This window comes from Quercus lobata, chromosome 6, assembly GCF_001633185.2.
Source record: "Quercus lobata isolate SW786 chromosome 6, ValleyOak3.0 Primary Assembly, whole genome shotgun sequence".
Lineage (NCBI taxonomy): Eukaryota > Viridiplantae > Streptophyta > Magnoliopsida > Fagales > Fagaceae > Quercus > Quercus lobata.
This window is the reverse complement of record NC_044909.1, coordinates 33316598-33388686: the sequence shown is the minus strand read 5'-3', so window position 1 is coordinate 33388686 and position 72089 is coordinate 33316598. Positions and strand designations below refer to the sequence as shown.

General features: G+C 37.4%; 2 protein-coding genes and 1 pseudogene across 5 annotated transcripts; all 3 read left to right on the top strand.

Annotated features, from left to right (window-relative positions):
* Positions 1-36787: 36787 nt before the first annotated feature.
* LOC115994272 lies at positions 36788-47486 on the top strand (annotated as a pseudogene). Its single transcript, XR_004093166.1, has 9 exons — positions 36788-36965; positions 39921-40166; positions 42639-42697; positions 43155-43500; positions 44309-44824; positions 44935-45170; positions 45895-46159; positions 46484-46569; positions 47038-47486. The product of XR_004093166.1 is annotated as a glutathione hydrolase 1-like (transcript).
* A 3960-nt stretch (positions 47487-51446) lies between these two features.
* On the top strand, positions 51447-55660 carry LOC115994270 (pentatricopeptide repeat-containing protein At2g22070). 3 transcript variants are annotated; one of them, XM_031118345.1, is made up of 3 exons: positions 51447-54291; positions 54761-55272; positions 55374-55660. In XM_031118345.1, the coding sequence occupies exon 1, from the start codon at positions 51670-51672 to the stop codon at positions 54025-54027; it is 2358 nt and encodes a 785-aa protein (XP_030974205.1). In that variant the 5' UTR covers positions 51447-51669; the 3' UTR covers positions 54028-54291; positions 54761-55272; positions 55374-55660. The 3 variants fall into 3 exon arrangements, with proteins under 3 accessions (XP_030974205.1, XP_030974204.1, XP_030974203.1); XM_031118344.1 differs by having other exon boundaries at positions 51447-54374; XM_031118343.1 differs by having other exon boundaries at positions 51447-55272.
* A 9129-nt stretch (positions 55661-64789) lies between these two features.
* LOC115994271 (alanine--glyoxylate aminotransferase 2 homolog 1, mitochondrial-like) lies at positions 64790-71533 on the top strand. Its single transcript, XM_031118346.1, has 9 exons — positions 64790-65362; positions 67868-68098; positions 68359-68529; positions 69106-69249; positions 69390-69569; positions 69731-69956; positions 70513-70626; positions 70748-70834; positions 71055-71533. The coding sequence occupies exons 1-9, from the start codon at positions 65108-65110 to the stop codon at positions 71096-71098; spliced, it is 1452 nt and encodes a 483-aa protein (XP_030974206.1). The 5' UTR covers positions 64790-65107; the 3' UTR covers positions 71099-71533.
* Positions 71534-72089: the final 556 nt, after the last annotated feature.

Sequence of the window (72089 nt, the reverse complement as noted above, 5' to 3'; positions counted from 1 at the left end):
AATTTTTCTTACCAGACACTTCTTGTCTAGAGCCCCGTTTAGAATTTCCTTCGCGCCCGTAGCTTCCTTCTGTCTTAGAGCCAAGTATTCTTTCCTTTCTCGTCTTTAGGTTTTCCTTCATTTTTCAGAAAAAATGTCTGTTTCTTCGTCTAGTAATAGTACGGAAAAAGTTATAGACGAGTATTGTGACTCAACTAGTTATAATAGTTCTAACAATAGCACTAGCCATAGCAGTAGTGGGGGAAGCTCCACAGACGAGGGGTATACTTTTGGTGTCCCCGGTTTTCCTTTAGAAGTCATACAAGAACAAATTAGGAAGGCATCAGGGTCTCAAGCTGGTACTTTGTCAAACGTCCCTCCGTCTAGTCCTTTGGACGAGGCGGAGATCTTCGTCTATAGCTGTGTGATAGACATCCCTTCTAAGACGGATGAACAAAGACTCAACAATATTAGGAAGTGGTATCAAATTCCGAACGAGCTTAACCTTAGGTTGCCCGTCCATGAAGAATGGTGCTTCAACCCCCACTTCGAAATAGGCATCTATGAGGCTTATTTTTTGGGGGGCTTAAGGTTACCTTTGAATGCTTTCGCTAGAGAATTGTTAGTTAGGTTAGGTTTAGGAGTATGTCAATTCAATCCTAATGTATGGAGATTAATTGTCTCCATGCAAATTTTGTGGAGGGAAGTATTTGGAGGGGACCGTCTTTCTACTATGGATGAGTTCCTCTATTGTTACAAACCCTTACAAATACATCAGTCCCTTGGCTTCTACCAATTCACAGCTAGGGGTACAGATTGTAGATTGATTAAGTCTTTGGCCTCGTCTGATAGAAACTAGAAGAAGGAATATTTCTTCGTCTCCGGTTTTTGGGCTGGAAATCCTATGGACGTTGGCCGGGACATCTTTGGTCGTTGCACTGGGGATCTAGGGAACCTTCGTCCTGAAGGTAAGTCCCTCCCTTTTTTTCTTCATTTTTTTCTCTTTCTTTCATATTCTAACTTTTTCTTACTTGTTTGTTTACTTTTTCTTTAAGTAAGTTTTAGTGAGACTGTGTTCACAGGGCTCGTCTACACGTGGATAGGAGCTTCCATTCCTTGGTCACGCTCAAACGTCTTGCCAAGTGGGGATTAGGCCCTAATCCGTCTGACGAAGCACTTGCACACAAGATCACAGTACGAAGAAGTAAGTTTTTGAACTTTAGATAAATACTACAATATTTATATTCTGCTTTAGTTTTAGTTTTTTTTTTTTTTAGGAATGGCAACAATGAAAGAAAAAAAAAAGGAAAGGAGATTATGGGCGAGGAGGGTCGTCTTAAGGCCCAACCTCAGACTCGTCCGTCGGTTGGGGAGAAAAGGAAATCCCTGTCAAAGAACATTGATTTGGGAAGTCTTCCCAGTCGACGAGAAAAAAGGGTTAAGCGTGGGTCATCCCAAGTGGTTAAACCTAAGCTTCCTCAATCCCAGCCTCCCATCCATATAGTTGATGTTGACTCCTCCACTCTAGTTGAGACTACCCCATCCAAGACATCTCCGCCTAAGATGACTGCACCTGCTTCATCCCAGCTTCCTTCCAGGGTTCCCACTAATATTATTGAAAATGAAGACTTGGCTTGGGAATGTTTTGGAAAAGCTATGAAGGGCGAGGACATAACTGCTTGTTATGACATGTCCCTAAAGGATTTTGAGCACTCAGGTGTTCATGATCTTTTTAAGGTGCGTTGACTGTACTTTTGTCTTGTCCTTATTATTCCATAATTTTTCTTCGTCTAACCAGCAATTTTTAGATCTATCTTTTACAGAGCATGTCAAAATTCATTGCAGCGTCCAGGCAAGCCACTGAATTGGATAAGACGAGGATCTTGCTGGAGACGAGAATTCAAGAGATAAGGGACGAATGCAAGAAATGGGCTAAGGTGGCTGCCAAAGCGAAGGAGGAAGTAACGAAGCAGCAAAATTTGATTGGAGAGTTGAGAACCAATATAGCTAAGAAAGATACTCATCTTGATCAGTTACAGAAAAATAATGAGGAGTTGAGTACTCTTCTCTCCCAGGCAAAAGAAGATGCAATTGCTGAGTTCAAGGCATCCAAAGAATATACCGATCGTCTAGATGAACATTACGTAGCAGGCTTTGAAGATTTTAGAATGGATGCTATGGAAAACTTCCTTGAAGTGGACTTTAGCTCCATCAAGCTTAACCTTGTTGCTGCAACTAGTTTTCTTCTTCAGGCTAGCTCCGAGGATGTTAATGTGGAGGACGATGCTACTACTCAGCTGACCCAGGACGACCCCAACATTAATGCCCCCCCCCTGCTTAAGTCTTTTGATTATCCTTTGTATTTTCTTTGTCCTTTTGATTTTTGTTTGGTCCTTGGTTTTGGGACCTTTTAATGTAACTAAAGTACACTAAGCTCGTCCATAGTTTTAGGATGAGCTATCAACACTTGGCTTTACTTTCGTAAGGGTGTTTGGACGTTGGTTGTCCGCCTTTAAACAATCTGAATGAATGTTATTTTTATTTTATCATGATATGAACGAAAGCTTTATTTTTATAAACAATAGATTTCAAGCTCAGCTCGTCCATTGTTCATTTATATTTTTTATTTTGAATTTCACCAAGTGTAATTCGTTTGTGAAATAATACTTATCAGCATTACTTGTCCTTGGACTTGGCTAATTTTTCACGCTTCATGAAGGCCCAACTTTTCTCTCGTCCATAGATTGGATTGTTTAGTTGGTATCTTGGGCAACAGATTGAGCGCTTGCTCAAGTATCTCCTCGTCCATGCATTGGACTGAGGTATTATAGGCTTTACCTCGTCCATTATTTGGACGTTTTCACTCCAAGTTGAAGGCTTCAATTCTTCCATGATGTGGACGAGTATACCTTCGTTCTTAGTGGAGTTTACAAACGTTATATCTCCATGTCCAGAGATTTTACTCGTCTCGGGCTCTTAGCCTTCTTGTAAACTAATTTGAATGAAAACAGGAATTCACACAACATTGTGTACATATCATAAATATTGTTCACAAACGAGGCACATGCTTGGAAGCAAATGCCTTCCAGGGAGTTTGATAAGTACAAATAAACCCATAACTTTGTTCAAAACCACAATATAAATAATAAAGTAGCATGAAACATAAGTAGAACATAAGTAGACAAATAGGCTCCAAGCTCGTTCATAGTAACACTCATCCAGGCTAGCACTTTTACTGATAGTACCTCCTCAGGTGCTCAACATTCCAAGGGTGCCCCAATTTTCTCCCATCCAGGGCCTCCAAGTAGTAGTATCTTTGCCTTTTATAGTTGATAACTCTGTAGGGTCCTTCCCAATTAGGCCCTAGTTTCCCATGAGCCGAGTTCTTGGTAGCCAAGGAAACCCTTTTCAAGACAAGGTCTCCTATGTTGAATCGCCTCGACTTCACCATTGCATCATACTGCCTAGCCATTAGATTTTTGTACCTTACCGTCCTATGTTCTGCGTCCGTCCTCACCTCATCTATTAGATCGAGGTTTAAACGGAGTTGCTCCTCGTTATCCTTATCCTGATACATCGTCACTCTGTGGTTGGCCATGTGCACTTTTACAGGTATAACTACTTCGCTTCCATAGGCTAACTTGAAAGGAGTTTCTCCCGTAGGGGTTCTCATCGTCGTCCTGTTCGCCCACAGAACACCTGGTAGCTCATCTGGCCATACTCCCTTTGCCCCCTCAAGCCGAGTCTTGATGATTTTCAACAAGGAACGGTTTGCAACTTCAGCCTGACTGTTTGCTTGGGATGGGCGGGTGAGGAATAATGATTTTGAATTCCGAAGTGTTCACAAAAGTCCCTGAAAAGTGCATTGTCAAATTGTTGTCCGTTGTTAGACACTAATACTCTGGGCACCCCAAACCTGCACACAATGTTCTTCCAGACAAAGTTCTTGACATTTTGTTGCGTGATATTTGCTAAGGGTTCTGCTTCTACCCACTTGGTGAAATAATCAATACCCACTACCAGAAATTTCATCTACCTCGTCCCAAGCGGAAAGTGACCTAAGATGTCTAGCCCCCATTGTACAAAAGGCCATGGGGCCATCATAGGGGTAAGATACTTTGATGGTTGTCTAGGGACGTTACTAAATCATTGGCATTGATCACAGACCTCGACATATGCCTTGGCATTAGCTTGCATGTTTGGCCAGTAGTAGCCTGCGCGAACGACTTTGTGGACAAGTGATTTGGCTCCTGAATGGTTGCCACATGCTCCTTCATGAACCTCCCTCAATACATAGTTGGCCTCGTCTGGAGTTAAACATCTCAGATAAGGTTGTGAAAAACCCTTTTTGTATAGTACCTCATTCATGAGGACGTATCTGGCTGATCTGACTGATCTGACTCTAAGCTTCCTGGCCTCGTCTTTTCCTTCTAGAAGCTTGCCGTCCTTCAAGTATGGTACTATTGGAGTCATCCAATTCTATTCACCCTCTATCTGATGCACCTCTAGAAAGTCTATGCTGGGCAGGTATTGAATTTCATCAAACTCGTCTAGTCCTTCGCTTGTTGAGGCTTCTTTCGCTAAAGTATCTGCTTCCATATTTTCTTCTCTTAGGATCTGAATGAAATCGGCTTCCTTAAACTTCTTTACAAGGTGTACCACCTTATTAAGGTACTTCTTCATTCGTTCTTCTTTGGCTTCACATGTCCCATTTACTTGGCCTATGACTAGCTGAGAGTTTCCCAGGACGAGTATCGATTCTGCTTCTACAGATTTAGCCAACTCCAATCCTTTAAGAAGGGCTTCATACTTAGCTTCATTGTTGGTTGTTTGATACTGTAGATGAACCTTATGCTTCATTTTTATCTCCTTCCGGGGACAGCAAAACAACTCCTATTCCTCCTGCATGCTGTGTTGATGAGCCATCCACATGGACGATCCATTTCTTTCTATTCTCTACCTCGCTCAAGTCTTCATAACTCGGCGTAAACTCTGCAATGAAATCTGCCAGGGCTTGAACTTTTATTGCATGCCTTGGTTGATATCTGATATCAAATTCACTAAGCTCGACAGCCCATTGGATCAGTCGTCCTGCAGCTTCTAGCTTGTTCATTACTTTCTTAAGCAGATGATCAGTCATGACATTGATAACATGAGCTTGAAAGTAATTCCTTAACTTCCTGGAAACCGTTATCAATGCAAAAGCCAGCTTTTCTATTAGCGGATATCGTCCTTCCACTCCCCTTAGTGCTCTGCTTGTATAGTACATGGGCTTTTGCACTATTCCTTCCTCCCTTATTAGTTTTGAACTAACGGCATGTAGGGTAACTGCTAAGTACAAATACAACTCCTCTCCCAGCACGGATGGACTTAGTAGAGGAGCCATAGTGAGGTAGATTTTCAAGTCCTGGAAGGCTTTTTGATACTCGTCCGTCCATTCAAATGCCTTTTTAAGTACCTTAAAAAATGGCAAACATTTATCAGTAACTTTAGAGTTAAACCTATTGAGGGCAACAACTCGTCTAATAAGAGACTGGACTTCTTTGATATTCATGAAGGTTTCATGTTCAGTATCGCCTGGATCTTGTCTAGATTTGCTTCAATCCCCCTATATGAAACCATGAACCCTAGGAATTTCTCGGATGACACTCCAAAAGCACACTTGCTGAGGTTCAACCTCATGTTATATTGCCTGAGTGTGTCAAACGTTTCCTGCAGGTCGTCCAGATGCTTTCCCTCGTCCTGACTTTTCACTAGCATGTCATCTACGTAGACTTCTACATTCTGCCAAATTTGCGGACGAAACATGTGGTTAACCAACCTCTGATATGTTGCCCTAGCGTTCTTTAAACCGAAGGGCATCACCTTATAATAGAATAAGCCTTGGCTTATGACAAAGGATGTCTTTTCTTGATCTGCGTTGTCCATCCTTATCTGATTGTATCCAGAGAAAGCATCCATCAAGCTAAGCAGCTTGTGTCCCGCAGTGGAATCTACCAACTGGTTAATGCGAGGTAACGGGTAGCTGTCCTTGGGGAAAGCCTTATTCAGATCAGTGAAGTCTACACATATTCTCCACTTACCGTTTGCCTTCTTGACCATTACTACATTGGCCAACCAATCTGGATAATAAACTTCTCGAATGAACTTCGCTACAGTCAACTTCTGCACCTCTTCTTTGATAGCATTGTCTCTCTCAGGAGCAAACACCCTTTTCTTCTGTCGTATAGGTTTCGAGGAAGGATACACATTTAGACGGTGGGTAATGACACTAGGGTCTATACCCGGCATGTCCTCATGACTCCAAGCAAATACATCAATACTTTTCCTTAAGAAACAGACGAGGTCCTTCTTAATCCTCTCTTCTAAATCTGCTCCAACCCTAGTACACCTCTCAGGGTTTTTCTTGTCAAAAGAAATATCTTCCAACACTTCAATGGGCTCAGCCACCATTCTCTTTTCTTCAATATTCATCGTATGAACTTGCTCGTCCATGGCCAACATGGCCAGGTAGCACTCTCTTACTACCAGCTAATCTCCTTAAACCTATCATATCCCATGCTCCACTGGTAATTTGACTGATAGGTGGTAAGTAGATGTAACTGCTTTCCAACTATTTAAAGTTGGTCTTCCAATTATGGCATTGTAGAAGGATGAAGAATCCACCACCAAGAAATTCACGTCCCTAGCTACCTATTGTGGGTATACCCCCACCACGACAGGTAGTATGACAGTGCCTACAAGCTGCACCTTCATTCCATCGAATCCTACCAAAGGTGAGTTTACTAGACGAAGTTGGTCTTGTCCGAGCCTCATTTGCTGAAAGGCAGAATAATATAAAATATATGCTAAACTTCCATTATCCACCAACACCCTTCTAGTTGTATAATCAACAATTAGCAAAGTAATAACAATGGCATCATCATGGGGGTGGTGAATGTGATTGCTTGCTCATCTGTGGTCGTCGTCCTTGGAGATCATCCAGAGAGTTGAACATTCTGCACTACTTTTAGATACGTCTTCTTGGACTTGGAGGACTGACCAGCTGAGCTTCCTCCTATAATAACCCTTATCTCTCCAAGCGGGGGGCGCGACGACTCTTCTACCTTCCCTTTCAACTTCTCATCCTTATGCTCTCGTCCAAGAAAATTTCTCAACTTTCCATGTCTTATAAGATTTTAAGTTTGCTGTTTTAGATCATAACATTCGTCCGTGTCATGCCCATGGTCTCTATGGAAGCGGCAATATTTATTTCTATTGCGCTTATTAGGATCTCCCTTCATTTTCTCCGGCCATTTCAGGGAAGGATCGTCCTTGATTTGCATAAGGACCTACTTGAGCGGCATGTTCAGTGGCGTGTATTGTTGACTCCGTGTTGAAGGACCAACCCTTTTACCATCCCAGTCCTTTTTATCTTCCGTTCATCCCTTTTTTGGACGAAGGACTTGCTCAAAGTGGCGCATGGGGTTTGCTCCCATTCTTTCAGCTCTCTTCCTCTTCTTGGCTATGATCACGTCTTCTGCATTCATAAAGTTCTAGGCTGAATGGACGAGTTCAGCCATGGATTGAGGCTCCTTCTCATAAAGCTTGTGGATGAATAAATCAGAATTAACCCCGTTGTGAAAGGCTGCCAATAGTAGCTTATCATCTACTGTCAAGGTTTCCCTGTTGAAATGAGTGATAAAGGACCGCAGCCTTTCATTCTCCCCCTGTTCTATGGTCAATAGGCTGGATGAAGAACGCTTGTGTCTTTGTCCCCCAATGAAGTTATTAACAAACAACTTGCTCAACTCTTCGAAAAAACTTACCGAATTCGAGGGTATTTTACTGAATCACACTCGTGCCGGACCTTTGAGGGTGGTAGGGAATGCTCTACACATAATTTCATCTAGGACCAATTGAAGGTGCATTTTAGTCTTAAAAGTAGCAATGTGATCAAACGGGTCACGCGCTCCATTATATGAATCCAAGGAAGGCATCTTGAATTTTGGAGGCAAGGGGTGACCATTGATGGAAGCCGTGAAAGGGGAATCTGTGCAGTGAACTAGATCCTCTACAGGATTTGTTCTTCTCATGTTCTCCCTCATCTCATCCATAACCTTCCTCATTTGGTCAATCTCTTTCTCCAAGTGTGGCACCTTTCTTGATGTGGTGCCCCTTGATTGACTTCCAGGCACAGCACTTCTTCCATCTCCTTGTCTCTGGTCTTACTCTTCCCCATATGCCTCATGTCGCTGCCTCCTAAGATGAATCTCCCTTGTCAATTCTTAGTTCTGGTGAGTTAACTCTGCCATGGCGGCTGCCATGAATTACACATGAACAGAGGATGGTTGCATGGCAAGCGCAGATTGACGATCGCGATAGGGATGGCTAGAAGCATCCCTACTTTCTTAATGGCCTGGGCTAGTAGCCCTCAATCTAGTCCAAACCATCGCAGCCTTTTTTGTTAGAGAAAGAAATTGTAGAACTCAGATAAAATCTAACAACTCTTCCCACAAACGACGCCAACTGATGAACACAAGGAAATCAGTAAGGCTGAATGTCTCAAACGTTGATCTGTGTTACTTGGAATATCCTGAAAAGATGAACACAATGTCAGAGGAGACCGGGGAAGACCAGCCAAGAATCCTCCAATGGTAAAGTTAGTATTTTCAGAATTCCAAATTGTATGGAAAAAATGTCTGAATGAATTACCTTCCCGTAGAAGAACTATTATATAGTGCTTGTCAGAGGCAGTTACCTCTCCGACCATTGTAGAGTTCGGAGGATTCGGAGTTAACTTCCCTAACCACCAAGGAAGTTACATTTTTGGGGTCTTGACTTCCATAACCATTGATTGGGGGAGTGGTTTGTAGCCTGACAGGAAAACAGGAACAGTCACAACATGTTCTGGATGAGGGAAGCTCATCCAACTGACATTGTGGACGGTCAAGCTTACCTTGGACAAACAAGCCATATCTCACCCATCATTTCCTTAGGACGAGCCATATGGACGAGCTTAGGAGTAGGCGTTTTTTATAACACCATCAAAATTATTTTTGTTTAGTCCAAACTTAACAAGGAGTGAAACTCTATCTCTCTAACAAGTCCAACTTAAACTCAAACTCAAACGTTGATATTATTATTATTATTATTATTATTATTATTATTATTATCTCTCTACTTCACTAACGTGGTATTTTATGATAGGGTGCAAACTTATAGCCATGGATTATTATTTTGAATGTGACCGAATCTTTTTCTTATATTTTTCTATTTTTTAATCATATATATTTTGTTTTGTTTCAAGATATATATATTGTTAGGTTCTAAAAAATTAGGAACTAATGTATTTAGAACTCTAATGTGTATTGTTGGCAAACCATGATTAAAACAAGATGTTTAGTCGTGTTTAGACTTGCTCAAAGTTGTATCATTTATGTAAAGTTGGATTCAAGTTGATGCAGAATTAAAAGTGCATTTCGGCCTGGTTCGATCGATTGAAGCTTAGGTCGAAATTCGGGCAGAATGCGTTTTTCTGCAGAATTCCAATTTAGTCCTAGTTCATTTAAAACGTTTAGGGTTTTATGTTTTTGCCCTAGGTATATAAGGCAAACCCTAGCCACATTTTAGGGTTGCTCATATTGTTGTTTGTGTAAATTTTTTTTGAGATCTGTGAGGAGCTTTCCTTTACACAAGCTTAGGATTATCAAGAGGAGATTCGTTCAAGAACTTGATGATCATTCAGTTACTGCAATAAGAACTTAAAGAAACACAAGCGGGTGTGCTTGTACTTGCTAGAGAATCTAAGAAAGAAAGAGTCCATGTTCTTGGAGCTTGTACATGATCGTGTCAGTAAGTTTCTACTGGTGGGTAGCAATAGGATATTAGTGGTCTAAGTCCTATTGTAAAACTTCGATTCTTTCATAATGGATTCAAGTTTACCTTGAGGATAGCTAGGTTAAATCCTCCCCAGGTTTTTACCGGTTTGGTTTCTTGGGTGATCATATCATTGTGTTATTTATCTTTCCGCTGCTATGCATGATATGATTGTTTGATTGTGATAACCTAGATTTGGAATTTAGAATAACTTGACTAATTACTTAGGTTAATCCAATTGTGTTTTTAAGGGGTCTAAAAACTATCAAGTGGTATTAGAGCAGGTTGCTTCTCTTGTTGTTGATCTTTTGATCTCTGAATTGATCCTTGACCCCTGTTGTCATGGAACACGGACATTCTCTTGTTATTCCTCCTCACTTTGATGGGAATAATTATGCTTATTGGAAAGTAAGGATGAAAGCATTCTTGAAATCAATTGATGAGAGAGTTTGGAACTCCGTTGAATACGGATGGGAGAAGCCCATTACTCCCGTTAGTGAGTGGCAAACTTCTCAAAAAGAAGCAACCGCGTTCAATAGCAAAGCTATGAATGCTATCTTTAACGCTGTTTCTATGGAGGAATTTAAAAGAATCTCTAATATTGAGGTTGCTTATACTGCTTGGAATATCCTCCAAACTGTGCATGAAGGCAAAAAGGCTGTCAAAATCAATAAATTGCAGCAATTAATTTCTAAATTTGAAAGAATTAGGATGTCTAATGATGAATCTTTTGATGAATTCTATACTAAACCTAATGATATTATTAATTCTGCATATAACTTAGGTGAAATCTATGATTAACCTAAAATTGTTAGGAAGATTCTTAGATCTTTGACTGAAGATTTTAGACCCAAGGTGACTGCCATCACTGAGAGTAAGGATATGGACTTCATCCCTGTTGATGAACTTCTAGGATCTCTTTAATCCTATGAGTTGGAACTACCTAAGACTAGCAAATCCAAATCAATGGCTCTTAAGTCAGTTGATGATATTGATGTTGGTGGATTTGATGATGAGCTCTCTGCTACAAAGATTGCTTACCTTGCCAATAACTTTAGGAATTTCCTTAGAAACAACAATAGAAGGGCAAGAGATAAGAACACTACTGAACCTAGAAACTTTAGGAAGAATGATCCCACTAAGGTTAACAACACTAATAAACCTAAAGAAAAATTAGGTTAATCTTCTAATAATTCTATGGGTCCTCAGTGTTTTGGATGTCAAGGGTATGGTCAAATGAAATCTGAATGTCCTACTTACTTGAAGTCTAAGGGTAAGGCTATAGTTGTAACCCTTAGTAATGGTGAAGTTTCTGATGATGAGTCTAGTTGTGACGAGGATGGAAACTTCATTGCTTTCACTGCTACTGCTGTAGTCAATGAAAGTGTATCTACTGAAGAGAACCCTTCTGATGGAGAACTCTCTGAGGATGCAGATCTTCAAGAAGCCTATAATAAATTTTGCAAAATTACTGCAAAGGATGCTATGAATGTTGAATTAGGCTTGAAGAAAATTGCATCTCTTGAGCTTGATAAGAAAATTTTGTTTGTTAAATTATTTGATGCTACTGAACTTTTGAATAATGTGAAGACTGAGAACATGCTTTTGCTTGATAAAGTTAAGAATTTGGAACATGAGCTTTCTGTTGCTAGAGAACAATCTAATAGGTCTGCTAGTTCCAAACTTGATCATATGCTTAGTGTTCAAAAGTCTCCTTCTGACAAAATTGGGTTAGGTTTTATAGAAAGCATCAATGTGTCTACATCCAATTCTATTATCTTTGTTCCTTCATCTTCTTCTGAACCCCCTGTGAGTGAGGTTGTCAAACCCTTAGAAGTAACACCTCTTAGGAAGATTAGGGTTGATCTGAAAGAGTCTAAACCTAAGCAGTCTACCCTTTCTAAGGACAAGTCACATGATAAGCCTGCATGAGTTTGTCATTTTTGTGGAAAGAATGGACACATTCGTCCAAACTGTTACAAGTTGCAAGCTGCTAAGAGAGCAAACAAATCAAAAGTACCTGTGCGTCAAGCAGAAAATCCTATGGTACTCATTGGTGAATTGGTAAAGGCTCTAAACCTTTATTCCAATCTTGGAGTTGGAAATCATTCTCATGTGAATAAGGACTTCAATGCTCGTGGTGCATCTAAAAAGTTTTGAATGCAAAAAGCTCAATCTAATTGAGTCCTTCTGACATGGTCCTTATGCTTCATTGATATTCTTTGTGACCATTGTTCTTTGGTTTTTGTTTTCTTTGTTTTTAGGATATGCATTGCATAACATTCATGCATTTCATTCTAGGTTGTTTTTGTTTATTTTTTTCCAAAATAATTAAAAAAAAAGGGAGAAAATGGAAGCAAATTGTGTTTTGCACTATTTTCTTGGTTTTTAAAAACAAGGTTGGTCAATTTATTTTCACATAACATGTCTTTTGGACCTTGTTTAGCTTTGATGAGCTTACTTTGCACTTTACTAGTTGAAACTTTGTAGTGCATATTGTGTGGGAAAGATATTTATGGTTTTGATCACTTTGTCTTGATCTTGAAGTCACATGTCTTTGACTGTCGGACTTGAACTTTTGGAGAAAGGTATAAATAACCATCTCACCACTGTTCACTAGCCAATCATGAACACCTTAGTGCATATCGTAAGATTTTGTGCTCGAGAAAGTGTAGCACATTCACAAAAAGATCATAAGGTGTAGCCTCGGTTTAATTGCTAAAATTGGTGTGTACATTATTGGACTTAAAGCTAAATCAAATAAGTGCTAAAATTGGTGTGTACATTATCCCAGCTATTTTAATAAGTTTCTGAATAATTAAAATTTGTGTGTACAATATGAGGCAAAATCAAGAAACTTACATGATTGCAAGCTTATGATCTAAGAGATGTGGGAGTTATATGATGTAACTCTTTTGGTAATAGTCTCTTTCAAATTCTATGTGATGAATTTTGTGGACTTTGTGTTTAATTGCTATTCACATATCACCTCACGTGTATCTCAATCTTTTACTAGTTGCACACACTACACAAGTTATTCTTTGCTAAACATTGTACATGTTATTGTCTGTGTCTTTGGTCTGACCAACCAAGTTTGCAAATACTTTAAGTTTTTATGCAAAACAGATTTGATGCTTGAGAATTTATGGAAAATGCTTAAAAATCTTAATTTTGGGAAACTGGGTTTAAAACAGTTGTTTTTGAAATACATTTCATCATATACTCATGCATTTTGTTCATCAATTTCAATGCTTTGAAGTGTTTCTAAAATGTGTCTTTGTTATTTTCAAAAACTGTGTTTTTTTCTCAAAAATTTTGTGAGCCTCTGTTTGCTTCGATTGATCCAATTGGTTTTTTGATCAATTGAAATTGTTTTAAAATTTTTTTAGAAGCCTCTGTCTGTTTCGATCAATCGAAACTTTTTTTTGATTAATCGAAAATCGTGAATCAGGTTTTTAAAAATCAGAGTTTGACTTGGACAAGGCTCACCAATAAATTTTTTGTCATTTTCCTCCGAAATTTTTGGAAGGTTTTCCTCTCTCTAAGTTGGTTAGTCCATTATGCCATTCCCTTTGCATTTTATTTCATGTTTTCATGCATTACATTGGGTATTTTCAGAACTTTTCAAATTGCGGTTTTTGATGATTCAAGCCATTATTTTCTGAAATTGATCATTGGGTTTTATTCCTATAATGTTAAAATCATGATCTATGATGTTTAATTTGATCAATTTGGTGTTTTGTGAGAAATTGAAAATTCTAGGGCTTGTATTTATCTGAATTTGGGGTTTTTTTGTTCAAATTGGTTTCAATTGACGAAATTGGCTTGTTGAATTGATGTAATTGATCATTATTTTATGTAATCTATCTTGTGTGATGATCAATTGGTCAATTTTTTACAAATTGAACAAGTGGTTTTGTTAGGACATATGTGTTTCACATGTTAAGAACATATGTTATGATTTTATGTAATTGACTTATCCTTTGACAAAACGCACTTTACTTGTACTTGAGTAGATTTAGGATATCTTTAAATACTTCAAGAAACCTTGTTTCAAGATCAAGTATTGAAGTCTTCAAGTCTATTCAAGAAAACAAGTTCAGAGTGCAAAATCATTAAAGCTCGACAGCTGCATCTATCGAGCTTAAGGAAGCTGTTCTACATTCGATGTGCTCGACACCTGCTCGACAGCTGCTATCTGTCGAGATTTAAGATTTTCAGAATTTCAATCTGATTTTCTTAGGATCCGTGATTGTGTCTTTGGGCTTTCTTTTCTCCTAACCCTAGACATATAAAAGGATCAGTTTAAGGGCCGTCAAAGTGTTCACAAGTTGCACAAGTTTTGAGCAAACTCTGTTCAAGCAGATTGTGACTGGAGACGAAGTTCTTGCCCTAGTTCATCTCTTTCTCTTGAAGAAGTTGTTGTGTATATGCACCGTAGGGTTTTGTGACCAAGCATCTTCTCGATCTTCATCGTGTGGATGAACTGAAGAATTTTGCAACCAACAACTTTCTTAGTTGGTGATTGAAGTCGTGTACTGGGATCCGTGCAATTGGTTAGTCACGTACTGGGAGTCGTGCATCTGAAAGGAAAATTATCACTACAGAACAAGTCCAATTGGGTATTGGGGTAAAGGTTCAACTGTAGGTTGGTAAGGTATTTGGATTCCTTTACTTGTAACCGCTTGTTGTGATAATAGTGGAGTTTCGGGAGTGGTGACCTGAAAATCACCCGGTGGGGTTTTTGCCGTTAGGTTTTCCCCATTCGGAAACAAATCACCGTGTCTTTTATTTTCCGCTGCATATTTAGTTTATTAGTGATTTGTTTGTGCTACTACACGTTTGCATGATAAATTGATTAATTAATAACTTGGCTAATTAATTAATTAATTTCTATCACAAGGGGTCATTTAGTTTGGAGCCTATTAGGTTTTTCAAATTTTTAGGGTTTTTTTGTTAAAAACTTTATGCTCAAGCCAATTTTGTGAACTTGAACTAAATTTGAACTTAATTGCACTGCATTAAAGCATGCATCATGACATTTAAACTGTTAATGCATCATATAGATTTTTGTTCTTTTTTTTTTTTTTTTTGTGCTAACTTGCAGTTTACCCTTGGTTTTTTGTTCTTTCATTCTACTTTGTGTCTTTGTCCTTATCCTAGAACCATGCCTAGGAAGACTGGATCCCATAGGACACCCTCCACTTCCTCTGAGTCTCCCTCTAGGAGTGAGTTGTTCAGGAATGACAAAAGCAGAGAGGTCTATGAGAAACTGAACTGTAAGAGAAAGATTTGGGCTAAGCATTTTATTGTGTTAGATGAGGTTAATCCTGCCATTAGGGCAAACCTTGAGAGTAGAGGTTGGTTGTCTTTGTTAGAGGTAGATCATCCACCCCCGACCGCCCTAATTAGAGAGTTCTTCTCGAATCTCTCTTGCCACATCTATGATTCCAACACCCTTGTTAGGAGTTGGATACGAGGTGTTGAGTTCACCATTACCCCTCGGATAGTGGCTGAAGCTCTTGGAGTTCCAGTCGTTAGGGAGCCTGTCTATCCTTATAAGAAGTCTCCACCCCTAGATGATGTTATGTCTTACATCACTAGGTCTTCTATCCAGTGGAGTTCTGATCCTCGGATCACGTCTGCTGAGCTTACTGAGACTGCCTATCTTTTCTTTAGGATAGCATGTCATTCTTTATGGCCTATTTCTCATCTCCACACCATCCCTCTTGAGCGATGTGTGTTTTTGTACGCCTTTGTTTCCGGTGCATCTATCAGCTTTCCTCATCTATTTCTTTGTTCTTTGAACGAAGTTTATAGGAGTTCCGTCGTAGTTCATGTTCTTATCCATCCTATTTTCATTAATAGGATTTTGTTGTTTCTCGGTTTAGCTGATTTCCCTGCCGGTGAGCCCGTTCATGTCATAGCTCCCATAGGTGCCACCTTCTTTAGGTAGAGGGCTGCTCACTTGAGAGTTGGCTCTACGTGTCCTAGAGGTGAGTCATCTGGTGCTGTTCCCCCTCCTCCCTCTTCTACAGGTGCTGATACGGCTGAGGTGTCTGGTGTTGCTACTGCTGATGTTGATGTTCCTCCACCGACTGCTTCAGATGATTCAGACATTCAACATACGTTGGATCATGTCCTAACTGTTCAGGCAGCTCATGGACAGATTTTGGTGGACATGCTCGATGAGATCCATGCTTTGCATGCAGAGTTGGCACAATTTCGACGATCCTCACCGCCACCTCTTTTTGATGATGGATTTTGATTGCCCTTTGGCATTCCGTCACAAAAAGGGGGAGTACATTTAGGTTTTGAGCACTTGTAGAGTTTTTGTTTTCAGGGGGAGAGTATTTTTGTTTGTTGGAGCTTGTGGAGATTAGATTGTATCTAGGTGCTTCACTTTGTATTTACCTTTTTAGCTCTTGGTATTTTTGTTGGAATATTCATGATAGGGGGAGTTACATTTATTGTTTTATATGTTTCTTGTTTCACTACTTATTGATTTATATTTATGAGTTATTCATTGATATATATCTTTATTTTGTGTTGAGTGAAATCAAGAATTTATTTTGTTTACTTGTATTTTCCACACATGCGGTTATGCATTTTGTTTAAGTGTTTTAGGAAATATACAGGTTGATTCAATTGAGCTGCTATCTACACTTGCGACTGATGGATAGTAGTTAGGATTGGATTTATTTTTATGAGCATTTTTTTGTAAAGGGCTTTTCTTTGTAAACTTTGAGTTTTTAGTTGTGTTTTGTCACGGATTGCCAAAGGGGGAGCTTGTTAGGTTCTAAAGAATTAGGAACTAATGTATTTAGAACTCTAATGTGTATTATTGGCAAACCATGATCAAAACAAGATGTTTAGTTGTGTTTAGACTTGCTCAAAGTTATGTCATTTATGTAAAGTTGGATTCAAGTAGATGCAGAATTAAAAGTGCATTTCAGCCTGGTTTGATCGATCGAAACTTAGGCTCGATCAATTGAAATTCGAGCAGAATGCGTTTTTCTGCAGAATTTCAACTCAGCCCTAGTTCATTTAAAACGTTTAGGGTTTTGTGTTTTTGCCCTAGGTATATAAGGCAAACTCTAGCCACGTTTTAAGGTTGATCATATTGCTATTTGTGTAAACCTCTTGTGAGATCTGTGAGGAGCTTTCCTTTACACGAGCTTAGGATTATCAAGAGGAAATTCGTTCAAGAACTTGATGATCATTCAGTTGCTACCATAAGAACTTAAAGAAACACAAGCAGGTGTGCTTGTACTTGCTGGAGAATCCAAGAAAGAAGGAGTCCGTGGTCTCGGAGCTTGCACGTGGTCGTATTAGTAAGTTTCTACTGATGGGTAGCAATAGAATGTTAGTGGTCTAAGTCCTATTGTAAAACTTCGATTCTTTCATAGTGGATTCAAATTTACCTTGAGGATAGTTAGGTTAAATCCTCCCCGGGTTTTTACCGATTTGGTTTCTTGGATGATCATATCATTATGTTATTTATCTTTCCGCTGCTATGCATGATATGATTGTTTGATTGTGATAACCTAGATTTGGAATTTGGATTAAGTAATAACTTGGCTAATTACCTAGGTTAATCCAATTGTGTTTTTAAGGGGTTTAAAAACTATCATATATATATATATATATAGGAGATTCTAGCGTTTTACCCTTAATTTTTTTTAAATTTAGCAATATATCCCTATTTTGAAACTATATAGGGATATGCCCCTGTTTCGATACTCGATTACCCTAAAATCGAGTTTCAATAAATACTCGATTCGTAGAAAATCAAGTTATGCCCAATAAAACTAAAAAAAAAAAAAAAAAAAGCATGGAACTCGATTTTAGGGAAGTCGAGTTCCAAAACGCCGCTATAGGGCTTTAAAACGTCATTATAGAGCTTAAAAACGCCACTATAGGGCTTCTTGAACCTGGTATGGGAACTTATAAAAAAAATTTGCAGGAAAACACCGCTATAAGGCTTTAAAACGTCGCTATAGGGCTTTAAAACGCCATTATAGGGCTCCCTGAATGGGGCGAAGACACTTATAAAAAATTTTTGCAGGAAAATGCCGCTATGGGGTTTTAAAACGTCACTATAGGGCTTAAAGATGCCACTATAGGGCATCCTAAATATGGGGCAATCACACTTATAAAAAATTTTGCAGGAAAACGCTGCTATAGAGTTTTAAAACGTCACTATAGAGCTTAAAAACGCCATTATAGGGCTCCTTGAATATGGGGCGATCACACTTATAAAATTTTTTTGCATGGAACTCGATTTCCTGAAACTCGAGTTCCATGCAATTTTTTTTTTTTTTTTTTAAATTTTTAAGTTTGATTAGGCATAACTCGATTTTCTACGAATCGAGTATTTAATTGAACTCGATTTTAAGATAATCGAGTATCGAAATAGGGGCACGCCCCTATATAGTTTGCAAACAGGGGCTTATTGCCAATTTTTTTTTTAAATTAAGGGTAAAATGCCAGAATCTCCTATATATATATAAATAAATATATATATATATATATATCATATACTATATAATAAAAGTTGGGCTTAGACGTCGTGATTGAGCCAAGTGACTTCACCATATTGCAGAAATTTTTTAAAATTTTAAGAAAAAGTAGATATAATTTTCCTTCTCTTATAATTTCTAAGTTGATAAAAATCTTACTTTGATTACAATCCAAATTATATTTTAATTTGATTACTGTGGGGATCATTCGGTTGATAGGCCCATAGGATTCAGAATTGGTTGAGGATTGTTGGGCCAGTAGCCCATCTGAGGCCGTGTACCCGTCCGAGGACGCCCTGCTCCTCGGCAGTATGCGTTCGAGGACGATCGCGTCTGAGGACGATCAGGACGTGATCTCACCGCGATCAGATCTCAGAAGTAGGTCATCTCAAAGGGTAGAGTAGCCGACTAAAGATGGAAGAGATAAGGCAAACAAATATCTGAAACTATAGCTACCTCCGCATTAATGACCTCTCAACCAACTCTCTGGCCGCATTAATGTGGAGGTGATACCTGAGCAGTAGGGAAGCAGCCTTACAGCTGCCCATGGGAAGTTCCAGGAGGTGCCAGATGGGACAGAAAGAAATCCCCCGGACACAATCTACACGTGTTCGGCGAGGATGAATCGCGAAGGGGAGTATATAAACTAAAAGAAGAACATGAAGGAGGGGATCGAGGAAAAAGAAGAACACACATAAAACTGGAGAGAAAGAAGTAAGAGAAAAGAGGGAGAGTTGCACTAGGGACTTAAGAAAAAAGGTTCATTGTACCAACGAAAAGGAAGGTGAACCTTGTATGGGCTTGAGAGAAAATCTTGGAGGTAGATACCACAGTTAACCTAGTTCTTTACACCCACGCTCTACAAATCATATTGTCTAGGCCTTTTACGTACGAACCCAATACTGTTTAGGTTCGTCACCAAATTGTGTCCTTACAATTGGCGCCGTCTGTGGGGAGAGCTTGTGTTAGCTTGTACAACCTCCGATACAACGTTTTCGATGGAAGGAGTGAAACTGCCTCACCCCGCAGCGGGGCTGCATCAGGGTGATATCAGCCCGCATCAGGCGGAGTCAAGGGGCTCTCAGCATGGTGGTCCTCAAAAAAGTCCCGAACGGAGGGAACTCCAAGAGGGGAGCATACATACTACTCATACCACGAGAACCCGTACACGCGGGAAGAGTCACGTTTCCCACATGAAGCATGATGGGGATCTGCAACGTGAAATTGCGGACTTGAAGAGAGAGTTACGCCATGCACGACGGGAGCGTTCCCCACCTCGCTCCGAACTATCATCCGGGGAGTCGGATGGAACTAGCTACAGGCGGAGATCGAGAACTCCGCAGAGTGAGACTTTCTCCTACGAAGAGGAGCGTCGCCATAGGTGTAGGCGTAAAAGTCCAACTAGTAGGGGCTTGGGAAACGATGCCATGAACAAAGCCTTGAGTCAAATTTCCAGGTCACCCTTTACAAGAAGCATAGATGATGCTACCCATCCTCGGCGGTTCAATCAACCTACGTTCTCTCTGTATGATGGTCATTCGGATCCGGTGGAACATGTAAGCTATTACAGCCAAAAGATGGCTATTCATTCCAGGGATGATGCCCTGATGTGCAAGATTTTTCCGTCGAGCTTGGGTCCGACGGCGATGAGGTGGTTCAATGGATTAAGGGCCAACTCTATTGGATATTTCAAAGCACTGACCCAGGCTTTTGGTGCTCGTTTTATTACATGCAGCAGGACACCTTTACCGCTGGGATCCTTGTTGACCTTGTCTATGCGAGAGGGCGAGACTCTCAAGAGTTATTCGGATAGGTACTGGGAGATGTTCAACGAAATAGGAGGGAAGAATGACGTTGTGGCCATAACTACTTTCAAAGCCGGCCTCCCAGCTGATCACGACTTGAGGAAATCCTTGACGGGTAAACCTGTTACCAGTGTGCGCCAACTGATGGACAGAATAGAGAAGTACAAAAGGATAGAGGAGGATCAGCTTCAGGGGAAAGGAAAGGCCAAGATGATCCCTCAGGAGAGGAGGGATTTCAGGTTGGATCGTTATAATAACAACCGACCAAGGAGGGACTTTGTTGGCCAGTCGGCCTCGGCAGACGCCCAGGTCGTTAATGCGGTATTTCGGGAGCCTGTTCAGCAGGTTTTGGAGAAGATAAAGGACGAGCCATTTTTCAAATGGCCTAACAGGATGGCAGGAGAGCCTACAAAACGCAACCCGAGTTTGTATTGCCATTACCATCAGGACCATGGACACACGACAGACAACTGCAGAAATTTATGGGACCATTTGGAGCAGTTGGTCCGGGAAGGAAAATTAAGGCAGCTCTTGCATCACTCCAGTGGAAGGGCGAGCCAAGCAGGTTCCGAGGTGCGTAGGGATGCTTCATCAAGGCTCCCTCGGGGTACAATCAACGTCATCTTTGCGGCCCTAGGGAGGACTGGATCTTGCCCCACTAGAGTGTTGTCGGTGTCCCGATCCTCGGCCGAGGATCGTTCTCAAGCATGGAAGAGAGCCAAGAAGCGTGTCCCCTTGGTTTTGGGTTTTTCAGACGAAGATTTGGAGGGAACCATACAACCCCATGAGGATGCCTTGGTGGTAACGCTGAGGATTAGTAGGTACGATGTCCGAAGGGTGATGATTGATCAGGGAAGTGCGGCGGATGTGATGTATCCGGATTTGTACAAGGGGCTAGGTTTGAAGCAGCAGGACTTGACAACCTATAATTCCCCTCTGGTCAGTTTTGAGGGAAGGTTAGTCACTCCCATGGGGCTAATCAGGTTGCCCGTGCAGTCAGGCACGGAGGTGGTGGAGGTGGATTTTATTGTCGTAGATGTTTTTTCTCCGTATATGACTATCCTGGGCAGACCCTGGCTTCACACACTTAAAGCGGTTTCATCTACCCTGCATCAAAAGGTGAAGTACCCGTCCGGAGACCAAGTGCTGGAGATAGTAGGGAACCAAGCGGCTGCTCGGCAATGCCAAGTAGCGGCTATACGGCATCGGCCTGAGGCAGAAACCTCGGCTACAGCCGATAATGAGTCATAGAATTTAAAGATCCCAGCATCAGGTTTAGACGTACCAACCAATGGGGTAGAATGTGAAGATCTGGAGAAGGTGACCGTTACTGATGATCCAGAGAAATTCTTTCGGGTTGGGGCCAAGTTGCCTCTGCAAGAGAAAGCGAGTTTGCTGGAGTTTCTCCGAACTAATGTGGACGTCTTTGCATGGGACCCTTATGAGGCTCCAGGAGTAGACCCAAGTTTTATTTGTCACCGACTCAATGTAAACCCTGCCGTTCCCCCCAGAAGGCAAATTCCTCGGCGACCGTCGAGAGAGCATGCCGAGGCAGTCCGAAGTGAAGTTGCCAAGCTCAAACAGGCTGGGGCTATCAAAGAAGTCTTTTACCCCCAATGGCTGGCCAATACGGTGGTAGTGAAGAAGAAGACGGGAAAGTGGCGAGTGTGCGTGGATTTCACGGATCTTAATAAGGCATGCCCCAAAGACCCATTTCCTATGCCAAAGATTGACTAGCTAGTGGATGCGACCGTGGGCCACCCTAGGATGAGCTTCTTGGATGCCTTTCAAGGGTATCACCAAATGCCGTTAGCCGCCGATGATCAAGAAAAGACTACTTTCGTGACCCCGGTTGGGAACTACCATTACAAGGTGATGCCTTTCGGTCTGAAAAATGCTGGATCTACCTACCAACGCATGATGACGAAAATGTTCGAGCCACAGCTGGGCAGAAGTATTGAAGTTTATATTGATGACATGGTAGTGAAAAGCAAGGTAGTGACTGAACATGTGGAGGACCTCACTAGCATCTTCGGGATATTGAGAGAACACAGGTTGCGCCTGAATGCTTCGAAGTGCTCCTTTGGTGTAGGTTCCGGAAAATTCTTGGGGTACATGGTGACCCATAGAGGAATTGAGGTTAATCCAGATCAAATGAGGGCTATTAACAATTTGCAAGCGCCCCGAAATCCAAAGGAAGTGCAGAGGTTGACGGGGATGACTGCTGCGTTAAACCGATTCATCTCCAGGTAAGCCGAAAGGTGTCGTCCTTTTTTTCGTCTGTTACATAAGTGGCAGGGATTCGAATGGACCGAGGAGTGTGTTGAGGCATTCCAGCAGTTGAAAAATTATTTATCCAAACCGCCGATCATGTCTAGCCCTGAAGTGGATGAGATGTTGTATGCCTATCTGGCGGTGGCCCCACACGCAGTCAGTTTCGTCTTGATGCGAGAAGACAATGGCGTCCAGAGGCCGGTATATTATGTAAGTAAATCCCTCCATGAAGCGGAGGTGAGATATCTGTCGTTAGAGAAGGCCATACTGGCAGTCGTCCACGCGACACGTAAACTTCCACACTATTTTCAAGCTCACACTGTAGTTGTTTTGACCCAATTGCCTCTCAAATCCATACTTAGAAGTGCTGACTATACCGGCAGAATTGCCAAGTGGGGAACGATTCTGAGTGCTTTTGACATCAAATACATGCCCCGCACCTCTGTGAAGGGTCAAGTACTCGCCGATCTGGTAGCTGAATTTGCTGAGTGCCCTGAGGAAGTTAGCAGGAATCAAGATCACATGGATGAAAAATCGGTTGGCATAATATCCGCGCCAGGAGGGCCGGTATGGAAGGTATATGTGGACGGGGCTGCAAACCAACGGGGAACTGGACTGGGATTGGTCTTGATATCTCCCGAAGAGGTCATCCTCGAGAAGTCGCTAAGGCTGGGGTTCTCAGCTACTAACAATGAATCAGAGTACGAAGCTCTGATAATGGGAATGAGCATGGTCCATAAAATGGGTGGAAAGGCAGTGAAACTGTTCTTGGACTCGAAGCTGGTCGTTGGCCAGGTGACTGGAGAGTTGGAGGCCAGAGACCCAAGGATGCAAGGGTATCTGAACCGGGTTAGGCATATGCAAACAGAGTTCAATTCGTTCGACGTATTACATATTCCACGAGGTGAGAATACCCACGCAGACTCCTTAGCGACCCTTGCCACCTCCTCAGCACGAAATTTCCCACGGGTAATTATCGTGGAAGACTTGCATACTCCCACTTCACCAGAAAAAGAGATTTGCCAAGTTCGTCAAGCTAGTTTGACGCCGTGCTGGATTGACCCTATATTAAAATTTCTCGACAGTGATGTGTTGCCCGAAGATAAGGTAGAAGCTGAGAAAATACAAAGGAGAGCACCTCGGTACTGGTTATCCGAAGATAAAAAGCTATATAGGCGGTCCTTCTCTGGGCCATATTTGCTCTGCGTGTCTCCCGAGACAGCAGAATTAATCCTGGAAGAGTTGCATGAGGGTATTTGTGGAAGCCACACAGGAGGAAGATCCCTGTCATGCCGAGCACTAACACAAGGTTATTGGTGGCCGAATATGCAGAAAGAAGCGCAGGAGTACGTTAGGAAGTGCGATCAGTGTCAAAGATATGCTCCGAATATCCACCAACCTGGAGGAGTTCTTAACCCTCTCTCAAGCCCTTGGCCCTTTGCACAATGGGGGTTGGACATTGTCGGCCCTTTTCCTAAAATTATAGGAAACAAGAAGTACCTGCTGGTCGGCACAGACTACTTTACTAAATGGGTTGAAGCTGAGCCCTTGGCGAACATCCGGGACGTAGATGTGAAGAAGTTTGTCTGGAAGAACATTGTTACACGATTTGGAATCCCATGAGCTCTTGTTTCGGACAATGGGCTCCAGTTCGATAGCAATGTCTTTAGGGAATACTGTTCAGAACTGGGAATAAGAAACAGATATTCCACTCCAGCTTATCCGCAAGGCAATGGGCAAGCTGAAGCTGTTAACAAAGTCATTGTCCATGGGCTTAAGAAGAGACTAGACGACGCGAAAGGAAGATGGGTGGAGGAACTCCCACATGTGCTTTGGACGTATCGGACAACGCCCCGGCGTTCGACGGGAGAAACTCCTTTCTCCATGACCTATGGAGCCGAGGCCGTTATTCCGTTGGAAACTGGATTCCCGACATTAAAGACCAGTGCATTCTCTTCGAGTAATAATGATGCGATGTTGGAAAAAAGTTTAGACCTGATTGAAGAACGAAGGGAAAGCGCGATGGTTCGGCTAGCTTACTACCAGCACAAACTCAAGCAGTGCTACGATAGCAATGTGAGGATGAGGCCGTTAGCCATAGGCGACCTGGTGCTGAGAAAGGTCCTGGGGGCCACTAAGAATCCAAGTTGGGGAAAACTGGGACCCAATTGGGAGGGACCGTATCGAATTACTTCTGTAGCTGGAATAGGGGCTTATTATCTAGAGGATCTAGACGAAAAACCTGTACTCCATCCTTGGAATGTAAATAATCTCAGAAGGTATTATTATTAGTAAAGAAGTTTTAATTCAAATATTCTCTTTTAACTTACGTCAAATATGCATTCTATGAGTCCCGCATCCTGTCATATCATACTGAATTGTTAAACAGAAACTGAGTTATGCTAGGTCCTCGGATCGCAAACTTAGTGGAAATTAACATCCTATCATACTGAATTGTTAAACAGAAACTGAGTTATGCTAGGTCCTCGGATCGCAAACTTAGTGGAAATTAACATCCTATCATACTGAATTGTTAAACAGAAACTGAGTTATGCCGGGTCCTCGGATCGCAAACTTAGTGGAAATTAGCATCCTATCATACTGAATTGTTAAACAGAAACTGAGTTATGCCGGGTCCTCGGATCGCAAACTTAGTGGAAATTAGCATCCTATCATACTGAATTGTTAAACAGAAACTGAGTTATGCCAGGTCCTTGGATCGCAAACTTAGTGGAAATTAACATCCTATCATTCATACTGAATTGTTAAACAGAAACTGAGTTATGCCCGGTCCTTGGATCGCAAACTTAGTGGAAATTAACATCCTATCATTCATACTGAGTTGTTAAACAGAAACTGAGTTATGCCAGGTCCTTGGATCGCAAACTTAGTGGAAATTAACATCCTATCATTCATACTGAATTGTTAAACAGAAACTGAGTTATGCCAGGTCCTTGGATCGCAAACTTAGTGGAGATTAACATCCTATCATTCATACTGAATTGCTAAACAGAAACTATGTTATGTCAAATCCTTAGACCACTAATTCGGTAGAAACTTCCCTGCTAAGTTGTGTATCGAATTATTAAATGGCAGAAAGAGTGGTGATGAGTTTTCTAAATCATAATCCTAGTAAAAGTAATGCCTTATGAACATTCGTTAAGGAGTCAGAAGAAGACATCTTCGAATGCAAGATGGGCGTACAATGAAAGAGGCGTCTGAAATGAATCCATCCAAAATTACGACGACAAAGTAAGTAAGTGTAAAGATAACTTAGAACCATCAGAATGATAAGAAAGTAAGCAAGAAAGTCCTCTATTAAGTGTCTAAATTAAAATTACAAAGCAATTTCTATCTTTTTACTTTTTGATAATGCCCCCAACTGATTGAACTGTGGAGTCCAATTCTTGTTGAAAACCCTGTGAGACCGTATATGTCTTCGAAGCAGTGGTGGATTTGTTTGGAGAAGCTCCTGGAGGGGAGTCGCGAGGTAAAACCTCCCCGTTGGGATTAATAGCTGGGGCTGGAATATCAGCTTGGTGTGGTTGAGGAGCTGAGGAGCGTATCGCTTCGGGGTAATATACGTTCTCTGGCTTACGTAGTTCAGATGAGGCTTCAACCCCAGCACGGTTAAGAGCCTCGCTCCAGGTTCTCGCACAGAAAATGCGACAAACCTCCGGAACTTCGGCTCTTAACGCTTTCTCAGTTTCAGCTATCCCGATTTCGTAGCCCCTCTGCTCGGCTTCATCCTTTGCCTTCTCAGACTCGATTTTTACTTTCTCGGCTTGTTCTTTAAGCTTTTCAGCTCTCTCCCTTAACCTCTGAGTTTCTTCTAGATGCTTCTTAAGAACAAGAACTTGTTCCTGAGTCTTCTTCAGTTCGGTATTCGCCTCGCGCAGAAGCTTGGCTTGTTCCTCGGCCTGCTTCTGGTAGCCTTCTGATGACGATTCAGCACTCTTGCGAGCTTCTTCCTCGACCTGTAGCTTTTTCCTTGCGACGGTTAGATCCTGTTCAGATTTGGACAAGGTTTGAACAGCCATTACCCTTCTTTTCCTTTCACCATCTAGCTGGTTGGAACAAGCATTGAGCATCTCATCTAGCTTGAAGGTATTTTGGATGATCTGTAAAAAATAAAAAGGGGGGGGTGAGTTAGTGTTATAGTTAATGAAAAGTGCGCATTAGTAAGTAACAGTCATAGAATGAAACAGTATAAATGACAGCTTCTCACCATGCCCAAATATCGTTTATTGTCAAGGATGAGTTGATTCTTCCTCACATTCTTTAGCTCAGCCATATCCTTTGGGAGCAATAAGGCCTCCTCTATGGCTGAGGCCACATGACACCCAATGCCGCCGTTATAATCCCTTACAGAGGCATCGTCTCGCAGGGGCTCCCCACCGAGCATAGGAACTGGCAGCCACGCTTGTGAATCGGGATGTGAGGAATCGGATTTCTCTTGGCCCCGCGTAGAGGGTTGCCTGGTTTTCTGCTGCTTTGCCGCTCGTTGGACATCCTCCTCTCGAGTGAGACGGGATTTGCTCGCATCTGCCACCCCCTTACCTTTCTGTTCTCTGCGCTTCTCTTGCTCGGCAGTGCTTGGCGGTGCTGGTTGCGGAGATGATTGAGGAGGGTGGCGGGGACTGGAGGAGGAGACCTGACTGGAAGAGATGAAACCTGGGATGGTACTGTTTGGGCAGGTGCAGACTTTCCCTATTGACCTCCTATCAGCTCCATTAAGCTTTTCTGGGGTGTGCTTTGTACCCCCATCTCGTTAGAATTTTCCTCGGGGCTTGAGGGCTGATCGAAAAGCTCAAAATCGTCCGTGGATCCCGATACTGTTACAACAGTTTGCTTGCTTTTTTCCCTTTTCCTTCTCCTATTGGTCCCCTTTTTCTTGAGGGAAGGTGAGGGTGAAGAAAGCCCTGCTGAGACGCTGGCCACGAAAAGAGGTTCTGTGAGAGGTGTGTGTTTGGGAAGTGGAATACCCTCTGGAACGATGAATCCTTCGTAGGCAACACTGATACGGCGAAGCCGAGGATCGCGTGCCCTAATCACGCACTTCGGCGCCTGAAAGCCAAAAGAAAGGGGGGTATATCCGAGAATTAAATGTGTTGCTCGTAGCTGACCATCAGCCTCGTTCACGTATATTTCAGCTCTCAATAATCTGTCTAGGCCCGCTTTATTGACCAATCTGAGATTGGGCTTCGTGTAGCGTCTATCTGTAAAACCGTTGATTTTAAAGATAAAAGTTGTGAGACGCGAAAATAATAAAGGTAATTAAAATGCGATCATGAGCTAAGTAGCATAGGTCTATAACTTCGCACCCACCTGGCGTTCCCTCCACTGTCGGGCAAGATAGACCATCATGCCATTCCCCAGAAAAAATGAGGAAATCTTCTTTTAGGTGCTTATTTGAAGCAGGGCACTGAATTAACCTTACTACAGGATATCTCGACTTAAGATAGTAGTCCTGGTCAGCTAGGCGATGAAGGCTGTACACCCAATTCACGTCGTGATGGGATAGATTTAGACCCATTCTCTGATTCAGAGCGTCTATACTTCCCAGAACCCTAAACATATTGGGAGCGCATTGGGTGGGGGATAGCCTAAAGAAATTAAGGTAACCCCTAGTGATACTACCCATTGGGATGGTCATCCCTCCTTCAATAAAGGCGATCATGGGGATAACCGCTTCCCCAGTTTGCCTAGCGTCAACCCACTCCCCTTGGGCCGCATACCTCATCCCTACCGTTGGTGGGATATTGTACTTCAAGCGGAAGTTTCTAATACCCTCCTCGGAGTCGACGAGACACCGAAAGGGATTCCTCTGTTTCCCCATTTTTTCTAAAGAAACTTAGTAGAGAAAAAACTTTTTGATTTTGAATAAAAATGGTAAAAGTTTCGAGAGGACTTACAGGTTCAAAGGAAGGACCTCGGACAACGTACGATTATTTGTAGCCGCCAGGAGAACAGTGAAGACTGGAAGAAGGCAGGTTCAGTGTATAGGTCTTGGAACCGCGTAACCATTAAGGGTAAGGTACAGGTTTAATTTGGGAACGCCTTTATAGTCATGTGAAGATTGTGAGCGGCAAAATTCCCGCTCACAAAACAAGAGAAGCCCCCTACCGTTTGATTTGGATCTAACCGTCGAACGTGGGAGACAAGGGAGTTGTCAGAATTTAATGCTGCCAAAATCGGGGCGCTGAAGCGTCAGGGGCATGCCCCGAAATGCGCACAGGTGCAGGTTCATGACGTCAAAACCCACCTTTTCTCCTGAGGAGTCGAAAAGTAGGATTTTGAGGGACTATTGTGGGGATCATTCGGTTGATAGGCCCATAGGATTCAGAATTGGTTGAGGATTGTTGGGCTAGTGGCCCATCCGAGGCCGTGTACCCGTCCGAGGACGCCCTGCTCCTCGGCAGTATGCGTCCGAGGACGATCGCGTCCGAGGACGATCAGGACGTGATCTCACCGCGATCAGATCTCAGAAGTAGGTCATCTCAAAGGGTAGAGTAGCCGACTAAAGATGGAAGAGATAAGGCAAACAAATATCTGAAACTATAGCTACCTCCGCATTAATGACCTCTCAACCAACTCTCTGGCCGTATTAATGTGGAGGTGATACCTGAGCAGTAGGGAAGCAGCCTTACAGCTGCCCATGGGAAGTTCCAGGAGGTGCCAGATGGGACAGAAAGAAATCCCCCGGACACAATCTACACGTGTTCGGCGAGGATGAATCGCGAAGGGGAGTATATAAACTAAAAGAAGAACATGAAGGAGGGGATCGAGGAAAAAGAAGAACACACATAAAACTGGAGAGAAAGAAGTAAGAGAAAAGAGGGAGAGTTGCACTAGGGACTTAAGAAAAAAGGTTCATTGTACCAACGAAAAGGAAGGTGAACCTTGTATGGGCTTGAGAGAAAATCTTGGAGGTAGATACCACAGTTAACCTAGTTCTTTACACCCACGCTCTACAAATCATATTGTCTAGGCCTTTTACGTACGAACCCAATACTGTTTAGGTTCGTCACCAAATTGTGTCCTTACAATTACAATCCAAATTCTTCATCTAATCATTTATTAAAATTCTTAATTAAGAAAAAAAAAAAGCAACATACTACACGTTTATTATAAAACAACAACATACTACACGTAGAAATTTATAGATATAATTTTGTTATTATCAACTTTTCTTCTATGACTTTATCACTTTTTTGGATAAAGTTATGTTGAGTTTAACTTCTTCTTATTTGGATAACTTTAAACTTCTAAGCTGATTATAACTTAAAAAAAAATGTCTATCCTATTTCCTTTTTGCCATTCATGTTTACTTACTTTCTTTCTTCTTCTTCTTCTTCTTCTTCTTTTTTTTTACTTAAATTACGTTCAATGACTATATGACTTTTTTTTTTTTTTTTTGGATAAGCATACATCCTAAGTTAATTCTTCTTCTCTTATAATTTCTAGAACGATTAGAAATCTAAGTTCCTCACAATTGAAAATTCTCTCTCTATATAATGTTTTTCCAGTGTATTTTTATATATTCTTAGGCACAACTTCTTTTTCTTCTTCTTCTTTTCTCTCCCCCATTATCAATAATTCTCATTCTCTTACAATTTCTATGTTGTTTAGAAATCTAACTCTCCTTTCTTTGTTTGTTTGTTTTGTTTTTGTTTTGTTTTGTTTTTTTTTTTTTTTTTTTTTCTTATTACTTAGGCAATTTGATGTTTGTGAAATTCATAGTAAAAGTCTTTATCAAACCTACCATCCAAACTATTACAGGTATGTATTTCTCTTCTTTGTTTTTGTTTTTGTTTTTGTTTTTTTTTTTTTTTTTTAAGGTTTTGCTTATGAGTCATAAATGCAATTTTAAATCCATGAAATCTATTTTATAAACTTCTATAAATATTATTTAAGAATTATCAAATTTTGTATTCTCTCCTACAACAAGGGTTCTATTTGTATTTGTGTTATGTTTATATGTGTGTTATTAGATTAAATTAATTTTCTTGAAAAGTAAAATTTTTATGTTGCTATTTCTCATTTTTATTTTTAATGATATTATATGTGTGCAAAAGAAATTGTCTAACATTACGAGCATGTAACTTTTTTTATTATTTTAAATTTCATTGTAATTAATTTTTATTTTGGTTTTTACAAATGTCAATATCCATACCTATATTTATCACCCACAACACATTTGAATAGTATTCATGAAATTCTTTTTTTAACATAGCATGTTATAAATATCAACAACATATTCCTTCACAAGATTACTATTAGCAAGTAATATTAAATCTACATCATGAAAAGGAATTCACATCTTAATATGATCATGCAACTATTTACTTGAACTAATAGTTTTTTCTAACAATTTTCTTTATCCTTTTTATCCATTAAGACTCCTTTAGATAAAAGAGGCCATTAATGTATCAAAACATAACTCTAAATAAAGGTATGAAAAACAAAATACCATGTAGTCTATACTCTTTAAGTGCATAACACATTTTAATTATTAAATTCAAGAATTTTTTCATATAAATATATTGTGTGATTGTTTGAATCCAAAGAACAATACTTTATATACAATTTATATGATCTAGACTTAAGTGATTATTAATTTGTTATTTTCCAATAAAATTATTCCAAAAGTTTATAATTAAAATCGTGCAACGCACGGGAGTAATGCTAGTATATATAAAACCGAAACCTCTAAAACTTTTACAATTTTTCACGTCAGCACAATATTTAAATAAAATTATCATTTTATTTAAATAAAATTATTTTTGTTTAGTCCAAACTTAACAAGGAATGAAACTCTATCTCTCTAACAAATCCAACTTAAACTCAAACTCAAACTCAAATGTTGATATTATTATTATTATTATTATTATCTCTCTACTTCACTAACGTGATATTTTATGATAGGATGCAAACTTATAGCCATGGATTATTGTTTTGAATGTAACCTAATCTTTTTCTTATATTTTTCTATTTTTTAGTCATATAAATTTTGTTTTGTTTGAATAATTTTTAAGCCTTGAATCATTTGATTCTTTAATATTTTTTGATTTTTCAGAAGTTTTAATATCTGAATTTTTAAGTTATTTTTTTGCAGTATCTAAAATTGTCTGACGAATTTTTTGTAAGCCATTGCACGTTTAAGCAATGACCTATAGTTTCTTAATCAATTTAAGATTTTATAAAATTATTTTAGTTTACCTCACAAATAGGTAAGTTCCTGTGCATAGCACGGGTTAGCGACTGACTATTGAAGATCAAGCTCAAGTTTCTCATTTAGTCATGCATTTGTTTTAGTCTGAGGAACTGACAACAAAAGACAGCGAGAGAGTAAGTGACACCGACACTGTGACACACACTCTCTGTGTTCTTTCGCCTTCTTCATGAGCTTTGGTTATTTTCGTTCTCTCTGGTGAGAGTTTGACACTTAAGACTCCTATATACGTAATATTCTTTCTTCATCTGCAAGTTTCATTGATGTGGGTGTCTACTGAAACTGATCAAACTTCAAAGGGACCGTCTTTTAGTCATTTCTTTTACTGGGTCGAATTTTTTGTGTTTGTATTTTTTTTTTCTGGGTTGAATTGGTTGGAATCTTCAAGTGGTGAAGGGGTTGATACATCTTTGCTTTTATAATATCATGATAACGTGATGGACAATACATGTAGCAAACAATTTGACCAAGTTAAATATTTCTAAGCTTCCAAAACTTGGGTTTATTTTGTAAAAAATGTAAGTTTTCTTGTAAGGTTTAATGTATGTTAAAAGATAAAGAAAAGATTTTTGGAATTGTTTATATTCATGTGTATGTATGTATTGGGTTTAATTGAATTGGAATTATTTTTGAAACTTTGGTTTTGATTGAATCAAGAAAAAATATGTTCCAATATTTGGAGTCTTTTGTATATATTTTGTTGTTGCTAAAACTTAGTATTTGAAGGGTTAATTCACAGTTTCAATTGTTCATCTATTAATCATGAATAATAATATTGTTATTTGCAATCATTATGATATGGTATCAATTATGTGATCATTCTGAATTCTTTCCTTTAGAGTTTAGATAAAGTCTATTTATGATTTTAAAAAATTACAATTAAAAGACTCTTGAACTTAATTTTTTTATAAAAAAAACTATTGGCAACGTTGACTTCTATTAAACTCCCTCATTTATGACTTCATCAAAAGAAAACCCTTAGGCTCCATTTGGGAGTTCATAAGGGAATGGAATAATATGATCATAAGGGAATGGAAAGGAATGAAAAAGAATGTATTTAAGTAAGGGAAAGGAATGGAAAAGAATGGAATTGAATGGAATTAAGTAACCTTGATTGGATGTTTTAAAATAAAGGAATGAAAATGAATGGAATGTAAGTAATCTTATTTGGGAGCAACATGGAGGAATGGAATAGAATCATTTTATGACAATATTACTATTAGACCTCTATTTTAAAATAAATAGTTGAATATATAGGGGTATTTTGGGAGTTTTAGTAAAAAAATTATTAAATTTAATTTCATTCCCTCGTATGCCTCCCAATTTAGGGGGGAATGAAAATTTGAGGTTTCAAGAGAATAGAGAGGAATGAATGTTCCCTCCCACTTAAACTCCCAAACAAGGGAATGAACTTTCTATTCCTTCCATTAAAACTCCCAAATAAGGGAAGGGAAGAATATTCTAAAATTATTCTTTTTATTCCATTCCATTCCATTCCCTCCTCCCAAACGAGGCCTTATAGATAGGTATTAGGATATTATTTGGAAGTATCATAATAGACTACTAATAGGTGTGAAGGTATTACATATGATATGTAGCTAAATGTAACATCAATTTAGTTAAAACTCTATTAGCTAAGTTTTAAAAAAACTAAAATTTTATTCCAATGAAAATTCTATTTCAAAAACTTTAGATTTTATTTTAATTTTTTTGATCATCTATCATAAAATTTTTAGGGATAATTACAGTAAACCCATCTGCGGTATGGCCCGTTTTCACTTTACCTACCCGTGGTTTAAAACTTTACACTTTGCCCACCTGAGGTACCTTCCGTTAGGGATCTGTTACCCACCTCTCCTTTTGCCGTTAGAAAAACACTTTTTTAGGGAAAAACAAACATAACAAAAATAAAAAAGTTAGGGTTTTGATTGCTTAAGAAAGAACAAAGTGGAGGAATAGCACATAGATCAAAGGGCTCAATGAAAATCACTTTTAGTGGTTCACGTGCTGTAAAAGCCCCTCTTAGCTCATGGATCGAAGAGTAGTTTCTAGGTTTGAGAGGTAGAGAGATTAAAAAAAAAAAAAAAAAACTAGAGTAGTATTGCTTTAGTCGACCAAATTGATATCCTTTTATTTCCTTTATTTTCTTCTTTCCACAACTGTCCCGCTAGCACTACAACCATGGGCATAGCTTCTACTCCTGCTACAATCTCTGAGACCAAATATAGAGACCTTATTTTCGATACCATTGAAGAAAAGCCCTGGGCTTTTTGTAACAACAACTGGGTATCTGATCAATTTCGAGCTATTATTGTTGACCCCGAGTTATTCATCCGAGTTCTTGATTCAATTCGGATTAGACCTAGAATTGCTTTGTGGTTCTTTCGATGGGTTGAGGGTCAACCGGGGTTTAAGCGGTCTGAGTTTGCGTTTTGTGCCATGCTTGAAATACTTGTGAAGAATAATTTGATGAGATCGGCTTATTAGGTGGTGGAAAGGGTTATTAGTGTAGATATGCATGGAATTGTGGATGTTTTGGTGGATGGGTATGTTGGTTATGAGGTTTTGGTTAAGCTTCTCAATCTTTTGTTATGGGTTTATACGAAGAAATCCATGATTGAGCAATGCTTGTTGGTTTTTGATAAGATGATAGCAAATGGGTTGTTGTCGGATGTGAAAAATTGTAATAGGATTCTTAGGATACTTAGGGATAGGAATCTTGTAACTAAAGCTAGAGAGGTTTATAGAATGATCGGAGAGTAGTTTCTGGGTTTGGGTTCTTCTCCACTTTGTTCTTATAGAACTTCTTAAAGCAATCAAAACCCTAGCTTTTTTATTTTTGTTATGTTTGTTTTTCCCTGAAAATGTGTTTTTCTAATGGCAAAAGGAAAGGTGGGTAACAGATCCCTAACGGAAGGTACCTCAGGTGGGCAAAGTGTAAAGTTTTAAACCACGGGTAGGCAAAGTAAAAACGGGTCATACCATAGGTGAGTTTACTGTAATTATCCCAAATTTTCATATGGTAATGCAATAAAATTTATACATTACATATAATCATTACTCTAGTTACCTTCCAAATGATGGAAGATATGAGAATGTAATTTGTAGATTTATTATCAATATAACATAGATAATTATATTGGTTGTGGATAGTAGATTTAGTTGCAATTGAGCATTGTGTGAACTGCAAAGTCATCACCCTAGAATTGATATGATCATAGTTGTCAATATCGTACAATACGTGATACGTATCATATCGTGTGTAAAAAGTTCTGTATCGTATTAGCGTATCGCAAGTACTCATGAATCATACGATACAATATGCATATCATATGAATCATATCGTATCTTAAAATCGTACGTATCGTGCGATACATGGACAAATACTTTAAAATGAGATTTTTTTGTTAAAATTTGTACTTTTATTTGAATCTAACAAGTTGTTAGACTTGTTTTTAACAAAAAACTATTAGTTTACTTAGTTTACCCTACTAAAATAACATATTCATAAGTTTTTTTTGCTCTCTCTCCTACAACTAGACTACATAGTACACACTTACCCTTCATTTTAATATTTACAAATTTATTTTATATACTACGAATAAAATACTAAGGGTACGTTTGGTACGCTGTAATAGCTCCTGTAATGGAATAGTTATTCATGTGTAATATCAATTCAGTCATTTGGTTGCATCTTTATTACATGGATTAATTATTACATTAAAATAATTATTCTTTAAATTGAAGAATAGCTATTCCTCTTTAAAATAGATGTAATAGCTATTCCTTAGTGCATATAATATGTTTTAAAATTAATATATTTCTAAAAATATAAAGTTTCCTTATACATCTTCTTTTACAAGCTTTCCATATGTAACAACCAAACTAATGAATAGTAATAGCTATTCCATTACAATGTCTTCTACTCCTAGTAATAAAGATTACTATTCCTAATATAATCTACATTCAGTGTACCAAACATACCCTAATTGACAATATAAATTTTTTATTTTTATCATTATTGTTATAAGTCCAAGAAACTAGAATGCCAAATATTTTTTATAAAAATATTATTAAAATAAAAAGAACAAGAAGAGATTGTAAATGTTAATGACAAATAATGATGAAGAAAATTTTAATGAAGAAATAAGTTTGCAAAATTATAAACATGATGATAGCATTGACTTAGATGGGGTTGATTAGGCAATATGATGAAAATAAATTATTATTTTTGGGTCATTTGTAATATATTATCACTTTTGAATTTAGGAAATTTGAATACGTATGTTATAAATGCTAATTATTTAGTTAGCTTGTAAAATATTATTACATAAGTGATGAATATTATTACAATACGATACGATACGATACATGATATAGAAAAATTAAAAATCAATTCACGATACGATTCACGTTTTGACAACTATGGCTATGATGTTGTGAGCCACTCCAATATGTGTTATGTGGACCAATGATATGAAGGAAAAAGAACTTTCTAAACCTTTATTTTGTACAAAATTACTTATTTTCATTCTTTTTTAATCATTTTCAAGTTATACCTTTTTTTTAAGCCAATCATATACCTTTAAACAAAATAAATATATTTAATTTTTGCTCAAATTTTTTTTTTAACTTTTATATAATTATTTGTGCATCACACGTATTAGCGACTAGTATATGTGAAATTTCAAATCAAAGCAGAAGGAATCCTGATTTCTTAAATTACGCCTAGAATATCCAACCAGTCTTGTGGGCTAAACCAGATTCACATAGCCCTGCCTGAAATTGCAAATGCTCCATTAATAATATTATGTTTCTTTCCACAATTTTTCCTCTCCGTTCTTCCCCTTCTATTTTCTTAACATATATAAACTCATGTTTTATATGTTGTATATAAACTCATGTTTTATATGTAACAACATATAAAACATGAGTTTATATATTAAATACAGTAAATAGCATTAAATTAACACAAAATTTGAGTTAAAATATGAGTTTATTGATTTTTTTTTTCTTTTTTTTTTTTTTGGTGGAGAAAGGACTATATCTTAGTTTTACTTTTATTTATTTATCCAAAAATTAAAAAATTAAAATTAAACCCACGTTTGCTTTAATTACAAGTTTGTCACCCTTTGTAATAGTCATTCTCTCTGTGTCTCACTTCTTCTTCTTCTTCTTCAGGAAATGGGAATGTCATTTGCTGAAATGGCTGATATGAGCCATGAGATTCGTGAAACAAGAGATGCCTTGGATGCTGCTGGAAACACGGACACTAGTACTGCCATTGGCAAGGTGATTTTTTTTTTTTTTTTTTCGCTTCTCTGCTCTGTTAAGTCTCATTACTTTAGATTTTCACAATGTTTTGAACTGCATAGCTGTATTTTCTTTAAAGAACTGAACAATAAAATATATATAAAAAAAAAAAAAAAAATACTGCATTCCCATCTCCTATAAGGGAAATTCATGGATGAGTATGTGGATGAAAAAAAAGTTGTTTTTGTTGTAAGTGTTATTCCTTGAATTCTCTGTATAATTTGATACCTGCCTTTGTAACCCTTTGTTGGTGGAAAGTAAAGCTCTTTTGGCTTTTGAAGATTTTGTAAAATTGTAGCACTGTGTCGTTTTTGTTAATCTAGGTGAAATATTAAATGGGGATAATATTATGGCGTAAATGCACTTTTAGTCCTTACATTTTGAACTTTTTCCATTTTGGTCCTTACATTTTATTTTTTCCACTTTTAATCCCTAAAACCAATTAGCGCGTCTCATTTTAGTCCTTTCCGGCATCTAACTAGTGGAAAAGGCTGACGTGGCAGCCGGAGCGAATAAAAAAATAATATAAAATGCCAGTCAACATTTAATTTTTTTAAAAATAATTTATAAATTTTAACTAAATAAAAAAATTAAAAACAGAATTAAAAACAAGAACACAAAGAACACAAAAAAAAACCCAGAACCAAACACAAACTCAAATTTAAAAACACCAAAAAGAAGCAGAAGAAGGAATTCAAAATCCCAAAATGGCAGAACACACAAGAGCACAAACCCAAAAAAATCATACAAACCCAGAAATCGAACACAGAAAAATCATAAAAGAATATTGTAAGAAAACTTGATTGCTCAACACAAACCCAGCTCAACCACAAACCCAGAACCAACCCAGAACCAAACACAAACCCAACTCAATCCCTCTGTTTTGCCCTTTAACCTCCACGTCTCATTTTTGTGGATCAAGCGTCGTTCAAGATCTACATACCCAGAAATTTGAACCCACAAACCCACTGATCTCCAACTCGAACACGCACTGATCTCCACCATCCTCTAGATCCCACCATTTCGCCACAAACCCATAAACCCACTTATCTACAACTCAAAAACCCACTCATCGGAATCACAACCCACAAACCCACCAATCTGCCATAAATCCACAAACCCAGATCTCCAACTCGAAAACCCACTCATTGGAATCACAATCTGCAAACCCACCATCGGAATACACGACCATCTATCTCAATCTCCTCAACCGTGATCTCCACCACTAAACAGAGAGATAGAGAGATGAAAGAGAAAGACCCATCGATTTGACAGAGACCCACTGATCTGAGAGAGAAAAACACTGATTTAAGAGAGAAAGACATCGATCTGTGAGATAGAATCTAGAGAGGATGAGCTTGAGCCATTTAGGTATGTGTTTGAGCGAATTGAGAGATATAGAAAAGAGGGTCGGTCAGAGAAAGAAAAGAAAAAACCACTGCTGATTGTGGTGGTGGCGGTGGTGATAAGTGAAGGAGGCCAGCCATAAAGTTTGAAAGATATTTGTGAGAGTTTTGGAAGAGAGAGAGAGAGAGGAAGGTTTGAGAATGTTTTGGAAGGGTTGGTTCTGGGTTTGTGTTTGAGCTGGGTTTGGAAGAGAGAGAGAGAGAGACGAAGGTTTGAGAATGTATGATTTTTTTGGGTCTATGCTCCTGTGTTCTGCCATTTTGGGATTTTGAATTCCTTCTTCTTCTTCTTTTTTGTGTTTTTAATTTTGAGTTTGTGTTTGGTTCTGGGTTTTTTTTGTGTTCTTTGTGTTCTTGTTTTTAATTCTGTTTTTAATTTTTTTATTTAGTTAAAATTTATAAATTATTTTAAAAAAAATTAAATGTTGACTGGCATTTTATATTATTTTTTTATTCGCTCCGGCTGCCATGTCAGCCTTTTCCGCTAGTTAGATGCCGGAAAGGACTAAAATGAGACGCTCTAATTGGTTTTAGGGACTAAAAGTGGAAAAAATAAAATGTAAGGACCAAAATGGAAAAAGTTCAAAATGTAGGGACTAAAAGTGCATTTACGCCTAATATTATTTATCTTGACTGGTTTCAGATACATGCCTCCACATCTTTATATATGTTTAATATTTCAATTGCATAAAAAAAGTCATTAAACAACGTTTTTTTGCAGCAGAAGATGCTATTACTTTACAATTTGATGCAGAAATTAATAATGAAAACAGTCACCACCACTCTTTCTGTTTTTTAGCAAAAAAAAAAAAAAAAAAAATGCTGCTTCTCAAGTTTTGATTATATCAGAATCATCTGTGTTATGAGTCAATTTCTTTTTCTTCTTTCTGAGTGGTGCTTCACAATTAGAAACACACTTTTGGGGTGTAGTGCTCAATCCTGGGTTGTGCTTAATATCACTAAATTTATGTTACACTCAATCTGTTTCTTGAGAAAATTAAGAAATGAATTTTATTTATTTATTAATTTGATTAATTTATATATCTTTATCAAATTAAGCCCTAAATTTTGGCATCATTGAATTAGAGCCCCATTTTGCTAGAAGCTAGGAGAGGACGTTAATTGTTTATGTGCATATTATGGAACATGAGATAGTATAATTCAAAGAGTAATTGAAGGGGGATGCCAATAATATTGTACCTCAATTGTCACTTTCTAATATCTCCAACCAAGACGTTCAAGGTTCAAAATCCTATTTCCCTCAACTACCGAATTATTAAAAAAAAAGGGGTAGCATTAAGAATTTAATATTAAAAAAAAAAAAAAAAAAAAAAAAAACAGGTTGATCTTATAAAATTAGATACTATTCTACTTGACTATGGTAAAAATTTTGAACCCAATCAACGAACCAAGGAAAAAGAGAAAATAATCTCTCAATCAGTTATAAATAAAAAATAAATAAAATAAAAAATCACTCAACAACGAGTGGTCGGAGTTCCTGATATTTGATTCTTCATTTCTTTGCCAGGAGGAGACTTTGCAACCCAAACTTCTCCACTCTTCACATGTCCCAGCCGCTTCACTGCCTCATTTTTCTACTATTCTTGCCAATGGGTAGACGCCTTCTGTGCATGTTCCACCCCAACTTCGGTCCCATCAAATTCCATGAGGCTGAAGAAGTAGTACTAGTAGTAGAAGAAGAAGAAGAACGAGAAGAAGAAGACAACACAGTCACAATGGGTGTGAGCTACTTTGTGCAGAGGAGTCATGGCATGTGAGTGACTTTAGGCTTCTGTTTTGGTTGTTTTTGTTAATGGTTTTTCATTTTAATATGTTGCTTTGAGGTCTGCATTAAGAAATTGAATGAGGATTAGTACAAGGATGTTTAGAAAGTATCAAGTTGGGCACTGATAAAGGATGGTTAAGTAACTTAAGTTTTGGGTTGTGAAGTTGAACAAGTAACAACCTCGTTTGTATGTCAAGTCAAGCTATATAGTATGTACAATATAGTGTTCACTAAGGTGTAAGTTTCATTGAGTAAGAAACTAAAATAACAAAGATTAATGGGTGTTGTTTGGATTTGTTTTGCAATGTCCTAAACTATGATATTCAAGAATGTAAGATTTTATGCTGTTTATAATTCATTCATAATATAACAGAGTGGCAAGAATTTGGTTCTCATGTGGGAAATGTGATGACGCTGGTCCTAAAGATTTGTAATAACTGTTAATGAAGTAATTATTGAGTACTCTAGGTGCAATGTTCCATCTACTCAGATAAGGATGGGTCCCATTAATTAAATTCATAATAGGATCCACTATTCAGTTCATGGGTTTTTGGACTTTTGTACTTTGTCCCTAATGTATACTCCACGTATACTCAGGTGGCACTTTTCTTCTTTTTATAATATATTTTTATTACTTATATAAAAAATAAAAAATAAATAAAAAAATGATCCGCTATTCATGTAAGAAGAGTGAGCATTAGTTATGGAGTATTGAAAAATTTTTCTTGTCCCAATGAGCTTTAGTTCCAGTAACATTTGAACTCCTCTTGAAAAAATGAGATGGAAGGTGAGGTAATGGATTTAAGATCCTTTAGACAAGTGAGTAAATTATTAATTTGAAAGGAAAAAAAAAGGCATAATTATGGGGTATATCAAACTAGGGGTGTTTTTTAGACACTTAGAAATAAACACAAGAGGGAAACTTGCATGCAAAAAATTTCCTGCCAATATGGAGGAAAACAAGGATGTTATACTGTTATCTATGAAGCACAAACACTTCATTTGGAATGTCATACTCAAGTTAGACACGGGACATGCCTAGGACACTTTTGCATGCGTGTCCTAGCCATGTCCTTTTTTAAATATATAAAAAAAAATTGTGGGACACGGAGTAAGAGGAATCAAATACCCTTTCACAAAACAAATAGAGCATTCATTCTCTAATAGTAACAGTACATTTGATAATTAAAAAATATTCTTAATTTTGGTTTGTATTCTAATTTTTAAACATCCTTTAATAGCCATGAATTCACTTTATTATCCATCATTGCTCTTAAATTGATATATATTTAACATTTTATGAAAAATAAATGCTTAATGATATATAGAAAATAAAAATAAAAATATAATTAATAATTATTTAATAGACGTATCCTGCCGTATCCATGTCCTATTTAAAATATAAAAAATAAAAAAACCTTTTCGCCGTGTCGCACTCATACCCTTGTCCTTTCTTTCTTCCTAGATTGTTATGTGCTAATACATAGATTTGAAGGCCACTGATTTATTTATTTTAGCCTGTAGAGGCATCAGGTTTACAAGGGTGGAAATTGGATTTGGGAAAGGTGGAAATAATAATTACATAACTTAACTTAATCATTAATGCTTATTGAGCTCGAGTGTTCCTTAGATGCACAACATTGTCTGGTAATCTAGGATGCACAAATACTCCACTTTTGCTCACGTACCTGTATTTGATACTTATTGTAACAGATACCTCTAAGATATGTACCCAGTCATTTTGTTTTTTGTTTTGTTTTTAAGTGCCAATACATCTAGGATACTTATACACCCATGATACGGCTTGGATGTTGTTGTAACCCAACCCTCGATAGTGAGAGATAATCCAAACTTGTAAGAATTATAATTTTTATATATTTATATATATATATATTGATTTCAATGTTGAAAATTCATATAGTTATCTTTTATTTACTCTTTTGGATCTTGGTTTCTATTCTAAACATCATTTATTGGTCATTGATTCACTATATTATCCATTATTGCTCTTAAATTGATATATGTTTCACAATAAATGAAAAATAAATGCTTAACAATATATGAAAAATATAATTAAAATATATTTAATAATAAATAATACACATATCCCCGACATATCGTACCTAAGGTTTTTCAGGAAATGTCGTGTCCCCCTAGCTGTACTGTGCATCTTAGATGGTCATACACAGATATACATCTTAGATGGTCATCCACAGATATAAAATCTCCAAATTTAAGATTTTGTATGTAAAAAGGATGTGTGATGGGATTAGGATGTCATAATAGATTATGGCCTTGTTTGGAGTTATTGTTTTGGTGATACAACTTATAATTACAGTGAAAGTTTATTGAGTTTTACACACCATACTGACATTAATTTGTTGCTTATCAACACATTTATCCTTGATGACCAACTCATATGGTTCACATTAATTGCATTTCTTTAATCTTTATATGCAGATCATGATGAAGCTAATTTGGGGAGGCGCAGAATTAGCTATGCCAGAGTGTGTGTTGAGGTAGATGCCTCAAAAATGTTGATTATTAATTTTGTTAAAGTTGCCTATATTTCCTATGTGCTAGTTGAGATCAATTACATAGAACTCAGTCTATTCTGGGAGAAATTGTTAAAGAAACTATACATGTGAGGCATCGGCCTGTGTCTATTCTGTCACACCAATCCTGTTATGCAAGAGTGGAAAAAAGAAAAAACAAAACTCTTCTTTTCACCCTCTCTACTGGCCTTAACCCTTCGACCACAAGAATACGCAAGCACCTAACCACCAATGCCACAAAGGGGGCTAGTATTAAGTCTCTCCTTGATTGTGTAGACTAAATCTTCTAGCAAAGTAATTTGAGATCTTTTGCTCTACTTGATGGCATCTAAATGTAAGCTATCTAACTTCCTCTGATTATAACATGTTTTCTTGATTTGTTTCTTGGGGAACTAAAGCCTCTTGTATCTCTTGGCTGCAGCTCAGTTTTGTTTATGGCCTACCATTACATTTCTCTTCTTTATACTGTTTTCTCAACTTCAAGCCTTAATGCTGTCAGTGGTCCAACCAAACGTAGACATGAAGTAATTGTGGCATATCATGGTGCTGTTGCCACTGATGATCGTCGATGTTCCAGAATAGGGATGAAAGTTCTTCAGGAAGGAGGTCATGCTGTTGATGCATCAGCGGCTTCTGCTCTTTGCTTGGGGGCTGTAAGCCCAGCATCAAGTGGCCTTGGTGGGGGAGCCTTTATGCTTCTCAGGCTATCCAGTGGGAAGGCACAAGCCTTTAATATGAGAGAAACTGCCCCCTTGAAAGCTTCTAAGGTATTCCAAATCACTTTACTCAAATCTTCTTTGGATTGGTTTTGAACTTAAGTGCAAACAGTTCCAATTAAGCACAATATTCTAAGTTGAAACAAATGAATCTTTTGGGGCTTGTTTCTTTTTATACTTCCTTACAAGGGTTACATTACAATTGACGCTATTTAGTAAATTTCTTACATGTCAAAAAAGAAAAATTGATATATTATTATTTTTTCTACCGCATCCATTTATACTGTTGAGGAGCATTTGAGTTGTATGCTTTGGTTGAAGAGCTCTTATTAGTCAGTACTCAATTTATATTACAATAATGGACCAGGTTTACATGGCCGGAATCTTCCACCAGTGTTTGGCTAGATAAAAAGTCTGCACCTGGAAGACCCAAGACAGTCAAACCATTCCCTAGCTGAATGGATCTTAACCATCTGATCATTTGTGTAATTTTCCCGTGTTTATCCATCCCATCCACAAAACTCAATTTCTTATCCGATGAATGGTCTTCGATTTAGCCCTGCTCAAAAAACGAAAGAGTTTTGCACATGCATGTCCAAGGATTATGACCCAATAATCCTTATTTAAAAAAAAAAAAAAAAAAAAAAAAAAAAAAAAAAAAAAAATTCCTTGCAATTAATAAGTTTCTGCATGGTTTATATTTCTAACATGAAGACATTTGGAAAATTTACCATTTTAAGATACAGATGAAATTGACAAATATTGGAATCGTAATTATGAACTCATATTGCGTGTTGAACTTTATGTTCCATGTAAATGATTCTTGAAATCATTCTCTTACATAGTTATTCATTTTCAGAACATGTATGCAGGCAATGCTACTCTGAAAGGTGAAGGTGCCCTTTCCATAGCAGTTCCAGGGGAACTTGCAGTCCTTTACAAAGCTTGGAAACAACATGGAAGGCTTCCTTGGAAGAGGCTTGTGAGGCCAGCCGAGCGTCTTGCTCATTTGGGATTTAAGATATCACCATTTCTCCACAACCAGATGGTCAATAAATCATCTGTGATCTTGGCAGATAAGGGACTCTGAGACGTATTTACTTCAAATGGAAGTCTTTTGCAGGCAGGCGATATCTGCCGCAATGAGAAACTAGCACATACACTAAAAAAAATTTCAAAATTTGGTCCAGTGGCCTTGTATAATAGCTCAATTGGATTCAAGTTGGTTAGAGATGTTCAGAAGGTTGGAGGTATATTGACAATGAAGGATTTGCAAAGTTATAAAGTTAAATTGAAAGAACCAATTTCTGCTAATATTTTAGGGCGTAAATTGCTTGTCATGCCCCCTCCTTCAGGGGGTCCTCCAATGATACTTGTGAGTATATTTCTGATCTGCTTTGGTGTCATATAATATTCTTTCTTTTCTTCTTTTAATATTTTTTGGAAATTTTTTTTTGACCCAGCTTTATCTGTCTGCTGCTACAGATGTTAAACATTCTAGCCCAATATGCAATCCCTTCGTGTGTTTCTGGCCCCCTTGGGCTCCATCGAGAAATTGAAGCTTTGAAACATGTGTTTGCTGTGAGGATGAATCTTGGTGATCCTGATTTTGTTCATGTGTCAAAAGTTCTATCTGATATGCTCTCTCCTAAATTTGCTAAAGAATTAAAGAAACAAATATTTGACAATATGACATTTGATCCCAGTCATTATGGTGGCAGGTAAGCTGCTTCATTGGTATAGAAAATACGATTTTAAAGATAAATAACTTATATTGATTTTTTTTTGGAACTTAGCTTTGTGCTGTCTCAAATTCTTGCATGTAATTTAACAGAATTCAAGTTCATGTTGTGTCATGTTAGTGCCAAAGTTCAGGTCTTTTCTGGATTGAAGTTTCTAATCTGGAAAAGCAACAGTTATGTGTCAAATATTGAAGTTTATCTGGTTTAGTTTTCTGGTGATGCTCCTCAGAATTTGAATTAATCATCAATTTGTGGTCTACCTTCGTTGCATCACAATTTAGTTGGTAATGAAAGTATACCTGTGAGCTTGCATGCATTAGCGTGGAGATGTAATAAATCTAGAGGACAAGTATCAAGATGATTTATAAAGCATTATAATCTTAACACTGTGCATGAAATTTATTCTAATTAGACATTCTGTGTTTCTTACATAGAAATGTTTTTTGCCTGAAGATTCAAATTGGTATACATTTTTTTTTTTTTTTTTTGGGAAAAGGTCACTTCTCATATATTTGGGTGGTTGATATTGAATGAGAATGTCTATAACAAAGGCTGCAATTTAGATATTATGGGCAGAATGTAGTGCTTAACAAAAACTGTGACTTGTCTTTACCTCTTCATGTCTATTATTTTTGGTTGTAGATGACCTACATATTCACAATTTATAACCCAAATGTTTATACTAAATGCTGTTTTCTAACAGATGGAATCAAATCCACGAGCATGGCACCAGTCATCTGTCTATCGTAGATCGTGAGCGAAATGCTGTAGCCATGACTACTACTGTGAATTCATATTTTGGTTCACTAATTCTGTCACCTAGTACAGGAATAGTCCTAAACAATGAAATGGCTGATTTCTCGATCCCTACAAATGTTTCTGCAGATATTCCCCCACCGGCACCAGCTAATTTTATCTGCCCAGGAAAAAGGCCATTATCTGCCATGTCACCTACTATTGTCTTAAAGGTATGCTTTAAGAGTGTTCTTCACTCAAGTTAGGACTGGTGTCATTTCCAAACTACCAGATTAATTGTCTAATAACTTTCCTACTGCTTATTGGGACCTTCAGAATGAACAGCAGAACAGTAGAGTTACATACGGTACAATATTGGGCAGAAATTTTAGTTCAGGGAGTGTTTTAAAATAATGTTTGTCATGTCTTCTTATCATATATGTTCCTTCATGAAATACTGATATCTGTTTTTTTTAATTTTTTATTTAAGCTTTTCATATTATGGAATATATTCATGTGCAATAAGTCATGTGACCTTTTTTCAATGCTTTCTACAGGATGAACAACTGCAAGCTGTGGTAGGTGCTAGTGGTGGAGGCAAGAAAAGGTTGCTGCTTAGTTCTAAATATATCTGATTAGATTGGTCAATCCTTTGCTAAGTTTTAGATGAGGATCAAGTTTCTTAGTATGAGAACAGAGCTAAGTTTACAGGTAAGACATTTTTTCTTGAACTTTCGTGGGTGGATTTGGTTCACCTGCATTAAAATTTCCTGTAAGGATAAATTTTGCATGTTCAGAAAAAATGGAATAAAAGATGAATGTCATTGAGTCACCTAACTAGCAAATTATTGATGAGGTTTCAATTAAAATATGTCATCTAATACTATAAGACTGCATCAGAGCTTATGGATAAGTGTCTTGAAGAGCAGGCTGTTTTATTAGGTTGGAGGACTGACAGTTTCTTGCTTCTCTCAACCAACCCATTTCACTATAAGCTCATCGTCAAACGCATTAATTCTCCCAATTTTTGAGCTGTTAGCCTTTTTTTCCCCCTTATTTTGAATGTAGAGGATTAGTTTTTACTCTTTATTGTACCATAAGTAGCCACTAGAAATTCTAATATGACAATTTTGTTTAACCAGCTGATACCCAATGTTGTATCCTATGAGAACTGGACAGCTGTGAGTGGTGATCGCTTTGAAGTACCTGCTGATATCAGGGCAGCTCTTCGAAAGAAGGGGCATGTCCTACAGAGCCTCTCAGGAGGGACTGCTTGCCAGTTTATAGTTCAAGATGTAGGGACTTTGAAGAAAAATGGAGGCATTGGAAAGCTTTTGGCTGTGAGTGATCCAAGAAAAGGTGAGTTTCCTGCTGGTTATTGAAATGCTGGAGTAGTATTAGGCTATTCATTCAGGTTTGCGTCTTTTGTTTACGCTGCTGGCAGATGGTTTTCCTTCCAATCTGGTGGAACTAGCCAATGTTCCGCTTCAATTTTTTTCTTTTTTTCTTTTTTCTTTTTCTTTTTTTGTTTTGAATTGATTGTTTTTCTCTCACGTATTGACGGTGTACTAGGATTGCTTTTTCCTAGTAAAATTTTTCGTTACTTATTAAAAAAAAAAAAAAAAAATTGTTATAAGTTCATTTTAAAATATTTGATAATAAATTATTTATATGACCAATTTATAATTCTCATTAAATATTATACTATTTGAGAAAGAAATTTCATTTATTTTGAGAAAATGTAAAATTTTAATATTAATATAATTTAGAATCTGAACCTATTGTAATATTGATAATCATTCTTTTTATATTCTTGATTGTGTTAATTTTTTTTTTTTGTTGGATTTTGTTTAAATTTTTTTTATTCTCCAAGAATGTGTCATGTGGTATAACATTAGGCTACTAAGTTAAACGGACTAAATGCAAAACTTTGATAAAGTAGAAACTTTTTTTTTTTTTTTTTGAGAAGATGATAAAGTGGAAATCTAAATGAAATGAAAATAATGTCATTAAATGTTCCATGTAACAGAATCTCAAGCTAATATTGTCAAAGTCTCTTTCTCACATAAATGCTAAACTTTGATAAACTGGAAACTTTTTTTTTTTTTTTTTTTTGAGAAGATGATAAAGTAGAAACCTAAATGAAATGAAAATAATGTGATGGAATGCGCCACATACATGGCAGAATTGAAATTTGGCCCGTCATCACATGTTATTCAGTATAATATGGTTTTTTAGTTCACCTGTGCATTTGCTAGCATATTTGACATTTCCATTTTAGAAAGTATATGAGAGCATCTGTTGGTGCAAAAATTCCTGTCATACCATAAAAGTATATTTTTTCTATTTTACATACTTGCAGTTCAAAATATTTTACATACTTTATAAAACATCCTACAGGTTATCTAATTTACACTACATTTCATTAAAATATTAAATTTTCTTGATTTTTTAATTGTTTCTCTTTCTTCAAACACATGACACAACAACCACCATCCACACTCTCTGCATTCATTCTCAAGATATGTTAAAAAAGAATAAAAAACTTAATACAAAATAAATAGTGCTAGTATAAATCTACATGGTTATTGTAGCAATCATGTATTTTTACACAACTTTGCATGGACTGATGTGGGTGAATTTCGGGCTTAGAGCACTCACATCAATGTTTGTATAATATAAAAAGAACCACATTTTAGGCAACCAAGCCCAAGATTCACGCACGTTAGGATATTAAAAATTGGGTAAAAATACATGATTGTTATAGTAACCTTGTAAATTTATACTGACATTATTCATTTTGCATTTGGTTTTTTTTTTTTTTTTTTTTCTTTACGTGTTCTGAGGATGAATGAATGGAGTGGATGGTGGTTAATTTGTGTGAAGAAAGAGAAACAATTATCAAAATCAAGAAAAATTAATATTTTAATGAAATGAAGTGTAGAATAGATAATATGAATCGATATTGAGTGTTTTGAAAAGTGAGTATGTAATATAGAAAAAATAGATTCTTATATTAAAATAGATAGAAATTTTTGTACGATCTGATGCAAAATATGGTATTTTTTTCATTATACAAACATTAATGCAAGTGCTTTGTCCAATTTAGGACACATGCAATGTTGACCTCACTACTATCCCAGAATTGCATTGAAATACAACAATTTCATGATTTCAACAACAATTATCTTTTTCAAGTTGAGACCTTTGATCTGATTCAACCATATTGTTCAACTAATTAAAAAACTCTCAACAATAAAAACTCCATATGGAAATCATTCGAGCACTATGCCTATATGCATGCACGTGCCTGTGTGTGTTTACGCCAGTGCCTCAGCTGTGTTTTAAGCAACTCCTAAATTCAAGCTGCTTATGAATGATTGTTTGGATGAACATCGATCTGCCAGAGCTTTCTAACTTCTTAATATCGGTTTCAAGTTGGGATTAATGACAGGTGCTTCTTGTGAATGCACTTGAACTAGGAAAAATTTCAGGTCCAAATTCAACTATATATATATATATATATATATATAATGATTTTTGGAAGCTGATAAATAGAAAAAAAAAAATCATAAAAATTCAAAAAAAAAGCTTAGAGTGCCGAACTGATTGCTGGAAACCCTCTCTAAAATCTTAGAATGAATTTAAAAACATAATTGGGAAAAAAGGCACGAGACAATTTGCCCGGCTAGCAGGACGAGGTGATGTGGTGTGTACACAGGCGTGCCCGTGAATACGCTAGCATACCCAAATAACCTTCTTTGGGCATGTCATGGCCTAAGCAGCGTGCTCATGCGGGGTTGCCATGCCCTTGGTAGCGTGCACACAGGGCTGCCATATTCTACAGTACTTTCAACAAATAAACAATGTCTCTCAAACACACTCAAAAGCATTTTATTGAAAGCAACAAAGCAAGTTTTGGACTCATGTAACAGAACACAACCAAGATCTACTTCTATGATACTAGAACACATTCTTCTTTGAATTTTCATAATAGGGTTTAGAGAATCAAAAGTACTTGGGTGTGGCAAATAATCCCCTAGCAATAACTCTTTTAAGTTAAAAACGATTAGCTTTGAGCAGCTCAATCAGCCGCTTGAGTGGTCTTTTGCTGATGTAAATCAAAGAACTTTGACCTAAAGGGGAAAACTTAAACAAGACTGAAATGCTTTAAAAATGATGTTGACAAGTGACATGGTAATAGAAGCAAACATCACAACATTCAAGTAGGCAAATATAACCCCGAGTTTCTAACTTGTTCATCCAAAAAATAAAAAACCCCGAGTTTGAATACAATTGGAGTTGTGCTGCCTCAATCTTGATATGAATTTATCCAATTTAAACACCGACAACCAACTCTAATTTCAAATTAACTCCCTTGCAATCATAGTTATAATGTTGAATATCTACATAAATCGTGGAAGCTACCAAAATAGAAAAAGCAAACTGGAGTGAGAAATTTACTTCTAAAACATTCAAGAAAATTATTTCATCGTATAGAGGAAGAATGTTGTGGAATTGGGCCTAATTCAACAGACAAATCCTTAATATTTTACTAGTCCAAAACCAAATCCGGTATTGTTTGGCTGAACTTATTTTATTTATAGAATAAATTATGTAACATAAATAAACCTATTTGGTCCTCAAATAGGTTTCTATAAGGAGGAAAAATAGACACTTTCGATTTGATTATAAAAAAAATTAAAAAAAATACGTTCTATTTCAAATTGATCCATTTATGATTTAAATTTTTTTTTTTTTTTGAGAGAGAGTTTCAATCTATGGTATTCAACTATCAAAAACTTTACTAGTTGAGTTAACTAAAACCCACATGATTTAAATTAAATTTAAAATAATATGATACCATATACTCTATTAAATACCAAAAATAAAAATTTTGAGTATCTAATAAAGTTTGAAATATAGCCTGTTAAGTTTTACACACACACACAAAAAAAATAATAAAAATAAAATTTTAATTGTAAAATGGACTCTTAGAGAATTTTAGCCCCTAACACCTTTAAAGATAAAAATTTATATATATATATATATATATATATAAATCGACTAGTTCTCTTGTCATTGAATAAGAGACTTAAGTTTAAATCTTACCTACATAAATCAGTATCGGATACTTTAAAAAAATAATAATAAAAAAAAGCTAGTTGATTTGTTATGTACATTCTTCTCAAACAAAAAAAGATTTGTTACATGCAGTACATTTTATTTTTCAAAATTTTTATTTTATTTTTAGATACAAGTAAAACTCTATTTTTCAAGGTAAATATGTTAAAAATCTCGTGGTTCAGCTAGCAATACTATTAGATTCTTTAATTTAATAGATGATAATTGAATGTATTATGCTTTGAGAACACAGGATTTATTGAAGTAGAATCTAGATTTAAATCCCTTCACTCCCTCTTTATTAATTATAAAAACAAAAAACAAAAACATTTTAAACCAAAAAATAAATAAAACAAAATAAACTACACATGTAGGCCAACCCCGGTAGTAGTTTTGCTGTTCCCAAGTTTCCACTCCTTTTTATTCCACTGAGCCACTGTTTCCTTCTCATTTCTCAATTTAAATTGACCGTTGCTAAAATGTCCTGGTTCTAACTTCTTAGTTCTAACGGCTTTTTAAGTTGACTCCTATCTCAATTTCCCGCCAATTTATTAGTAATTCGAAATTCCAAAACCCAAAGACTATTGGGTTTAAAGCTCCACTTTATAGTAAGCCTATAATGGAGGCCCCAAAACCACCCTCTCCTACTTCTTCTTCAGATTTATATGCTTATCTCCTCCAAACAAGCCTCAAATCCAAAGACCCGTTAGCCGGAAAATTGATTCATGCTCGAATAATCAAAGCCGGGCTTCACCTCGGCGTGTTTCTGATGAATAATCTCATGACTTTCTATGCAAAAAGTGGGTTTGTTTCCGATGCTCATCGCGTGTTTGATGAAATGAATGTGAGGACTATATTCTCTTGGAATACAATACTATCAGCATATGCGAAACAGGGTAGGTTCGATAAGGCACACCGCGTGTTTGAGGAAATTCCTAACCGCGATTCCGTTTCATGGACTACGATGATAGTGGGGTATAATCAGATGGGTCGTTTTGAAAATGCGATTCAGATGTTTTTAGAGATGGTTGGAAGTAGAGTTGCACTAACACAGTACACAATTACTAATGTTCTTGCTTCATGTGCTGCCGTTGAAGCTTTGGATATTGGTCGGGAGGTTCACTCATTCGTAGTTAAACTTGGGCTCAGCAGTTGTATGCCTGTGGTGAATTCCTTGTTAAACATGTATGTAAAGTGTGGTGATCCAGTAACGGCAAAAGTTGTTTTCGATATGATGAGATTGAAGAACACATCAAGTTGGAATGTTATGATTTCATTACATATGAAGTCTGGTCGGGTTGACCTTGCTCTTGCCCAATTCGAACAAATGGAAGTACGAGATATAGTTTCATGGAATTCAATGATTGCAGGTTGTAATCAGCATGGTTTTGATCTTGAAGCGCTGGAAATTTTCTCAAACTTGTTGAAGAATTCTTCATTAAGGCCCGATAAGTTCACATTGGCAAGTGCTTTGTCAGCTTGTGCCAATCTTGAGAAGTTAGATCCTGGGGAACAAATCCATGGCTATATCATTAGAACTGAGTTTGGTACGTCTGGGGCAGTGGGGAATGCTCTGATTTCAATGTACGCCAAGTCTGGTGGGGTTGAAATTGCACGGAAGATTGTAGAGCAAAGTGGGTCTTCAGATCTTGATATTATAGCTTTTACATCGTTATTAGATGGCTACGTCAAGCTTGGGAATATGAACCCAGCTAGAAAGATATTTGACTCGCTAAGAGACCGTGATGTGGTTGCATGGACGGCCATGATTGTAGGTTATGTGCAAAATGGCTTGAATAATGATGCTTTGAAGCTCTTCAGATCAATGATTACAGAAGGCCCCAAGCCAAATAGCCACACACTAGCAGCCATGTTAAGTGTCAGTTCAAGTTTGGCATCTTTGTATCATGGCAAACAAATTCATGCAAGTGCCATAAGAACATGGGAAGTATTATCAGTTTCTGTGAGCAATGCTCTAATCACCATGTATGCCAAATCTGGAAGCCTTAACAATGCAAAGCAGGTATTCAATTTAGTACAACAGAACAGAGATACTGTCTCTTGGACTTCCATGATTATAGCTTTGGCTCAACATGGCCATGGAGAAGAAGCCATTGAGCTTTTTGAGCAGATGCTGGCATATGGTATGAAGCCTGACCATATAACTTATGTTGGTGTGCTGTCTGCCTGTACACATGTGGGATTGGTGGAACAGGGTCGGAGATATTATAATTTGATGCAAGATATACACAAAATCGAACCCACCTTAAGCCATTATGCATGCATGATTGACCTTTTTGGGCGTGCTGGATTGCTACAAGAAGCACATGATTTTATTAAAAGTATGCCTATTGAACCAGATGTCATATCTTGGGGTTCACTTTTATCTTCTTGTAAGGTTCATAAAAATGTGGAGTTGGCAAAAATTGCAGCAGAAAGATTGCTTCTTATTGAGCCTGATAACAGTGGGGCTTATTCAGCCCTTGCTAATTTATATTCAGCTTGTCGTAGATGGGAAGATGCTGCTAAAATTAGAAAGTCAATGAAGGATAGAGGAGTGAAGAAAGATCAAGGATTCAGTTGGCTTCAGATACAAAACAAAGTCCATGTCTTTGGGGTCGAAGATGGTCTTCACCCACAGAAAGATGCCATATACGATATGATGGAAAAGATCTGGAAGGAGATTAAAAAACTGGGTTTCATTCCAGATACAGAATCAGTATTGCATGACCTTGAACCAGAGGTGAAAGAGCAGATCCTTAGACATCACAGTGAAAAACTTGCTATTGCATTTGGGCTAATAAGTACCCCAGAGAATACTGCATTGAGAATCATGAAAAACCTTAGAGTTTGTAATGACTGCCACTCTGCCATAAAATTTATCTCCAAGCTTGTGGGCAGAGAAATTATTGTGAGAGACTCCACTCGTTTTCACCATTTCAAGGATGGTTCCTGCTCATGTCAGGATTATTGGTAGGAACAGGAGTGTGATTTTAAGAAAAATCTCCTGTTATCATGGTGCTGTTGCCACTGATGATTGTCGATGTTCCAGAATAGGGATGTAAGTTCTTCGTGAAGGAGATCATTCTATTGATGCATCAGTGGCTACTGCTCTTTGTTTGGGGTCATAAGCCCAGCATCAAGTGGCACTGGTGGAAAAACCTTTATGCTTCTGAGGTTAGCAATTGGGAAGGCACAAGCCTTTGATATGAGAAAAACTGCCCCCTTGAAAGCTTCTGAGGTAGTCCAAATCACTTTACTCAAATCCTCTCTGGATTAGTTTTTGAACTTGAGTGCAAACAGTTCCTATTTAAGCACAATATTGTAAGTTGTACCAAAAGAATCTTTTGGGGTTTCTTACTTTTTATACTTCCTTACAAGGGTTGCATTACACTCGGCACTTTTGAGTAAAATTATAACTTATCAAAAAAGAAAAATCAATATATTTTTATTTTTTCTACCTCATTCATGTATAATGTTGTGGAGCAATTGAGTTGTATGATTTGGTTCAAAAGCTCTTATTAGCCAAATAATTGGCAATGCTTACTTGGTCAGAAGCTTCTACAAACGTTTGGCTAGAAAAATTCTTCACCTGGAAGACCCAAGTTTGATTAATTTTTGTAATTATGAACCTCATATTGCTTGTTGAACTGTAAGTTCCAGGTAAACTATTCTTGAAATCATTCTCTTACATGGTTATTCATTATCAGAATATGTATGCCCGCAATGCTACTCTGAAAGTAGAAGGTGCCCTCTCCATAGCACTTTCAGGGGAAATTGCAGGCCTTTACAAAGCTTGGAAACAACATGGAAGGCTTCCTTGGAAGGGGCTTGATGGACAGCTGAGTGTCTCACTCAGTTGGGGTTTAAGATATCACCATATCTCCACATGCAGATGGTCAAGACAGAATCAGGGATCTTAGCAGATAAGGGACTCTGAGATATATTTACTTCAAATGGAAGTCTTTTGCAGCCAGGCAAAACCTGCTGCAGTGCAAAACCAGCACATACACTAGGGAAAGTTTCAAAATTTGGTCCAGTGGCCTTGTATAATGGCTCAATTGGATTACATTTGATTATATGTTCAGAAGGTTGGAGGGTTACTGACAATGAAGGATTTGCAAAGATATAAAGTTAAATTAACAGAACCAATATCTGCTAACATTTTAGGGCTTAAATTGGTTGCCGTGTCTCCTCCTTCAGGTCCCCCCCAGTGATACTTGTGAGTACATCTCTGATCTGCTTTGGTGGTAATTTCTTCTTTTAATTTTTTTTTGGAATTTTTTTTTGTATTGACCCAGCTTTCTTTGTCCACTGCCACAGATGACATTCTTTCTTATGATGCAATTCTTTTGGGTGTTTCTGGCTCCCGTGGGTTCCATCAAGCAATTGAGGCTTTGAAGCATGTGTTTACTGTGAGGATGAATCTTGGTGATCCTGACTTTGTTGATGTGTTAAAAGTTCTATCTGATATGCTCTCTCCTATGTTAGCTAAAGAATTAAACAAAAAAAATATATGATAATATGACATTTGATTTCAGTCATTGTGGCGGTAGATAAGCTGCTTCATTGATAGAGACTCAGTACGTCAATAAGATCTTAAAGAGAAATAATTCATAGCCAACCATAAGATTTTAAGGATAAATAATATCCAAAAAAAATTTTATTAAATTATATCATATTGATTATTTGAGAAACTTACCTTTATGTTGTCTCAAAATCTTGCACGTAAATTAACAGAGTCCAATCATGTTGTCATGTTAGTGCCAAAGCTGAGGTCTTAATTAGTTCACTTTTTGGTTCTTGAATGAAAAAAAATTAAGTGTCTAATCTGTAAAAGAAACAGTTATTTGTCAAATATTGAAGTTTCTCTGGTTTATTTTCTTTTTCCGTTGATGGTCCTCTGACATTGAATTAATCATCAAAATTTGTGGTCTGCTTTATTTGTGTCACAATTCAACTGGTGATGAAAGTGTACATCTAAGCATGCATACATTAGAGTGGTGATGTGGTAAATCTAGAGGACGAGTATCAAGATGATTTATTAAGCATAAGAATCTTTACACTGTGCATGCAATTTATTCTAATCAGACATTCAGTGTTTCTTAATTAGAAATGTTTTTGCCTCAAAATTCAAATTGGTAGAGTTTGTTTTTTCAAATGGTCTCTTCTCATTCATTTGAGTAATTGAAAATTGCATGAAAATTCTATAAATAAAAAAAAGGCTGCAATATGGGCAGAAGTTGATGCGTAACTAGAACTGTTACTTAACCCTTGCCTCTTCGTGTCTATCATTTTTGGTTGTAGATGACCTATCGTATAAATTCACAATCTATAACCCAATTAATTATACTAAATGCTATTTTCTAACAGATGAAACACGGCACCGGTCATCTGTCTATTATAGATCGTGAGTGAATTGCTGTAGCCTGGAATGCTACTGTAAATGGCATATTTTGGTTCACTGATACTTTCACCAAGTAGGGGAATACTCCTAAATAATAAAATGGATGATTTCTCAATCCCGTCAGTCTTAAAGGTATGCTTTAGAAGTGTTCTCCAATCAAGTTAGGACTGGTACCATTTTCAAACTATCAGATTAATTGCCTAATGGCCAAGACTTTCCTATTGCTTGTTGAGACCTTCAGAACAAACAACAGAATAGTAGAGTAGAATACACTCATATGGTACAATATTAGGCAGATAATTTAATTTTAGGGAATGTTTTTCAGTGTTCATTTGGGAATAATTTTCAGTAGTTTATTTGCATAATATTGTTGGATTTTGTGGAGCCTAGTTATGTTTAATGTGTTTGATGACCTAACCCGACCTAAATAATGTTATGTGGCTTTTAATGGGAGATTTTCTGAGGCATAATTCATGGAGTGGAGGCTTGGGTTGATAGGCCCAAGTCGGAGTGCTCATGGATAAGCCTCTTGGGGGTCCGGGGGTAACACCCCTAGGAAAAATTTTTGGCCCATTTTGTAGCCCAGATGTAAAAACCGTTTTTGGCGATTAGGGTTTTGTTGTTGTTGTTGTCGTTCTTGAGAGACCAAAATACTTTACTGCCACACTTTGTATTTTTCCCTGATAATAGTGAAATCTCTGCAATTCCGTGGACGTAGGCAAATTGTCGAATCACGTAAATATTGTCTTGTGTGTATGATTATTTTCTTTGGCGTATGTTTTCTCTATTTTTTTTTTGTTTCTCACAAGTTGGGAATTTCGGATTAATTTCCTACAAATATAAGACAAAAAATTAAAAGCTAACTTATTTTAAGATTATTTGAAATAAAGTTGAGACAAAAAAAAAACATGCTTAACTTGTCTGTAGGATGAGCAAGTGGAAGCTGTTATTCTTTATATTATGCATAAGTGCATAACTTATGGAATATATTCGTGTGCAACAAATGATGTGACCTTTCTTCTATTCTTTCTACAGGATGAGCAAGTGCAATGCAATCTGTGGTACTGGTAGGTGCTTGTGGGGAAGGCATGTTCATTGCTGGAACTGCAGAGTTTCTCTCGAATCTTTTTTTTTTTTATTGAAATTGAACATTTTTTTTATAGAGTCGCACAACATTAAGTTAAAGAATTATTTATTTGCTTTTACTATTTTTTCAATACGGTGGTATCTGGTGAATTTGGATTGCAATTGAATCACCTATTATCGTATTCCTAATTTTAAAACCTTGCTACTTTTGATGGCACTACTGATAATACTGATAATGTTATCAAAATTCTAAGGTCACAAAAATAAAAAAAATGGCACAATTAGTGACACAAGATCACAACTATCCACATGGTAGACTATGAATAAAGGAGAAAAAGTTGTGATCCATATGAAAGTAACAAACAATCAATTCCATATAAGATAATTGTGACAAAAGTATAGTATTCCATTCGTCCCAGTTTATTTGTCCTCTATTTTATTTTGGGATGTCTCAAAATATTGTCATGTTTTTAAAAATAAAAGTTATTAATTAACTAATGTTCCTATTATATCCCTATTTTATTTTTAGAACTATTTAAAAAGAAAACTATCAAATATTTAAATAGTCAATCTAATTGAGACACTTTTTTAGTTATTTTATTAAGAATAACTCTTTAGGAAAAAAGCTAATAAATTTAGTTAAAGATAATTTTATAAACTTATAAATTTTTATAAAATAAACAAGATAATGTGTACCCTAAGGGCACTTTAGGGTACACATTAAATTTTTTATTTTTGAAAATATTTTCTCGAAAATTGAAAAAATTATCATTACTTTTTCAATTCTCGAAAAAAAAATTTCCAATAATGAAAATTAATGTGTGCCCTAAGGACACACATGACTAAAATCCTTTTATATATTACTAGAATTAATAGCTTATTGGTATACCTAGTAGCAGGTACCCAGGGGCCACAAAATATTCTCCTAAGTCCTATCCCTTTTGTCTTCGTACTGTGAATGACAGCTAAAAATGTAAAAGCATCCATTAATTTTATTGGGAGGAGCTTGAGTCAGGTGTTCAGTGTCATGGGACGCGTGAATTCATTGCAATGCAGATACGTGTTTACTTTTAAATATGTGCCTGTATTTTAACGTGTTAAGTGATAATTGGTTACTGACCACAAGTCAAACCCAATTTTATTAATGTATAAGCAATGGTTTAAAAAATAAAAAATTAATTTTTTTGACAACATCTTATATTTATTATAAAAATGTTATTTTAAAAAAACCTGTGGGGCCCAAATGATTTACGGGCCAGGCCCATCTACCTGGGGAAAATCCGAAGGCCCAAGCCGAGGAGGGCTATGGCCCAAGCTCGACAAAATAGCCTGTGGATATCGCCGAGGACGGCTCAGTCCTCGGCAGACCCAAAGTCCCCCCCTGAAGGAAGGGTAAAAACGGTATAGGACCGAAATCAGGGCGAAAGATCTAAAATATCCAGGGAAAGCTGCTCTCACTGCCATTCAATGCTCTGAACCTGACAGATCCGCAGTCTTAGGTTTTTACAACCACCCCCAACGACTTTGAATATGGGCTGATGGGACAAGTATCAATTTTGGAAAGGTTGACCCCATACGTGGGCGAAGGACAGTGGACGCAGGCGAGTATAAAAGGAAAAATAAGTAACCTAAAGAAGGGGTTGGGAAAAATGGCCAAAAACCAGAGCCTCCCAGTCCACCTCCAGGAGAAAGACTCCAGGGGTGTAGGAAAACTTAAACTGGTACGAACACCGCAAAAAACCCACCGCCTATCGATCAAGGCCTAGCCTTCCAAACCCACGCTCTACAAATGATGTTGTTAGGGGCCTTTTCACGTGCGAACCCGACACTGTTACGGTCCGCCACGAATCGCGTCCTTACAATTGGCGCCGTCTGTGGGAAAGGCTTGTGTGTTGGTATAGGAAGTGGGTCAATAGAGTTTCTTCGTTATATCTAACCGTTGGTTATAGAGTTCTAGTACAAAGTTCTGTTACGGACTACGTTTCTTGATTAGGGGCTTGGTTAAGGAGCTAACTCCCTTAAAGCTAAGGTCCCCCGTAAAGAGCAAACTAGGCACTTGGTAACGTTAACCGTATGGATAAACTCTAGGGGCTTGGCTGCGGAGCTAACTCCCCTAAAGCCAAGATCCCACACAAAGAGAAAACTAGGTTTTGGACAGAACCAAGGCATTGCATGGTCTACGGACTCAAGCCTCTGGGGAAACCAACTATCTGGATGTGGAAAACTAGGTTTTGGACAGAACCAAGGCATTGCATGGTCTACGGACTCAAGCCTCTGGGGAAACCAACTACCTGGATGTGGAAAACTAGGTTCTGGACAGAACCAAAGCATTGCATAGTCCTCGGACTCAAGCCTCTGGGGAAACCAACTACCTGGATGTGGAAAACTAGGTTTTGGACAGAACCAAGGCATTGCATAGTCCTCGGACTCAAGCCTCTGGGGAAACCAACTACCTGGATGTGGAAAACTAAGTTCTGGACAGAACCAAGGCATTGCATGGTCTACGGACTCAAGCCTCTGGGGAAACCAACTACCTGGATGTGGAAAACTAGGTTCTGGACAGAACCAAGGCATTGCATGGTCTACGGACTCAAGCCTCTGGGGAAACCAACTACCTGGATGTGGAAAACTAGGTTTTGGACAGAACCAAGGCATTGTATAGTCCTCGGACTCAAGCCTCTGGGGAAACCAACTACCTGGATGAGGAAAACTAGGTTTTGGACAAAACCAAGGCATTGCATAGTCCTCGGACTCAAGCCTCTGGGGAAACCAACTACCTGGATGGGGAACCAACTATTTAAAAAAAAAAAAAACTATGGCACATAAACCTCAAAATTCATCCGAAGAGAGCTCCGCATTAACAGATGGGTTAATACCTTGATTGCGCGGATTCCTCGGTCCACCCTCTGATCCCCCAATATCAAAGGGGTTGATGCGATACGGCGTAACATATTATCCAGAAGCACAACCAAAGCCCCTCGCTACTCGGCTACCCTCTCGGACGAATTACTTAGAGTTTGTCGTACTCGGACATCGCTCTTGTATGCATCGCGTAGCACTCAGCCGTTATCCCGGTTAATTCCAAGAGTTTAATTTATTTGATGACTAACCTTGTTATGTTTGATAATATTTGTAAGTCTAAACTAGTAGGAATCTGTGTTAAGGCCTTTCTCTGCCTAGAATATCATTAAGGGCAAACTCATATTTAATATTCATGCATAAAGTAGTGGTTACGGAGAAGAAAGATATGTATAGAGAAATAAACACATATTTTATTAAGACAAAAGAACAGTACAGTGTACAATGGAAAGCTGAAACAAAGCCTACATCGAAGCTAACTACGTAAGTAATGAAGAATACAAGAGAGTAAAGATAAAGCCGAGGAGGCAGTTCAGAGGAGAGGTTGGCTACTGCCTCGAGACCTTATTCCCCCTCCATGCTTTTGCACACCCATAACTCAGGCAGCAAAAAAACCCAACTTGGGGCCTGCACCGGTACAGAAAAGGTGCAGGAAACCTGACCTCAGGCTAACACCATCTACAGAAAAGGTGTAGGGAGCCGGAAGTTGGGAAGCCCCCGCAAAAATTTGCCTGCTACAAGGCAGACGGCGCTGATGGCGGAAATTCCTTTTTCTGACATACCAAAAATCTGGCATGACCAGAACCTGCTTCGGATTTTGACTAAAAGAAGGAGGAATACCATCTTCCTCCTGTCAAGGCGGAGGACTGGCTTGAATCTGTGCCATCCTTGTCCATACCATATCACCTTGAGGATTCGGTGCCTCTGAAGCACGCGGAGACCTTTCATCCCTATCCAAGCCTCAAACATCTTGCTTTGGGGCAGTGGCACTAGAAAGAGAGATCGCGGATATGGAAGAAATATAGTTCTGAAGGGAACGGGAGAGTTCATGTGCAAGTAAAGTGATCCCCTATCCCATTTATACCCAGAAGTAAACCGATGGCATTTAATTCGCGCAGCGTCCCAAGGAACGCTACAGACAAAATGTCTCTGGCTCGATTTCCAACGTCGTCTGCAACCCTGAGGATAAAGGAGTCTCGAGAGGGTGCACCTCGAACACTGGGACGCCAAAAGGTACCGCGTGATCAAAGGTTATGGAAACACCTCTTAATTTGTGGGCCCAGTAAATTCGCGGCCCAGGCCCGTTCAGCATATGGGCCCAGGGACAGAACCAAGGCTTTGTATGGTCCTCGGACCCAAGCCTATGGGGAAACCAAGTACAAAAAATTATAAAAATTACAAGTTTTGGACAGAACCAAGGCCTTGTATGGTCCTCGGACCCAAGCCTATGGGGAAACCAAGTACAAAAAATTATAAAAATTACAAGTTTTGGACAGAACCAAGGCCTTGTATGGTCTTCGGACCCAAGCCTATGGGGAAACCAAGTACAAAAAATTATAAAAATTACAAGTTTTGGACAGAACCAAGGCCTTGTATGGTCCTCGGACCCAAGCCTATGGGGAAACCAAGTACAAAAAATTATAAAAATTACAAGTTTTGGACAGAATCAAGGCCCTGTATGGTCCTCGGACCCAAGCCAATGGGGAAACCAAATACTTGGATAAGAAAAGGTTTGAATCCCGTAAGATGGGTTACTTGGTAAAAATGTCAGGTCACTTCATCTACGGCTTAAACACCATAAAAGGTTAAGGCCAATAAAGGTGTAAGGAAGGGGGTGGAAAGCCCCAGCACTTAGTCATATAAAAAGGCCGCTCATTTGGTGGGTGCTATATCTTCAAATGGTTATTCCTTACATGACATCAAGCCTTCGTTTCTTTCCTCGGCTAGCATGGGGTAAGTATTACTCTTCACTGATCGGCCCTATTATGTCAAGCATTTCTATTAAAGTTATGGCGACGTCTTTTTATTATCAAATCTTTTGGTCTTAGCCGTCATTGATTTAGATGCTATATTAATATGTCGAGCAGCGTTTGTAGATCCAAAAGAAAAAAAAGCATAGAGACAAAACATGCGAAATAAAATAACAACGATTTTTATTAATACGAAAAATTATTACAATGTACAAAGAAGGGCTCGAACGAGCCTATACAAAATACGAACTGCCTAAGCGATAGTTACGTCCGTAGTACAGATAACTAAACTCCCAGGCGTCTTCTAAACTCGTTTTCAAAGTCTCTCCAATTTTTGTCTCGATACTGCTCATATAATGATAAGAACCTTCTTTGGGAAGAAATGGCGGAGAGGGAAATAGTAAGGAAGAAATCAATGAAGAAGATGGAAGAGATGAATGAAGAAGATGGAGGACATGAGTAAAGAAGGAGGAGAAGAAGAGAGAAGAGATGAAAAGAAAGAAAAAGGAGTAAAAGAGGGAGAAGTGAAAGCACCAGGATGGAACTGGTGCTGGGAAGACTAAGAAAGGGAGATGGAGAATAGCCCCAGTGAAGGAAGAGAGGAAGAAGTAGAGACGCTTAGTCCCGGCCTCGATCCTGACTCCCAACACACTGGAGCCATACTAGGTATGCTCATAGGAGAGCGGTGAGTACTGATGATGGGTGTTCTCGACTTAGTCACGCCGAAAGTTTGACGTGACGAGTCCTTGCTTCGGATTTTGATTGAAAGAAGGGTGAGGTTGATTTTGAGTCTTCGCCATCCCTGTCCCGATCGAGCCATAAGGAGCTTTATTGGAACATGGCGTCTATGGGAGGGGTTTGGCTCCTGCATCACTCGTTGTTATGATAAAGTGTATCACGATTTAGTTTGTGGACCGGTGGGTAAAATGAACCCTCGGGGAGGCCAAATATTTCAAATCTCAGAAAGATGAGAAGGAATTCTTTACAAAAACAATAACCTCCGCCTTTCCTTCTTATACTGAGGGTGGAGCGGGAGACATTTAATAGGTTCAGATATCCAAAGGAATCTGCCAACACGAACATGCCGGTTCCGTTTCTCCACCCCATCAAAACAAACCGCCGAATTAAAGCAGTCTCGTAAATAGTGGTCATTAAAAGCACGTTTTGGCATACCCAAACGATAAGAGCGCATCAAGCGCGAAATCAAAAGGCTGCCTCATAGACCGGCGCGTTTCTTGGACAGATGAGGAGCCGCCAGCATTATTAAAAGGCCAAATTGATTGGGCCATAGGAAGAGGTTTGGCATCACCAAAACCCCCCTTTCCAACCAAGAGGTTGGACAGCCGGGTTTTGAGGGGCTATTGTGCAGCCCAAATGATTTACGGGCCAGACCCATCTACCTGGGGAAAATCCAAAGGCCCAAGCCGAGGAGGGCTATGGCTCAAGCTCGACAAAATAGCCTGTGGATATCGCCGAGGACGGCTCAGTCCTCGGCAGACCCAAAGTCCCCCCCCCCTGAAGGAAGGGTAAAAACAGTATAGGACCGAAATCAGGGCGAAAGATCTAAAATATCCAGGGAAAGCTGCTCTCACTGCCATTCAATACTCTGAACCTGACAGATCCGCAGTCTTAGGCTTTTACAACCACCCCCAACGACTTTGAATATGGGCTGATGGGACAAGTATCAATTTTGGAAAGGTTGACCCCATACGTGGGCGAAGGACAGTGGACGCAGGCGAGTATAAAAGGAAAAATAAGTAACCTAAAGAAGGGGTTGGGAAAAATGGCCAAAAACCAGAGCCTCCCAGCCCACCTCCAGGAGAAAGACTCCAGGGGTGTAGGAAAACTTAAACTGGTACGAACACCGCGAAAAACCCACCGCCTATCGATCAAGGCCTAACCTTCCAAACCCACGCTCTACAAATGATGTTGTTAGGAGCCTTTTCACGTGCGAACCCGACACTGTTACGGTCCGCCACGAATCGCGTCCTTACAAAACCAATTAGTAAATATTTTAAGAACACCCATTAATAAAATTCATTTACTTATAACAAATTTTATAAAATTAATCAATTAACAAAAGCTCTAAACTACAATCACCTATCAATAAAATCCATTTATTTATAACAAATTTTGTGGAAAAGAATGGGAGGGCGAGAGCTATTTTAAGAATAAAGTTAGAGACACATAAAATTTCATAAATTTTACTATAATTTGCCATATGATTAAGTGTGTAGTTAAGGTATAAACTCATCATTTGGCCTCTACCATTCACAACATACAATAACAATTAATAACAACTCACAACAGGATAAATTGTGACAAAAATTACAAAACTTTAGGTCTCTCTACTCTCTAGCAATTTTCTTATTTTAATATTTATAGTCTGACTGACAGGCATTGAAAACTAGAAAGTAGCGCCATCATGTCAATCTTTTCCTTTTCTTTTATGCAAAGCTGAGTCAGCTAACTCACCTCACTCCCTCCTGGTAGTTCCATGCTTTCTTTCTAAATTTCCAATCCCAAACCAAACCAAACATACAAGCTCTATATAGTATAATATTAAACGCTAAATCCACCACACATCTCTATACTCTATCCTCATAATCAAAGCTCTCTCTCTCTCTCTCTATATATATATATATTAATGTACTAATAATCCCTTACTGAACCCTCCGCTTCCATTTCCACAACCAAAAAGAATCAATCTCTGTGAATTACAAATCAGCGTAGCGATGGCCTTACAGAGGCAAATACTTAAGAAATCACTTGGAGAAGCAAAAGCAAAGTTATGTAATTACCAGAATACCCTTCCTCTCTTCTTCTCTACAGCTCCTTCTTCTTCTTCAGCCGATGCCGATGATCGTTTGCCACAATTGCCACCATTCGATCACGCGCCGAGGCCGTACAATGGCCCACGCGCCGACCAAGTCTTCCAGAAGAGAAAGAAATTTCTCGGTCCTTCTCTCTTCCACTACTATCAGAAACCTGTACGTATTTCTTTTTTCATTTTTTTTTTTTTAAGCTTAAAATATCATGACTGTTGGATCGGATTCTTTTTGTTTCATTTTCTTTGATTCTCTTCTACCTTATCTTAAATCTTGTTATATACAGATGCCAATATTTGGAAAGTTTAATACCGCTTCTATGGGGTTTTTTTTTTTTTTTTTTTTTTGTTGGAGATAGTAGCGTCGCTCTTTATCAATCCAGAAAACCAGTTGATCTAACTGAGCCGCTTCTATAGTTAATATAAAAAGCTGTAAATAAAGATTTTGTTATTTTTTTCTTTTTTCATAAAAAAAAAATTCCTGAAAATAGTTCATAAATATTTTTTTTAGTTATTTTGGTTAATCATAACGAGCGACAATATATATATACACACACAGCATTCGCGCGTGCTAACGCTTTTTTATTTTTTAATAATTTATAACTATTATAATTTAGAAATATTTTTATTTTCAAACAAATAAAAATAATAAATTTTAAAAATAAGCAATAAAGGAAAAAAAATTCTAAATTTTAAAAATTCTCTTTTTGAATTCAGAATAAAAGTTATTATTTAGTATTTATAACCCTATTTCTAAATAAAGTTACCCTCTTCATTGATAAAAGTATTTTTGAACTATATAAAAGTCTAATTGAAAAAGAAAATATATATATATATATATATATAAAGGAAATAATGTTTGGTTAATCATAAACATTTTTGTGTCTAGTGAAATAATGTTTAAAAGTTAAAATGAGATGAGGCCATTTTTTTATTTTGGGTTTAGTAAGAAGTGTCCTAATTTTTAGGATATTTTTATTTGTGAGAGTTGATAAAAGTTTAAAAATCTAAAACTTAGGAACTAAAAAAATAATAATAAATTACTCTTTTGACCGGTTTATATTTTTAAATTTAAAATTATTCAACTTAAAAGATAAGAGTATTTAAGGGAGTTAAGAATTTGTATGAGGGTATTTTAGTACACAAAATATTGAAAAATGTGTATCCTTTAATTAAAAAAAAAGTACATGCGGATGCGGATGGTTTATAGATTGTTAGAATGTAGTCAAAACTAAAAATAACTAAAAAACTAGTTTATAATCAACACGCTAAAAATACCCCCAACATCAAAGTTGCCATACTTATAAATTTTTAACCCTTAGTTACAGTGAGCTGTCAAAGATGACATGGTACATTGCTGTCTTTCTTTTTTCTCTTTTTAGTTTTTTGTAGTGTTTATTGTGTAGAATATATTATTTTAATATGTTGTATGCTAAAATAGAACCTTTAATGTTTGGTGTATTGTAAAGTGAATTGTTTAAAATAGATAAAGTGACTTTTTGAGTTGTTAAAAACTATATTTTTTAAATGTTTTGCTGTGAATGCCCTTATGTAGTCAAAATCGGTTTATAAATAAATTTAAAAATAAAAATAAAATAATAAAGAAGAAGAAGAAGGAAAAAAAAGATGATGCTATGAATGCTACAAAATTCACTAAATAAGGTTTAGAAATTGAAGAGTTATCAATCATAGAAAATGATTTATACATTTATTTATTATGTTGACGTTGATGAGGTTCCACCAGTTACATAACAAAAAAGTGTCAACCAATATTTGCCTTTTGTATTAAAAACATGGATACTATTTATTAGAAAAATGGGTAAAATACTAGTTTAATCCCTAAACTTTACCAAAAAAAATTTTGTCTCTAAACTTTAAAAAATTCCTTTTTCATCCTTAAACTTGGTGAAGATTTTTTTTTTAAGCAATTCATAGAAAAAATAGAGATGAAAAAAGAACTTTTTTCAATAGCTTAGAGGTGAAAAAATATATTTTTTACGAAAGACAAACTTTTCAATAATTTATTGACAAAAACAAAATTTTAATAAAGTTTAAGGACCAAAATAGTATTTTTACTCTTAAAAAGTCACACTCTGACCTTTCTTCTTTAAGGTATGTATTTTTTGAAGTGCATGCAAATTATAATATTTTGTAATACAATTGGTTGGAGACCATGCCTCATGAACTAGAGATCACTAGTTCAATTCTTTGAGTAACTTCAATTCTTGGTCCTAAACTAGGAAAAGCAATATGTCCAAACATGATTCAATTTCTCGCATATACTTGATCACTTCTCCTTATGCAGTAAATCATGGTTTGCAGAAGCAATTAAGTCCATGTTCCTGTACAATTTATTGCCTGTGGTAGTATCATACTACCACCAGATCTTATTTTCATAACTAGTAACCTTTTTTTTAGTCTCTCAGCCAAAATAACATTCTTCTTCTATTTGTACTACTCTCTTTTTTAACCATCGCCCTCTCCTGATTGTCATTTAGCGTCCACTGTTTTACTTAGCTAATATGTGGATGCAAAATTAGCACGGTCAAGTAATTGAAGAATACCACCTAAACCTGATAAAATTGGTGTATTTGATGGTTAACATCCAAATCTTGCAAGATTTAATTATAAATTGATATACGTTTCTAACTTTAAATTTTGTGAACAGCTTAATATTGTTGAAGGGAAGATGCAATATTTGTTTGATGAAAATGGGAGGCGTTATCTTGATGCTTTTGCTGGGATAGTTACTGTATCTTGTGGGCATTGCCATCCTGAAATTTTAAATGCTATCACGGAGCAGAGCAAGCTTCTGCAGCATGCTACAACCATATACCTACACCATGCAATAGCTGATTTTGCTGAGGCATTAGCTTCAAAAATGCCTGGAAACCTTAAGGTTCTTTTATAATTGATGTTTTATTTGTTTCTCTCTTATGCGGTTATGCCTACCTTTTATTGTGTCATTCAGTCTCTCATTTCCTTTTCCATTGTAATTGAACATTTAGATACCCCCCCTTTTTTTTTCTTTTTCTTTTTTGCTGAAGAACATTTAGATACTTTGATATTCTAACCTTGAATTGGTATGTTTAGTTATGGACTGTAGTGTCTTCTGGATTAGATTGTGTGGAATGTAAGTTGAATATTCTCAAAATGCAGGTTGTATATTTTGTAAATTCGGGGTCAGAAGCAAATGAATTAGCAATGATGATGGCTCGTCTATACACGGGTAATCTTGGTATGATTTCATTGAGGAATGCATATCATGGGGGAAGCTCTGGTACCCTTGGACTGACTGCTCTGAACACGTGGAAGTACCCAATACCACAGGTTTGTTTAAGTAACATAGCTTCACAGAATGCAGGCAGGATCATATCATTTTAATTGCCTGAGGGTAGGCTGCTTATTAGTTGCATGTAAATCTCAGGTAATGTACCTCTGTTTGACTCATGGCTGTAGCAAATCTTTCTTTTTGACCTAAACAATTGGTATATTTTCTCTATGAATTTCAATAAGATTAGGTTGAATTGAACAATGGACAATTAGCTATGAGTGTTCTATTCCATATCTTTATTTTAAATTTGTTCTGTTATTGATGAAACATTCACAAACTCACAAGTTTATTGTAGGAAATACAAAGTTGGTACTCTCTTGTTATCAAACACTTGCTGAGAGTAATAATGGCAATGTCTTTTCCCAATTCTTTTGCACATTGACCACAAACATGTAGAAAAACTCACCGAAGCTCTGTTGTTTGCGAGTCTATAGTTATAACTATTGTAATTATCACTGTCACAATGAAACTTAGTATGTGAAATTCATCATGTACATGTGTGTAAAAGACATTTGTCAAAATATGCCAATTATTCTGATCTATCTGCTCAAAATTACTGCAACATTTTGCAGGGTGAAATTCATCATGTTGTAAATCCAGATCCATACCGTGGAGTTTTTGGTTCCGATGCCAATCGTTATGCCAAAGATTTGCAAGATCACATTGATTTTGGTACTTCAGGAAAAGTTGCAGGATTTATAGCTGAAACAATTCAGGTTATCTTCTTTTATTTTCTTCTTTCTTCATTTTTTTCTTTTTTGGCATCTATAGTAAGGTCTGAAATTGTTGGTGTTACAACCACCTATTTAAGGACACTGAAAATTTTCTAATTGGTTGTACTTTTCACTTACTGTAGGGAGCTGGAGGAGCAGTTGAATTGGCGCCTGGATACTTGAAACTGGTTTATGACATTGTACGCAAGGCTGGTGGTGTCTGCATTGCAGATGAAGTGCAAACTGGCTTTGGTCGAACAGGAAGCAATTACTGGGGCTTTGAAACACAGGGCATCATTCCTGATATAGTTACCATGGCAAAGGTCATTACCCATAATCTATTTTAGGAAGACATGTAAATCATGTTAGTGTTGCAAGTGTCAATAGCTTTTTTCTTTAAATAACTTACAATTTCAGTTAATCAGTTTTTATTTTATAATCCTATGCAACCATTCCATTGAATCTCACAATTAATATCTATCAGGGTATTGGCAATGGTTTACCATTGGGAGCAGTTGTGACAACCCCAGAGATTGCGAGTGTATTGGCCCAGAAAATTCAATTTAATACTTTTGGAGGAAACCCTGTATGTTCGGCTGGGGGGCTAGCAGTGCTGAGAGTTATTGACCAGGAGAAGCGTCAAGCTCATTGCACTGATGTTGGTTCTCACTTGCTCAAGCGTTTGAGAGCTCTTCAGCAAACACATGAAAGTAATTACTCTTGAATTTAACATTTGTAGAAAAATCATCACACTTTTGTCTGTATATGGGTATCTATTGTAATTTAATAGATAATATTGGCCTTGCCCTTTTAGAGCACTTCCTCTAAGTCTCCAAATTACATTGAAATGTGAATCCTGTGAACCAATTGTTAGGTTTCTATGCACTAGTGGACTTTCTTTCCTTAGTATTAAAAACCCATATACGTAATATAGTATTCCCATTAATCACTGATTCCCATTAATCAATGAATGCAAACCTTCAAAAAGTCACTTTTAATTTAATATTTGTCTTCATGCATCATGCTAATGAAAATTGCATGAGGATTTTAGTCTTCAGGCAGGAGCTTGCATTTAAACTTAAACAGAGTTTTATCAAGTTTTACTTGATGTCATGGGCCTCAGTCGGTACTGCCCTGTATCTGTTAGAATCAGTTTTTAGCAGTAGCCGATGTGTTATCTATATGGGTTTCCTTTCCAATTCAATATCGTTAAACTGGTTTTTTATGTAAAGGGTTCTCATCTTCCATTTTTATATTTTGTTTCAGTCATTGGAGATGTGAGGGGCAGAGGCTTAATGGTTGGTATAGAACTTGTGACTGACAGGAACGAGAAGACACCTGCCAAGGCTGAAACTGCGGTTCTATTTGAGAAACTTAGAGGTATCGGGACACACCTCCCTATCCAAAAATTAATTGAAAAAAATCTTATACTTACATTTTACTTCTTTTTTCATTTAAATTCCATTTGGTATGCTAATCATGTAATGATTCCTGATCGCAGAGCTTGGTATTCTTGTTGGGAAAGGGGGACTGCATGGAAATGTTTTTAGAATAAAACCACCAATGTGTTTTAACAGGGACGATGCAGGTACTTTTTTTTGTCTCATATAGTTTTGACAATTTATGTCTATTGACTTTAATAATCATCCCCCGTTGATCAGAAGGAGCGTTCATCTTATAACAATAGAAAAAAGATTCTGCACTGAGAAAGAAAGTCCAATTTACAACAATTTGGCTGTCTTAACCAAATGTTTTTTTTCCCCAAGAACAATATGTGGTAACACTAATACATGTTTGTGTATGTGCAGATTTTCTGGTTGATGCCTTGGACTATGCAATATCAAAGTTGTGAGGACACATCCATGACATGAGATGCTTATGTACTCTACAAAAACTTATTTTCAATAAAATCAAGTGAATTTTTAGATATTTGAGCCCATGCTTAGGAAAAAGTAGCTTGTTTTATGTTGGATCTAGATGTTGTCTTACAAAGTCTGCACCTTCAACCCTTCAGGCCTTGACCCCTTAGAATTGCCGTATTACCCTGGGGAACTTGGATTGCTAGAAAACATGCATAGGTAAAGGGAGGCTGGGCTTACCATTGAAGGAACAATGGTGCTGCTGGAGAATGGTGTCTAGAGAGATCAACCATTTAGAAGGAACTTCTCCATGAAAATTATGCAGGATGCCACTCTTTCTAGCGTGTGTGTAAGCCATTCTTGTGGCAGGTCATTATTTTATTACAAAAAAAGAAAGAAAGAAAGATGCAGAATGGATTTACTGGGCAGCCCTCTCTTCCTATTTAATTGTTACTCTGGCTGCCATTATCAGGTTCTTGTAATTCATCAAAAGGAGAGAATCCTAATCTCTGTTTTTTGAAATCGTTAAATGTAAATCATTTAACGATTTACACTTCAACGATTTTAAATGTAAATCGTTTGAACCTATAGAGTACATATTCTAAATGTACTATATAGGTTCAAACGATCCAATTAATATTCTAAGACAAAATCTGAGCTCAAATAATTAGTGGAAGAGGCTTAGGATGGCCATGCATATGGATAATGGACCAACAGTGGACGGAAAATATATTGAGAATGGTGATTCTATCATTCAATAATATTTCTAATAGATAAATTTTTGGGCAGGCCCATTGTTAGATTATATTAGATTATCTTGTCCCCTTGTATCATTCATGAATAACGCATTGTGCTTGCAAAATGCCAAGAGGATTAGAATCAATAACTATCTAATCTAGAAATAGGTTTAAATATGTAGTTTTTTTCTATTTTAAAATTATACACAAAATAAGAATTAATGAATTAGATAGTAAATAACATTTG

Coding starts and splice junctions, on each gene's coding strand:
- LOC115994271 (XM_031118346.1), top strand. CDS start 65,108: ATGGCCTTACAGAGGCAAATACTTAAGAAATCACTTGGAGAAGCAAAA. Junction 69,570..69,730: donor ATATAGTTACCATGGCAAAG/GTCATTACCCAT, acceptor AATATCTATCAG/GGTATTGGCAATGGTTTACC. Junction 70,835..71,054: donor TTTTAACAGGGACGATGCAG/GTACTTTTTTTT, acceptor GTGTATGTGCAG/ATTTTCTGGTTGATGCCTTG.
- LOC115994270 (XM_031118345.1), top strand. CDS start 51,670: ATGGAGGCCCCAAAACCACCCTCTCCTACTTCTTCTTCAGATTTATAT.